Genomic DNA, 71,339 nt, shown 5'->3' with positions numbered 1-71,339 from the left:
GGTCCATGGTACAGACCCCAGGCTTGGTCTCCGACATCTAGCTGCTGAGTAATAAAATAGCCGCCAGAGGGCAATAATAACAGCCAATAACATTTGCAGTAATCAGCCTCAGGAGGTCAGACTCTTCCTACCTGTCTCTAGCGCTGTAAGCGTTAGGTGGCATTCAGATTTTGGAATAGCACTGCTGCTGCCTTTTTCCCTGAAAGTGGTCTGGGGTTGCACTGAAGCCATGCAATTCATGTACCTGTGTCTCCCCCCAAACCTTGTGTACCTACAACTGAGGTAGCCTCCCATCCGTGAATTGTCAGAAAGCCTTTTGTTTTTTTTTTTTTTTCCTTTTTTCCTCTCCCTTCAGGTGACTGGATCCTTCAGGTGATTTGTGTTGCTAGGGGTGAGTTCCAGTAGGAAGGACATTTTCTGCTTGGTGCACAGGACAGATGTGGCTTGTGTCAGGGCCCGATAGGAAGATGCCATCAGCTCTTAGACTGCCTCCCAGCAAAGCACAAGCAGTGCTGGTGACCCCTTTGAGACATCTGTCTGTGATTAACCCCTTTTGAATTGCTATTCAGAGTTTCATCCAGAGCTTAATGAATCATGAGGCTACCACAGGGGCTGTTGGAGAGGGTGGATAGAGGGAATTCTTCCTGATACAACCTCCCCTACCTTTGAAGTTGGTCCTGCATTGAGCTAGAGGTTGGATTCAAGTCCTCCAGCAGTCCCTTCCCACCTAAATATCTCTGATTCCATGACCAGAATGTTCCCAGGGCAACATATATTTAGTCCTTAACTTTCTTTGAGTAGAAAGTGTTTCCTGCTCTTTCATACATATTTATTCTTATTTTTATTTTTTTTCATCTTGCCACCATTGCTGAGCCATTTTTGCTGGCTGGAGGAAGGTCTAGTGCTGCCTGCTTTCACCTGTGCTCCTCACACTAACCTCCAGCCACCTCAGGGCTGGCATGACTTTCAAGAGCTATTGACAACGCAGGCTTATCAAGCTAATGAAAACAGCACCTGCTGCCTCATATAGATGGTGGGTCATCAGAGAAGCCAGAGCCTGAATAATTAGACAGCTTATGGGTGTCTGCCAGTGGCTTCAGGCCAGGGGACACAGAGGGCAGCATGACTCGGGGGAGGAGGGAGAGAAGGGACATGCTTGGATACTTCTGCTCTGCTCTGGATGCAGGGAGAGACTTCTCAGAGGAGCAGTTACGTTTCCAGTGACAGGTCAGACAAAAAGACTTGGGAGGAAAGAAGAGACTAAAGGAACGGGATTAGTGCAGGGAGCTAGGAGAGTTGCCTTTTTAAGCCATTCAACTATATTTTTGTTTAAATTGCATTTACCCATTTGCCTATTAAAGCTTCTCCTTCCCTGACAAACATCTCAGCTTGTCCAGCGTGAGCAGGAGAGAGTTGCTGAGGCAGGAACCCAAGTTGAAGTGGTGAGGAGAAGGATAAGATTACTGTGTCGCAGGTGTGCCTGTAGGAAGAGGTACATCATTAGGTTTCAAATGACCTGGAAGGAAGCAGCAAATGATGTAAACTGAGCAAAATTCAGCCAAAATTCTTCCTGCCCTTCAGAGAGGTGTGAGGCTTAGCCACCACCTGTTGTCCCCCAAATTCCCTGAAGATATTTCATCTGCTGAGATGAGAGCACAGAGTGGGAAGGGAGCATGGGAACTGTCCATGCCTCCCCAGGGCACCTGGGCACTTGTTTGGGCGTGTCTGGTCAGTGCCACCTTTCAAAGGACGAACTGCAATACAGGGAGAAGAAACTAACCTGTGTCTGAGGGGGTGTCTTGTGAGCTGGCCACGTGTAGCCTTTTCCTAGCCTCTGCAAATGACTCCTTACCAGACCACTTATGCTTCTGTTTTGCTGGGGCTAGGCTGGTTTACATCAGCTGCTGGTTTGTCCTATTGTTTCCAGCCACTGTGTGTGGGTTGTGTATCTTCTCCCGTTCCCACTTCCACCTACAGTGACTGGCCTTCAGAGCTGTGAACAAGGCAATTCTACAGCAGTCAGAAGTATTGCTTAAACCACCAGTGAAACGCAGTCCACTCTCAGGTGAAACGTGGCACATACGCAGAGGAACAATATGCAAAAATTTATGATTACTTGTAAGCAAAGGGAGTTATTACTGGGAGCGTAGGTGGCTGAAACACAAATGCAGAGAATGACATTTAGCCAGCATGGTGGTGCTGATGTTCTTATGCTCCTGAGAAGGGCTACCAGCAATCAGAGCTTTGGATACTTGTCTGCTCTGCGATATCATGCTGGAATGGAGTAAACAGCGCACTTGAACCAAAAAGCAGGTGGCAGATTCCCAGCTATTGGTTTCTAATACCTTAGTCTGTGTACCCAGGCTGGGAGAGGTCTGTAACAAACTGGCAATGCTAATGCCATCACACACAATGGGGGAATAAGACAGGACAACCTGAGCAGTGATAAAGGTGCCATGGTGGCCTCATGCAATGGCAACCAGGAGACCAACCACCTCAAGGGTTTTCACGGCTATAGAGAGTCCTTTTACGCCCCTCCGGGGAAACCTGTGTGCTCACGCACCTTTCTGAAATGCCTGTACACCAACACACGCAGCATGGGGAATAAACAGGAGGAACTAGATGTCTGTGTGCAGCCGCAGGGCCATGATCTCATTGCAATCACAGAGACATGGTGGTATAGCTCGCACGACTGGAATGCTGTCATGGATGGCTACAGGCTTTTCAGGAAAGACAGACCAGCAAGGCAAGGTGGGGGAGTTCCTCTTTATGTGAGGGAGCAACTGGAATGTATCAAGCTCTGCCTTGGAGTGGAAGAACAAGTTGAGAGCTTGTGGGTAAAAATGAAGGGACAGCCAAATATAGGTGACACTGTTGTGGGTGTTTGTTACAGGCCACCTGATCAAGAAGAGGAAGTTGATGAAGCCTTCTACAGACAGCTGGAAGAAGCCTTGCCACCGCAGGTCCTGGTCTTCATGGGGGACTTCAACCACCCTGATATTCGCTGGAAAAGCAGCATGGCGAGCCATGCATGATACAGAAGGTTCCTGCAGAGCATCAAGGACAACTTTTTGATGCAAGTGGTGGAGGAGCCAACAAGGCAAGATGTGCTGCTCGGCCTTGTCCGAACAAACAAGGAAGAGCTGGTTGAGGATGTGAGAGTTGGGAGTAGCCTTGGATGCAGTGACCATGAGATGGTTGAGTTTAGGATACTGCAAGGTAGAAGCAGGGCTACAACCTTAGATTTCAAGAAGGACAACTTTGGCCTCTTCAAAGACCAGATAGGAGGAATCCCATTGGCTAGGGCTCTGGAAGGCAGGGGGGCCCAAGAAAGCTGGACAGTAATCAAGGACCACTTCCTCCGAGCTCAAGATTGGTGCATCCCTGGGAGGAAGAAGTCAGGCAGAGGAGCCAGGAGACCTACATGGATGAGCAAAGAGGTTGTAGAGAAACTCAAATGGAAGAAGGAGGTTCACAGTATGTGGAAAAAGGGACTGGCCACTTGGGAGGAATATAGGAATGTTATCAGGGTATGCAGAGATGAGACGTGGAAGGCCAAGGCCCACTTGGAATTAAATCTGGCAATGCATGTCAAAGATAACAAGAAGGGTTTCTTTAAATACATGAGCAGTAAAAGGAAGACTGGGGATACAGTAGGCCCACTGCTGAACAAGGTGGGTGCCCTGGTAATGCAGGATGCAGAGAAGGCGGAGTTACTGAATTCCTTCTTTGCCTTGGTCTTTACTGCTAAGGCTGGTCCTCAGGCATCTCAGTCCCCAGAGAAGAGAGGACAAATTGGGACAAAGGAAGACTTAGCATCGGTTGAGAAAGACCGGGTCAGAGATCACCTATGCATACTGGATCCTCGCAAATCCATGGGCCCGGATGGGATGCACCTGCAAGTGCTGAGGGAGCTGGCGGATGTTCTTGCTGAACCACTCTCCATCATCTTTGAAAGGCTGTGGAGGGTAGGAGAGGTGCCCGAGGACTGGAGGACAGCAAATGTCACTCCAATCTTCAGAAAGGGCAAGAAGGAGGACCTGGGGAACTATAGGCCAGTCAGCCTCACCTCCATCCCAGGAAGGTGATGGAACAGCTCATTCTGGAGGTTATCTCCAGGCATGTAGAGGAAAAGCAAGTTATCAGAAGTAGTCAACATGGATTCACCAGGGGAAGATCATGCCTGACGAACCTGATAGCCTTCTATAATGGTGTGACTGGCTGGGTTGACGAAAGGAGAGCAGTGGATGTTGTCTATCTTGACGTCAGTAAGGCATTCGACACTGTCTTCCGTAGCATCCTCACAGGCAAGCTAAGGAAGTGTGGGTTGGATGAGTGGACAGTGAGGTGGATAGAGAACTGGCTGAACAACAGAACTCAGAGGGTCATAATCAATCGAGCAGAAACTGGTTGGGGGCCTGTCACTAGTGGTGTTCCCCAGGGGTCTGTGCTGGGTCCAGTCCTGTTCAATATATTCATCAATGACCTGGATGAAGGGATAGAGTGTACCCTCAGCAAGTTTGCTGATGCTACCAAGCTGGGAGGAGTGGCTGATACACCAGAAGGCTGTGCTGCCATTTGGCGAGACCTGGACAGGCTGTTGGGCTGAGGGGAACCTAATGAAATTCAACAAGAGCAAGTACAAGGTCCTGCACCTGGGGAAGAACAACCCCATGCAGTGGTACAGGCTGGGGGATGACCTGCTTGGAATTCCTGCAATGGAAATTGGCTCTGTTGAGAAGGACCTGGGAGTGCCGGTGGACAACAAGCTGACCATGAGCCAGCAATGTGCCCTTGTGGCCAAGAAGGCCAACGATATCCTGGGATGTGTTAAAAAGTGTGGCCAGCAGGTCGAGAGAGGTTATCTTCCCCCTCTACTCTGCCCTAGTGAGACTACATCTGGAGTACTGTGTCCAGTTCTGAGCTCCCCAGTTTAAGAAGGCTATGGAACTGCTTGAGCAAGTCCAGCGGAGAGCTATGAAGTTGATCAGGGGACTGGAGCATCTCTCTTCTGAGGAAAGGCTGAGATACTTGGGTTTGTTCAGGCTGCAGAAGAGAAGAATGAGGGGGGATTTCATCAATACCTATAAATACCTAAAGGGTGGGTGTCAGGATGATGGGACTAGGCTCTTTTAAATAGTGCCCAATGACAGGACATGTGGCAATGGGCACAAATTGGAACACAGGAAGTTCCACCTGAATATAAGGAAAAATTTCTTTACTCTGAGGGTGACAGAGCAGTGGAACAGGCTGCCCAGGGAGGTTGTGGAGTCTCCTTCCCTGGAGACATTCAAAACCTGCCTGGATGCATTCCTGTGCCCCCTGCTCTAGGTGTCCCTGCTCAAGCAGGGGAGTTGGATGAGATGATCTCCAGAGGTCCCTTCCAACCCCTACCATTCTGTGATTCTGTGATTCTGTAAGCATTTAATAACTGAAGGACTGATTGAATGACAACTTGGGAGTGGAGAAAGGGAGAGCAAAACTTCCCAAATCAATGAAATGTAGGAGTGTTTCCAAAATACCCAACTTTGAGGAATAAAAATCCTTCAGAGATGGTTGCAGGAAGTTGCTCTCCCAAATTAATCACAGACAAGAAGAAAACACCATTGAAAAACAAAAACAAAACCCAAACCCAAACTTTCTTATTTAATGAAGTAAGGGATGTGCATGGGCAGTTACATACTGAAGAGCACTAGCAACAGGAGAGAAGCACTAGAACCTCCCCAGGTAAAAAGTATTGGACTTTAGACAGGTGACTATGACAGCTCATCTTTAATCGGATTTCACTTTTTTTTTTCCTCTTCTGTGAAAGCCCCAGATTTGCTACAAGTACAACTTTTTTATGACTTCCCAGGCAAGAAGTCTGAAGAACACAAAAGTCTACCACAATTTTAAGTGTACCAATATTTCCTCTGATTCTGGAGATGAATAAAAACTCTGTGTGTGTGTGTGATTTAATACAGCAACTCTGAAGCAAGGAAAAAGACAAATGTTAAGAGGGATTTTGAGTCAAACACTACCAAAAATGTATAAAAGTTTATTTTATGAATACATTAAACTATTGTGCGCAGCACATACATATAAAAATAGAAGCAATTTCACAAACAATTGATTGGACAGTTTTGTGTTTCTTGCAAATTTACAGCCTCAACTGTGAGTCCATATTGCGTCAGAATATGAGGTATATTTTAGTGAAACAAAAATAATGTGATAACTTTGGCACCATTTTACTGTGCAAAATAAAATCTTGGAATTCAAATAGTTAGTGAGGTATACAAAAACTGCTCTGCTTTTCCACTGTATGTGTATCTACATCTCTGCATGTTTGGGGAAAATTTGATTATTTAAGAACATGACTCAGTTCCAGTCAAGACTTTTTTCTAATGGAGGTGGATTAGGTCTTAAATTATGGGATTTGCCTGTGGAAGAAGGAACCTTGAAAATAGGTATCAACTCCACATGAGAATCCCATGTACAAAATATGGGCAAGACAGGCTGGTGTGGGGCACTCACAGCAATGATTTCAAAGCTTGTAGCCCATTTTGTGACTTATGTTAATGCTCACTGAAATGAAATACGTTTTGAAAGGGACCGCCACAAGAACTGTCAATAATAAGTTCCTAGTTTGGTCCTGATTTGGGAAACTCCTTTACTTTCATAAGTTTTCTTTACAAAGTCATATATCCATGGAACTATTTTGAAGAAAGTTTTGCTTGAGAGTTTGCCAGACTATGCCCATATTCTCTCCATAGGCTCTGTATCATGTACATTCATCTTACAAATGGTTTGGATTTATCTTGAGGTGTGTAAAATTAGTGGCAGTCTTCCTAAATCCTCCTTCCCCCATGCAGGCGATAACTGCCTGCTGAGGAGGAGGTGGAATTCAGCTAATCAAGCATGAGGCAGAACAGGACCGGCCATTTTCCAGGCAAGTTGCATAACCTCTTGAACACTGCCACAATGCATTCTGCTACCATGAGCTGTCCCTAGACTGCTTGTACATCCACAGCAAAGTGTCAACATGTGCCTTAACTACTCTCTTGAAAGTAGCCATGCATTCACTTAGGAAGCACCTCTGTCCAAGTTTTGTATCCAACTAGTCTAAGACTCCATAATGCTTCAGTACTGCACTATTTGTGCTGGAGGGGTTTTCTGCCACAGGTTCTCACTCCTGACAATGGTATCTTTCATTGTCACTTCTGACAATGATGTCGCTCTCATATTAGTCAGGATTCCTGGCACTGGAGGACCTTATTTGATTTCAATGTTGACTTCAATGTTGATCTGGCTGGCATTGATAGGGAAAAACAGTGGTGTAAAGAGTAACTCAGCAGAGTGACTGGTGGGGCTTTCTAAATGCCCACCAAAACTGCATCCACAAAGGCCTGCAGTTCTTCAGAACAGTCTCAACCCAGCAGGCTGCATCCAGAGAGACTTCTTGTGACCTGGTCTATGGTTCATTCTCACTGTTGACAAGTATGTGCAAAAGGGGGTCAGTGAGTCTGATTCTCACCTTTTATGACAGCTATCCCATGATTTATCAGTACTGGCAACAATAAATTACTCAAGACTGCACTGGTTTAAGAGGGAACAGACTTCACCCTATCCTAAGGATACTGGTTTAAGCTGTAATCAGAAACAAACTTGTGTGTCATCATTTGAACTATCGTTTCTTCTATCTCCATCTACTCGTCCATCCTTCTTCAAACTTAATTTCAAAGACAATTAGGAATATAACACAAGGATACAGATTGCCAGCTAATGTATTTCAGCACAGCTGTAGTCTTCCCATCTGCACCTCAAGGTCGATGTAACTGTCTGATATCCTCCAAACTTTTATCTGACCCACTCTCCCCACTCACAACATCCTACATTTTCTTTCAAAATGCACATTTTCCCAAAGCAAACTGCTGCACACATTGTGGATGAACAACCTGTGCCAACTTGGCTTCTCTTTACATACTTCAAGACCAGAAAATGAAGAGCAACTCCTTTCCTTCGCCATATCCAAAGCTTCCCATTCATGTACTGTAAGCAGTAGTCCATTCTTTTTTCTCTTCATTTACACTGTGATCACCACTTACATTTACGCAAAATAAATTCAAGTATAAATCACACAAAAGTAGCTGGAAAACTGTATCTTGTTCACAAAGCAATTTTCTTGACAGTTTTTCAGAAAGCATGGCTGTAGATACATCCTTGTAGGTGTGCTCTTTGGGCCAAATCTTCTGCAGCTATAAACTGATAGTTTTACTAAGCTGGTTTACTCCAGCTGAGGATCTGGCCCTGACAGTGTTTTTCATGCATGTCAGAAGGCTCAAATTCATCATGAATAGACACCCCCTGCAAATAGAATGGTATGTCAAGGCTGGACATAGCCACATTTTGGCTGGACGTGGGAGATTATCTTGCACTCAGATGTTCACTTCTGCAACAGCGTGGTCCATCTATGCTGAAAATTCTCATGCTCTGACATTGCATTGAATCTAGTTTCAAATTTAGGAGCATGCCATCAATGCAGGAATCCCAAGGCTTCTGGTAACTGACATTTATAGTGACTATTGACTTAGGGCCTCTTAAAATACTCTTTCAAAGGCACAGAGAATGTAGCTTCAGTGATGATCTGAAAAAAGGTTGTCAAAATAGTAAGGCAAGGTTATATGCCATTTGTATGGCTTCTAGGAGAGATTTGGAGAGTATTTCATACAGCTTGCTGTGTTGTCTTTGAAATTGATGCTTTGCAAGTGCCAGAAATTGGAATTATGGCACAAATTCCTCCATCCCAACCTAGGAAGGCATGCTTGTACAATCTTCTTCCTCTGTCCTTCATACCTCAGTGAGGTATGATAGAGAAGAAATGAATACACTTGAAGGAGTAAATAGAAGAGAATTCAAAACAGAAAAGTTTTCTAAGATAACCCTTTGCTGGAAGCTTTCATGAATTTAATACACTTTATAAAATGCATCCTGCAGACCAGTTCTAGTTCTTAGAGATTAACAAGCTTCAGCCTAAATGGAATTAAATGCCTTTATATATTTATGTCCTTTTATATGTGTGCACATAAAAAGGCACCGGGGCATCTAGAGAGTGGAACGACTGATTCATTAAAAGTATGTAGTTACAGAGATACACACTCACACATCCCATGTCTATGTATATACACATGTATTTATATTAAAGATGTACACATCTATATTTGAGGTGCATCAAAACTAAGCTCACAAAATGCCAAGGGGGCAGGATTCACAATCCTCAGCACCAAATATATTTTGCATTTGGGACCCATCTGCGATTTATCCTGTGGCCCTTCCTAAGAGAAATTGATTGAGGTCTTCATTTTGCTAACAAGTCCATGTGAGGAGACCCTGGAGCATCCCTTCAGAGACAGAGGTGCTCTGGGGGTAGACAGTTTGCTTTTGTGGAAATGGTTGTGGAATTGGCACACTAACGATCAAAATAGGTTGAGGACTTTATGAGATAGAACACAGTGTGTAGAAGGGGAGGTGCAGGCAGATATTCAGGTGGAGCGAACCACTTGAAGCTCTGGTGAAGCAAAGTCATCTGATGATTTGGCCCATGATATGTAAACAGCTCACTAAGAAAGGTTAATATCTGAGGTAATTAATATTAATTAATAAATAACCTATGATTGGTTAGATTATTATCCACAGCCATTCTATATCTTCCAAATACTTTTTTTTCTTTTGCACTCCAGCTTGCATTTTCCTCTGTTCAGCACCAAAGGAGGCACACAGCCATGTAAAATTTGTACAGAGTAGAAGAGAAGCAGCATCATATTACATATGCTATGTGATGATTCTAGTACAAATGTTTTTATCCAAATATACACATATATATATAGATTTCTTTTTTTCAGTGAACAGTATAAATACTTTACCTGGGAGATTATTCCCATGTGCAAAATGAATCAGTTTTTCCTGGGATTTAGTCTTCGGCTTTGCTCATGTTCATATTCTCGGTAAAAAGTGGGTCACTGTCATAGCAGGAGAAACCTTGTTTCCTCTCTTCACTCTGCCATGTTTGCTGAGTGCTATGTAAGCACCAGGGTAAGCATTTGACTCATATGCATTGTAGTTATTGGGTAGCAATGTTTCTTTGAATTTGCACTCATCTTGGAAAACAGGCTAAAGAATAGGAAGGGCGGGGGGGGGAAGAACAAAGGTGGTACAATAAATATTTCACAGAGACTCAAGTCATTTTTCTTACTAGTATTTTTACAGAAGAACTTGTCGCAGTGTGCAACAGGTGGTGCCACAGTGACTGCATCCAACAATAAATCTCCCTCCTCAGTGCTAATTTGGTGTCAGATGAACTCAGATGCCACCTGTCCAGATAATGGACTGTGTACTTCCTGTGACAGATCAAGTTAAGTCATCATAAATCATGGTTTTCTTAATTTTATTTGCAAGCAATAATTTCTGTCAGCATCATGCCCTTTTGCCCAAGTGATGTAGCTTTATCTCACACCTCCCCTCTGCAAGAGATCCTGTAATTTATAAGGGAATGATATGCTGGTTATCAAAACATTCCGTTCTCTTAAAACCAGCAATGCCCAGGGAGAATTATTTGCTTGAATTGTTTATTTGAATAAGACTGTAGTTCAGTTCTAAATCTTTTCTTTTGTGAAACCATTAGTGATATTGTGTTTAACAGTTAGTGAGATATGCAGCGGGTTCAAAGCTGGGAAAAGAATTTTATTTTTCTTCATCACATAAATCCAAGGAGAAGGAGTTATCTGGGAGAGGAGGTGCAAGGAGAAGCAGGAGACAAATGCAGAGCACCAAGGAATTTAAAAAAGAAAGCAGAATAATTCTCTGACATCAGATGTCTGGCACATGAGACCCTACCAGTGCCGTTCTATTTGGACATCTTTGTAATAACACCATTCAAAGTTTGTAAGAGTTTAACTTAGGGCATTTCATTGTGCAAGGGAAAATGCACATCTCTTACAGCTTTTAAAAATGTCTTTGACAAAAAGCAAGACTAGATTGAAACCAGAAGAGAAAAAAAAAAAATCAAAGGCACCTCTGAAGCCAGACCCTGCATTTCTTTAGAAAGACCTAGTCAAGCAAAGCAATTGGAATTGTGGCACTTTCTAGGTGCTTGAAATCAGACACGAACCTTAAAACATCCCACACATTATCTGTGTGAGAAGGAATCAGTCAGATTAGTAATGGCTATGCATCCTTCACAACGTTTGGTATTTTATTAAGCAACTGAAATGCTTTGTTGAAAATACAGCTGTTTCAAAGGACATTACTTTGTTGTGTCTTCACAAAAAAGATTAATGCAATCAGTGCCATTCATTACTTTGAGACAGACTGCTTTTGCCTATTGCCCAGAGCCAGCCTCTGAAACATGCTTCCTAGCAAGCATTTTTTCTGCTGAATGTTGAGACTGGAGATGCCTTGCTCAGGCCTCAGGGGTTAAATTGCATTTGGATGGCATAGCTAGCACTTTCTAGATGAGGATGATGGTGATGATGTCTCAGTATGACTTGCATGCCATTGTTAATAGCTACTATTGTTTTCTCTCCCTTTGGAACTGATCTCACAAAACTGGTACTGAAAATAGCCCCAGGCACATATGTAGACTTTGCAGGGTAGACTTCCTATTTATTCTTCATGGTGTGGTTGGGTTTGGTAGGGGGAGGTGTGTGGTCATGATTTTACTAATGGTAGCTAGTACAGACAGCTCTAATTGTACCTCTCCTACACACACCTGTATGCACACAGATACACATGCAATCAGATACACATACACTCATGGACATACACACATGCTTTACCTCCTGGGGTTTTTGCAGAGCACATCCTTTTGCTTTACATACAATGCAACGCAACAGGGAATCAACAGGGTTCAGTCTTACTAGAATACGTTTGCAGTGTTGAGCTGTTAGAAGCAGTCATCTAATTAATCCATACTATTTGCAGAATACATTCATTTTCCTAAGGTGCCCCTGTACAATCTTATAGGAAAACTTTAAAATAACACACATCTAACAGCCATGCTGTTTGTTGCACTAAGTAACACTGGTGACACCGGGCTGGGCAGGGTCCCTGTAATTGAAAGGCTATTTTCCCTGCCTATAATCAGATTTCCAGGTTTCCCTCCTGGAAAAAACCAAAACCCAACCAAAACCTTTGCAGCCTTTGTTTAAGCCTTGAAAAACTGTTTGTGTTTGTACTCACCGTTCCATATAGCTTCCCCTTGTTGTTCATTGCAATGAAGAGAGCACTTTTCACACCAAACAGGCTAACAACACCTCTCTCTACAGTGGATATTTCAAAGAGACCTAAAAAATAAGTAGTTTGATAGAAGTGTTATCATAGGATTTATAGCTAATCAAGGGCAATTCAGATATAACTGATTTATTTTAAAACCTTAATGAACATGTAATGTTTTCGTTATTAGAATTACCTCTCTAGTCCAGAACAATAGAAACACACAGAGATCTTGGATTTTTCCTACATGCCATAGGATTTTAAAATAATTCTGGAATCATAGTCACACACTGTGTAATCCTTTTGCTCTATCAAATTCTTTTGATGTGTCAAACTCTTGGGCTTTCTAATAAGTAAATTAATTTTATCTAATATGCTATAATTACAAAGTGTTTATTATTGAGCTTTAGAGAAGTGTGTCTCGCATTTTGAAGTCCCCCATGATATCTTAGCTGCAAAAGATTTTAGCAACTGCCCTCTACAGGAAATTCAAATCCATGGGGTAATGCTTTTCTTTTAAACTTACAGTTACAGAACAGCACCCATAAGAACAAGCAAACCAGGAACCGCAAGCACCTTCCATGACTGGTCAGCTAGGATTAAAAAATCATGCTTTGGTACTCTGAGCTCAGCAACAACTTTCTGAATTCAAAAGGTGAATGAGAAGGTGAGGAGTGAGCAAATGCAGCAGAGACAGTTTTCAACCTGGTTTGCCTTTTCTCGTCTGTGCAGTAAAGCAGAGTAAAAATAAATTGTATCTAAATTTGTCTCAGCATTTGTGACATGTTTGAGCCTGGAGGGTTCTAATGTTTATTGATCCCACAGACTTATAAAAGGCAACAGATGTAGCACAGATTAATAATATCAAGAAATAACATTTGCATTCTATGAAGGGTAATTACTAGAGTTCACAGCAATTAAGTGACATCTATTCTATTTCATTTCTGGATGCAACTCACTGTATTGGTTTTCATTGTGAACTCCGCTTATCCTTCCGTCTGGGAGGATTTGAAGGTGAAACCCGATGCCCACGTTGCAGTAAAGCCTCCGCTGCCTCTTGATTCCTAGCAAATAGTCACTCTCCCAGTTCACATCTGACTTCTCCCCTGACATCCCAGCAATGGACCTGGACAACAGAGATTGCCATCCTCTTTCCAGCAATGTGCCATTAGTTCTGCTTACAACTGGATGTGTTGAAGCAATCCCAGCCAGAAAACCCAGGAGAACGAAAGCAGGCAACGTCCGGTGAATGCTGGCTTCGCAGGACATAGTGATGAGAAGTCTTTGTGCAGTGGCCATCCGGTTCACCTCCTGGGCACGTGGTCAGAATTAATGGCCCTAAAAATACCGCCCTTCTTGTTTTTCTCCCTTCAGCATGGTGGCACAGGCTTATTTTTGGAAAGCAAATAGAGATTGCTGACATGAAACTAAAGCCTGATAGCAGTAGGGTTAGAAGCAGAGACAGGCCAGCAGGACTCAAACTGGTGGGGACCATGTTTTGTAGATCCTGCTCTCTGGTGGGCAGCCTCAGTTATATTTGATTGACCCATCTTTATAGTGCAGAGGCTGTCCCTCCCCACATCATCACTCTGACATCAACAGCTTGCCAAAGGTAAGCCTGCCATGGCTGTAACACTAACCTGCTCTCCTCCCAAGCTGGCAGCGGTCTGATGAATGCTGTCACCCAAGACTGGAGGCAGGAGTGGGGTTTCATTGGCTGTTGAAAGCAAAGGAGTCAAATTGGTCAGGCAGTCAGAGGCCTCACAGGTGGCTTCCTTATTTAGAGAAGAAGGTGTAAAAACAGTTATGGACCTCATCAGCAAGCAATGAAAACTTTGCAGTCACTTCCTTGGTGGCACGATCACTGGGTGTACATCAGGGCAGCTCAATCTTTGGGGAGAATTGGCTTGAAGTGGCCATTGCTCTTTTTGCACATACCCAGCAAATCCAAGGCACCACTTACTATAGTGGCCCACGCTCTAACAGCTTCACCGAACCTCTAAAAGGAGTGCTCCTGGCTGGTTAACAGAGAGGTAAGACACATTAAGGGGAGAGGAAGCCCTGGGGCTTGCTCATACTGTTTTTATACAAGCACATCTCTGCTGCTTGCAATGACAGTTCTGCTGAGTAGGGTGTGCAGGCTGGAGCATTGGTCTTGCAGTTACAGGTAGCTGGGGACATTGATACATTCTTAAGCGCTCATGGTTTTCACTGAGGTGACTTCCAAATGATCACATTTATTTGGGGAGGGTGTATGCCCCTGAAGGGGTGCAATTGTATTTGTGTTTGGAAGACAGGGGCTTAGGTAATGTGTCAAAGAAGAGGAAAAAGGGAGGTGACCGCACCTCCCTACTGTTTCACTGTCTCTTTTCCTCAAACCAAAATACTCTCTTTTTTTGTAATAGCGTATGAGCGTCCTAACTTTCCTCTCCTTCCATTTGCTCAGACTGCGTTACTTGTTTCCCTTCATTCTGCACTGATGTTGTTTCAGCTTTTTTGGAGCTGGACAGATTAGACTTTTATCTTAATTAGCTTCATAGGACTTATTAACATATTAGTGGGAGGAAAGTGGCTGAGATTTACGCAAGTATTTTTGCCAATATGTCTGTCAGCTTTTCACAGCACCGAACTTGCATCATCTATGTCATCTGAGATGCCAGAACATTAATAAGGAGAGTACCTGGAAGTGTAATTGAACTGACCACACCCAGCATGACATACAGTTTCACATTAAGAGGGGTGTAACATGAGGCCTTGGATACTGCAGCCACTCAAGAAGGAGCACCGTGAGCGAAGGGAGGCAATGGCAGCCCTAGGACAGGTGAGCAGTTAGATTCAGTGACATATGAAATAATACTGACTATTCTCTTGAGAGAGGCTCAGCTATAAAAAGATTGTGAACCACTGGACTAGACCCTGGCTTGTACTGGGTGGCCTTTCAAAGCCTCTCTGCCTTTGTCAAAGCAGCACTTGGAATACCTTCTGCCTTTTGCTCACAATGAAAATTTTCAGACCCTTTTCTCTCCTGCCTTCTAATTAATCTCATGATTTTTCAGCTATGCAAAGTGCATTTATAATTTTTAGCAAGGAATAATACTAGTATTTTACACCCCCTCAGCACAGCTGCAGTCTTTATGAGAGGCCAGTCTCAGTGGGAAACAAAGCCCAGGGTCACTGTTATAGGGACGGAGCATTGTTTCCTAGATTCTCTTATGCTACAGTCTGAAGACCTGCCCATTCCCAATACATGGGAATCCTAGAAACATTGCCTAATCTCAGAGCCATCACTGTCTGTAAAATATATATTGTAATATTTTATTTCCAATTGATTTTTTTTTACCCTAGAGAAGGTTTCAAGTGTAACTTTGCAGTTGCTCATGATCAGTGTCCTACGAGGGAAATCAGAATACAGCTGCCAATCAGCAGGCAAAAGAGCATTTGCTGGTTTCACAGCTTGAGGGAGGAGGGTGCAGAGCTAGAGTTCCATTACTGGCCTTTGATCACCTTTGCATCTTTGTGTCTCCTTTGTCAGGTTTCTCATAGCAAAGCCAAGGCATGGGCTTGAACAGCTTCTTGTGCTGGCACATCTGCCACTGCAGATTCCCAACAAGCTATTGTGACGGCCCAATTAAAAGGACACTTTGTGGGATGCACTGCAGTGGTCTCAATCCTAGAACGAATACTAGATGTTCTGCTCTGCGCTGGTGCAACCTCACCTCGAGTACTGTGTGCAGTTTTGGGTGCCACAGCACATTAAGGATATAAAGCTACAGGAGAGTGTCCAGAGGCGGGTCACTAAGTTGGTGAAGGGTTTAGAGGGGAAGCTGTATGAGGAGTGGCTAAAGTCACCTGGTTTGTTCAGCCTGGAGAAGAGGAGACTGAGGGGCAACCTCATCATTGTCTACAGCTTCCTCACAAGGGGAGGAGGAGGGGCAGGCACTGATCTCTTCTCTCCGGTGACCAATGATAGGACCCGAGGGAATGGCAGGAAGACGTGGCAGGGGAGGCTTAGGCTGGATGTTAGGAGAAGGTTCTTCACTCAGAGGGTGGTGGAGCCCTGGAACAGGCTCCCCAGGGAGGCAGTCACAGCGCCAAGCCTGATGATATTCAAGAAGCACTTGGACAACGCCCTCAGACACATGGTGTGAATTTTGGGGCTGTCCTATGCAGGGACAGGAATTGGACTTTATGATCCTTGTGGGCCCCTTCCAACTCAGGACGTTCTATGATTCTGTGATGATTTTATGAGAAAACAAAAAACTGGGATGAATTCTGCCAAGTCTGTGGGATGCATGTCTTTGGCTTTTAGTCAGCCCAGCTGGGAAGTAACAGCTGAGCGATGTTGTGGGCCAGGGTAGCTAGACCAGGGGACAGCCTCCCACCTGCAGTTTCTTGCTGAGCAAGTAGAGCTGACAGCATACTGTATGGAAAGGGTGGCCAGGCTGCTTGCTTGCAAAAATCAGGACTTCTCTTGCTTGATCTGGAAACCAAAGCAAATAGCTAAAATTGTGATTTCGCTGGGACATCTGGCCCTCATAAGACCAGGAGTCTTGGTATCTGGCCTAAAATACCAAGTGTATGGTGTGTGGCTGGGAGATGAATTGTGTACTGTAGTCTTGTACTGTAGTCTTGTACTGTCCAGCAACTCTGCATTGGAGCTGAAATGAGTCTTGAACCATTCTGTAGTCTGATCTGTGGCCAACAGCTTGCTGAGTTTCTGTGTATTAGCAAAGTGGTATGAAGACAAACTGCCATTTAAATGCTGGAGCTTCTGATTCAATTAGGCAAGCCTTTTCTCCTCTAAAAGATGTCTCATTCTGGTTAAACTTGTCCTTTTGGCCCATGAAGTAACTGTTCCCATACAACATACTGTAACCTTTTGATTTTCAGATAGCTTGCTGTCCTGGCTTCATAAGCCCAGTGAAATTTGGAAGGCATCAAGGGAGACACCAATAGCATTTGCAGTGAAATAAATCCATTTAATTCCAAAATGGTAAAAAATTTACTTCAGCTTCAACTTCTGCTTACTCAAAATCTTAAGACCCAGGATGACAGTACTTACCACCTAATTAAAGTAACAAGTTTTCATTGTCAGTATTTTAGTACAATATTAAAATAACCCCCTTTGGAACACAGCAGTACAGATCTACTTTCAGATAGGCTAGGAAAAGCCACACAGCTGAGCAGTAACATGATATGGATGCAGAGCACGTCTTTCAAAAATGCGTGATGACTTAGGGTCCTAAGTTCCATTTTCAAATCTCTTAAAAGTCTCTCCCTATTTTAAGGCCTGGAAAGACCAATCCCCCATTCAAACACAGGACAGACTAAAATCGTTCACCTTGCCAGGCTGGTGGTGGAACAGAGGAGAAGGGAGATTTCTAGAAAACAAATCTGACTGTTGTGGCAGGGCAAGTATTGCAGGCTCTGGATAATTTGCATAAAACTCTCTTAGCCCAGGTATGACCATGGAGCCCCGTAAGGCTAAAGTTGTTTAGGCTAATGGAGTTTGTTGGCCAGCATGTAGAGATTTGTAACACAAATGCTAGGACTATTATGAATGAAATACAAATTCCTGTATAAAAGCAGCAGAAAAAAATAACAGAGCAAGGGTTGCAGGGATGACCTGTATTAATATCCAAGGACCCAACTGGTAGCCATAAAACTGGTAAACACTGAGAAATGTGTTGTTGACATCAAGACTAGTTTGGATTAGGGCCACAGCATAGATTATTAATCAGCAGAAGATCTGAGTTCTGGTAGCAGGAGGATAACAAAAACAGTTATAGCACACTGCATTTATTATTCCCCTTCCTATTATCCAAAAGAGAGGCAGATTTGTAGCCATATAGATACCCAAAATGAATAAAGACAATGGACAGCAACCTTGCCTAAGACTCTTGGAGGCTGAAGCAAGCAAGCTTTTGAAACACAAATATCACCTCAATACAACTGCTGATTCCTAAAGCATATAAAAGACCTGTTCAAAGCCAGTTTGTTATCACCAGTCAAAATGAACTTAAGATACATAGTGGAGAGTTAACAGGAGGCCTCCCTCATCCTACATGTCCACACAGGCCACTTGGGCACATGTGTATTGGCGCATGTGCATACATGGGTAGGAGAGTGGGTAAGTTAAACAACTCAGAAAGTAATTTAAGGTCATTATCTTCCCATTCTGCCACAAGGGCTGTCACTGAGTTTTCACATGCTGATATCCTGCAGACGGACACGAATGACAGAACATATTCCTGCTAATTTTTTGGAGGGAAGAGGAAAAAAATAACTAGCTTACTTGGAAAAAAATCTTGGTTTAATGCTATTCATGCTAAATTCAAATTCCGAAGAGGCTATGTCAAGCACAGATATATCGTACATACCCATCTTTTTCTCCTGAGGAGTTACCACAGAAGCTAGTTCATAGAAACCGAGAATAACTTTGCTGTGTTTGCACACAGACAGGGTTATGAGCGAATCTTTCTTTTAATGACACAATCACAAATTCCTTCTTGCAGCAGAGCTGTTCTCAATGTATCATGATGTAACAGAACAGAACTTGCATTCTTTATCTTTACAGTTTTCTGCACAAGACGTGTCCTAGGCTTATGCTTGTTTAAAGCTTGCCATAGAAATGCAGAGGTAGGAAGCCCTCAGGGAGAGGAAATTGTGTTTCAACTTCTCTTCTATTCTAGGGTCTGGGATAAGAAGGTAGCCCACATAGCCTGCAAAAGCAATTGGCATTGTGTTGGAAGAGGAACAGCCAAAGCTTCTGGTGATTGCACTGACTCCCCTGCGGCGCTCTTGCCAGTGCAGGTTGAAGGAAACTTGAAGATTTAGAGCTCTCTGGAAGTGCAGAAAAATCCTGTGGTGCAAAGCTGTCAGTAAGATGTATTGTAGTGCAGCTGACCTTCTGGCCCCTGTCCATTCATGGCACAATAAGATCTCACCAAGAACTGTTCTGGGGTGGCCATATCTGCCTCCAAATATCTTACAGAGGTTGAAATGGCTGTCATAAGACAGAGTGGTGACTCCACAGCGAACCTGTTGGTTCCCAAGCTGGCATTCTTCACACCAGCCCACACTGCCTCTCTCATCACCTCCTCAGCTGTTGCCACTCTGCAAGGACAGGCAGTCCAAGGGCAAAATGCTGAGCTTAAAAAAAAGAAGTGACACAGCGCCCACAGAGATCTCTTTGGTGTTATTTATTAGAAGAGTAGAATGACATGGAGCATGTTTAATTTGGTTTTTTAACTTGGTTTGTTACATGTATGGTTTTCTCATTGCAGCAGGAATAGAGACGCTTCAGGAACAGTGATGCCCCACTTAGATACCATTATTAATAGGAAAGCAAAAATAACTTGTTTTTGTTGTTGGTGATGATGAAGTTTTGTCCAGGAGGCCAACTGGCCGGATCTCTGTGTGATTCCTGACAGTGGAAGCCATTCAGATTATTTGCTGTAATCGGGAATAGAAGGTTAAAGGCCATTTCTGCCATTTGCCAGGTAACTGTATATTCATTGTGTTGTGTGCCATTAGCTCAGTTGAGGACTTTCTCTTGCATGTCAGTTCTTCATCTGTTGGTCTGGATCCCTCCTCAAATTTCAGAGAAGTCTGAAACCTGGGCCTTTTGTGCAGTCATCTGAACTCTTTCCTGGTTCTGCCAAGTTTTTTTCCTGAAGGGTGGGCAAAACTGAGTGTTTGAAGCATGTAAACCACCTTTGGTAGCCATCATTATTTGTTGTTTAATCTCCATAGAAAGGATCCTGAGTTTGACATCATCTCCTGTCCTTTTTCCCCACCCTCTTCCTATTCCCCTTGTTGTGTTGGTGGGGGAAGAGAAGGTAGGAAGATGCTGTGTGGATAGGTACTGCATCTCTGAGTCCTGACCACAGCTACCTGAGGGGTAGAAGTGAAAGTCCTCAGATCCTTGGTACTTAGGGAGTATGGTTTAGTCTTTAAATGGAATACAAGACTTGAACCAGAGCATAACAGATGTTTCTAGCACACAAGTGGATTGCCCGCTGGTGCCCAGGAGATGAGGGAAAGCACCACTACTTCATGTTTTGGCTGCGCTCACCACATCTGAGGTCTTCAAAATCCCGTAAGGCAGACAGGTCTGTAACCCTTGTCATGTTGCTCTACCATAGAGTACGGCTGAATGAGTTACTGCAGAGTGAACAGAAGGGGTCAATATGCAGGGCCTGCCAGCATGAGAGGAGAGTAGAGCAGAGCCTGGTTCTAGGATAAGAGTCCTTAGGCCACTTGGGGTGGGAAACTGCTTTGTATTCCAACACCAGTGTGAAGGTGCCTACATTTCAGTGAGGCCATGTGCATTGAGGGTCTAAGTTTTCAGTACAGTCAGTAGGGATGTAGTTAATACAGTCAAGGAGCCCAGTAACTGACATGGCTTACCACCCAGTAACTCACCACAGCTCACAGGTGTCTTCAGGGTGAGCTGAAACACTCTTGGGACTCTACTGCCTTCATGAACAAGGTCTGTGCTTCACAGGAGCCAAGACCCATGGAGACACCTAATTGGAAGTCTTTTACTCTGGAGATGAATCCCTTCCCCAGCACCCAGCAGCCTACCTGGCAATGGAGCACCAGGCTGCAGATAAAGGTGTGTGAACTGGTGATGGATCCAGCATCACCTGCAGTGACAGTGTCTGCTTGGAAACCTCTTGCACTTCTCTCCCAAAGGCACAGACACATTTCTCAATCAAAGTCTGAAAAAGCAATCTCAAGTCCATAATCTGAAGCCCTGCAGACTCCTCACACATACTTGCATCAGGATGGTGTCTCATTATCCTGACTGCAGTATCCTGGATGTTTTCAGGGATGGGTGGTGTTTCAAAGACCTTGTTCCTTTGTTTTGTGCTTGAGCATTTGCACGTTCTCAGTTACATAAGGGCAAGTGAAGAGTGGCTGCACAGTGTGCCTCACCTTCACCCTGCTTGCATCCAGGTCTGCACTTGGGAGAACTTTTTAAAGGGCATCAGAACTCCAGACTGAGCTAAGTGACCCATGCAAGATTTTGGAAACACCTGGTTTCTGTCATCAGCTGCATGTGCTTTCCATGTAATTAAGTCCCCTAGGGCTACCTAGCTAGCAGGAATTCAGAGACACAAGTCTCACCAGTCACCTCCCAAAAGCTGGGTCATGGTCTGAATACTTTGTGGAACCAGAGCAAGAAAAAAAAGGTTTTCCAAATCCTTTATGTTTCTGAAATTAAGTTGCAGGAGTAATTCAGGTTTTGTTCCTATAGCTCCTTTCCTGAATAGGAGAAAGAGAATAGGGTAATTTTTAGGTCCTCAACAACAGGGTGAGTAATACAGCAAAGGGGGCTCAAGCTATGTCACAGCGTATTAGGGAGCTCTGGATTTGTATGGACCTCACAAGGGACTGGGAATGCAAGACAGGTGAACTGTTCAAGGTAATATAACTGATGAGACTTAGTTCTGCAAAAAAAGATTAAGGGAAAAGTCTGACCAGGAAATGGAGAAAAAAAGAGAAAAATAGCAAAATCACATAATTCTGAGACAGAAAGGTGATGATGTGGTATTCAAAGATACCAAAAGACACTGGAAGGAATTTTGCAGGCATATGTGTGGGAATTTATCTTGCAAATTGTGAAAAGCATATCAGATCTGCATGGTCATACAGGAAGAAAATAAGCATGATTGAAGTACAGAGCAAACACTAAAAAATATATGGAGAATAGGCAGCTAGTAAGTATTATGGCTTACATCATCAAGGACCAAAGAAACGTTGCAGGTGGTGGGGATCAACCAGTACCTAACTTTTAGCAAGCTGAACCTTTGGAGTCTATGGTCATTGGCTCCTGTGGAACCTAGGACTGTTCACACACTCAAAATTAGGCACGTGTTGCTGCAGATTGCTGAACTGGCCTGACTTACAGCAGTAAAGATAGGCACATGTAGAAGTAGTTTTAAGATTAGAGCATTAAGGAGCAGAGGGTGTAAAATAAGCAGAGTTAGTGAACCTCTTTTTGGTATCTATTGGTATCTGTGTTTTATATTTGGTATCTAATATTTTTGGTATTAGAGAAGAGGGGAAGGACACAAGACAGCTTATGTCTCTGTGCAATAACAGGATTAGTAAAGAGATTATAACAAGGAACATGGAAAAGATAAAACATGGTATTAAAAAAGAAGAAATAAACCCTAATATGAACTCTGGCCATTCTGTAAGACTTGTGCAGTTCCTGCGAAAAGCTGTTAAAGTTGATCTCTGCTGGCATCTTCTGTGCTTGAAGAAGGGATACATTTATGACATACCTGCAGCATTCAAAAGTTGTGAATTCTCCACAGAAGGATAACAGAATAATTTCCCTGATGATATCCAGGAACTTATTTGAAAGGCATCTTTTTTGGGAGAAAATAAGGTACTTTTTCTTTGCTAGGAGGCTAAAGTTCTAGAATGCTACGAACAGCTTGGCAATACCTTGATCCTTGGTAAGTTGCTGAGACCACCTTCAGCCTTTCCTTGCACATCTTCAATATCCTTCAGCCCCTTGCACATCCTAGTGACTCTCTCTGATTTGTTCACCTCTCTCTTGTTCTGTGATGCCCAAAACTGGACAAACACACCAGATGTGGCCTCACCAGTGCTAGCTACAGGGAAATAATTTATTCCCTTAATCTTCAACCTCCTGGCTACATTCTTGCTAATGCAGCCCAGTATGTGGTTGGCCTTCCTCACCACAACTACTGGTTTAGATTAAGCTTGCTCTCCACCAGGATCCCTCACCTCTTCCAAAAGCAAAACTGCTCCCCCACCAGTCAGTACTATTGCCAGGAAAGTCTTCCCAGGGCCAGGGCTTTGCATTTGTTAACGCCAGACTGCATGAAAGTCCTGTCAACCCATTACTCCAGCTTTTCAGGGTCCAGCTGGATGCCAGCTGGACTGTACCCTCACTGTACCAGCTTTTCCTACAATCCGTTGTTGCCAACTGCAAACTTCGTGAGTCAGTGAAAATAAACTAATCTGGTGCTAGTGATGGATTCTTCCTCAAATGCTTACTACATTTATGCAGCATGTGGTTTCCACTCTCCAATTTATTATTCATTATGATTTTGTACTATGTGGTCATCCCACATAGTACTGATAGTAAAAAACAATATAATAAAAGGGGTTGGTTTTTCACCAGAAAAGACCACATATATTTAACACCCTCTTTTTAATCTGTGTATGATTCTAGATGTTTTGCTACTAATCCATGACTGTAGAGTATAGTTAAACTGACTGAAGCTTCCCCTCAATACACAACCCAAAGACATGGTGACATCACTAAACCCAGTTTTAATCTGTTTGATTACAGTGGTTATTGGGTAATATTTTTAAAGCCTGCAATTCCCTTTTTCAGAAGGGAACCCACCTCTCTGTGTTAAAATATCCTCTGCTCCCAGGGCATCAAGGGGTTCTCAATACTAGTGCCATTTTTCACACTGGAGTCTGGGAGCTGTTGAAGAACTGGCTGTGAGTAATTAGCACAGCAGTGCCCTCTCTTCAAATATCATGCAGGTTTGCAAGTTTCACTGGTTCAAGACTGCCTCCTTCCTTGCCTTGAAATGATAATTTCTGATATTTACTCTGATATGAAAGTAGCAAATCCGAGCACAAAATAAATGCTTTGTATTTAAGGCTGCAGCCACCTCATTATTTCTTTGTCAGGAACCACAATGTAAGGTATTTGTTGTGATGGGTTTTAACATATGGAAGATCAAGACCAGATTCCTAAAATATTCTGAAAACCAGTTATAGCTTTAACAGTGACTGATGTTAAATATAAAGCCTAAGTAATTTGTTCTATTAAAAAGTCAGTGTCTTATTTTTACCAAGTGATGTTATGAGGGCATGTTCTAAATCAGCCAAAAGCTCTTGTAGCAGTAAGAGCTTAATTTCTGCAATTTTTAACAGCCCAGTTAAGTTCATGTGGCTTCTTCATGCATTTTGTTAGCACAGAATTATTCCTCTGCCACTGACCAGATCAGGCGGACTCTAGAAAGATTAAATATTTGAAGAAGACACACACAAGGAAAATGCAAGACCTGAATAATAATATTATTTTTCGCCTGCAAAGATGAGCCTCATTTGGACAGGGTCAGGTTGTGATGGGCACACAGGACTAAAGTAAAACCACACATTTCATGCATTCATATAACACTTCTCCTCTTGACATCGCTCCCCATACTATCGTGCAGTTCTTCATATGCATGGGCCCAGTTTAAGATTACGCTGCTAATGATGATACGCAACTATTCCAAGCATCCTTTAACCAGAATGTGTATTCCACGCAGGATTAAAGAATAGTTTGTCTGATGCACACTAGACAGGCGGTATGGAGCAGGGTCAAGGCAAGCATGTAGCAGAGCTCTGAAATTTCCTTTTTGATCAAGCAAGTAGTGACCATATGTTCGCAGCTGGAATGTGTGCTCAACTTACTTTAGTGGAGTTTCAGCACTGACCTTTTGCTGCATTCCTCCAGCAGCAGTAAAATGGTTCTGCTTAAGTAAACTGACATATACCACATGCAAACCCAGCTGTCTTCTCCAGCCCACCATTTCTCCTACTGTTACAGAAAGCCTGAAGGCATGGGAATGCTGTAATTTAATGTGTAATAACTTCTCATGAAAATAATGTTGTGAAAAATAATAGTGCTCAGGGCACACTAAAATCCACCTCGAGAAACTGGTTTAAGAACTGGCCACAGGAGTGCATGTTAATGGGTCCTGGATTGTTGTACTTTATTACTGTCTGGCTGACAAAAACACAGGAGGTGAAAGCCTCTTACACCATCTCCTGCTGAATCCTGTTGCCATCTCCAGCTTGACCCACCCTTACCTCTCTTTGGTTGCTTTGTGTTTACCACCTTCGTTCGTGTTCTGCTTTAAGTGTCTGGCAGGTCTGGCCTGTATATGACTCCACTGTAAAAATTAACGTGGTTTATGCAGCAAGTAGGTGATCTGGTAGGCAGTTATTACTGTGTAGAATGCTTCTTTACAGAGCTACTCATGACAGCAAGCACTGTCATCAGTGCGAGCAGATCACAGGGAAACAGCCAGATTGTGCCCTTATAGTGTGGCATTGCACTGCGTGCAGACCAAGGCTTTCCCAGAGGGTTTGTGATTCCAGGTATCCCTATTTATGAGATGCATTAAACTTCAGATGTGTAGGCTTGACTTTCAGAAAACACTGAATATCCCTCATCTAAAAGCCAACCTGCTCAAGATGCTTTAGTTTCAATACTCAAAAATGAAGACATTGCTTGGTGTTTGGGGAGTCAGGAGAGAGCTTTCCATTATGTGTGTGGCCTGAGCCTCCCGAAAGTCAGAACTGAATGCATCTTTCCGCATTAAAAAGCAGAAAATACACATGGATCCTGCATATATTGTATACAGCCTGCACTGGCACATTCTTGATGCCTTTTGGGTGGGGGGAAGATGAAAACCTTGGTGAATCCGAAGGGCAGTCAGGAAAGTTCCAAAGGCTTTTTTTTTTTTTAATCCTCTCATAGGAATTAGGGTGCTGCCTCCACTGCTCTGCTCAAATAAATATCTTAGCCTGATCGAGTTTTCTTCCCACTGCCATGACATCAGCTGAAAGATTATCACTTACTGCTGCTCGTTGCTGCTGCCTTTCACTCATATGGAGGTCAGTTCATACAGGGCAACCCAGGAGCTCTTCTGAACCACCTCGTTTTGCCTACAGAAGCTCAGTGAGCTTTTTACCCAGTGGAGGCAGCAACCTTCAACAGAGGGAGTCAGCTGGGGTGATCAGTTGCCCTCTCAGTGGGCAGAGCTGCAGACAGAGAACAAGGAGGTTCAGAGCTCCTCCAGTTTTCCAGCCTCCCTAGGTAAAGCCCTTTTCCCATGCCCAATACATTCACTCCCATGCACATGCTCAGCACTGTAGCACTTCACTTGCTGCGGGCTGAATCCAGAGCCCACTCAGGCTCCTGGGAGGCAGCAGAAGAGCATTAGTCACCCGGGTATTACAGCAGCCAGCAGACTATGGAAGCACCATCTACTGTAACCGTAAGGGAATACTACAGGGTGCCTGCAAAGGCCACCAGATTCAGGCCCTTCTCTCAGGTCTGGATTTATAACCCCAAAACCTTTTTTGAGGTTAGGCACAGAAGAGGAAGGAAGGTTAGCCTACTTTTTTCTGCCACGGCAGGGATGTCCAACATTTGTATATATTTGCCAGTACATGGACTATATCAATCTTTTTGAAGAAGGAAACTCAGATTACAGGTCCACTTTGGCCTGAGGATGTTGAAATCCAGCTCTCTCCTGAGAATGGCTTGATGGTCAAGGGAAAAGAGTGTGTTAAGAAGCCAGGCTTGGCTTGAATAAAGGATGAATGAAAAAGAAACCACCACTCTTAGTGTAGGTCCCAGAGCCAGGGAATATATGGATGGGGTATGCATCCACTCTGCTTGGCAGGTGTGTTACCAGTGTAACTGCAAGCCTTGTGTGAAGTTCAGTCCATACAATCAAAAAGACACTTAAGGAGGGTTGGAAGCTGAGTGCTGAATGCTGAGGCTATTGTGGATAGAAGTAGAGTTAGGAGCAACACCCTTGATTGTGAACTCAGCCATGAATATGACTCCCTATTGCCATAAAATCTTATTAAAGAGGTACTTAAATATGAGCATAACTTGATTTGCCTGCAGTTAGACAAATACTTACTTTCTGAATTAGGGCCCTACACAGTTCTGCAGTGTTGTAGTCGTAAGTAAATCTGTTCTCCACCTTAATTTTACGTGTTGTATATACGGTGGGTCTGATTTATTTTAGGTGTGAGACAGATGAGCTATAAGTTCTCCATCAGCACAAAAAGGTGTCAAAGCTTTCGGGAGTTTGAGGATTCCAGAGTGCTGGGGGTTGCCGAATCCAGCCCAAATCCAGCCGAGGTTGTTGCAGCTCCATACCTGCAGGTCCAGAAAGCAGCAAGGCTGACCATGTATTCTCAGTAGCCACGCACATACACAATACATACATACGTATCTACGTGACAGATCATACAGATCAACACTGGCAGACAACACAGCACTCACCTGGTGGGTCTCACAGCCAGACAATGGGGCTGATCATCCTCACTGATAAATACCTACTTACTGTAAAATAAATATGGGGAGAACAAAACCTAGAAAATGTTCTTTTCCACTTTCAGCAAATTATTTCCCACTGTAAGCAAAAGTAAGATATGCTGTTGTCTAAAGTGTGGTGTACACAGATGAAGAATCAACATAAATGAAATCCCTTCCTTTAAACTCCTTATATATGAAGACCCTTAATGAGCTCTGCATATCGCAAAGATTTTTTAAAAATTAATGCAGCCCCTTTAACTGCAATATAGGTGTGAGATCATGCTATCATAGAAATGTTGGTTGTAAGGGACATCACCTCTGGAAGCCATCTAGTCTAACCTCCCACGTGAAGTGGGACTCTTGCCAACTCTAGAAAAGATCAAGCCACGGCTGACCTTCATGCTGTATTTCCAGCCGTAGAGAGCTATCCATCTACCAACATATGATGATTACTATAGGGCTAAGAATAATTCTCTGACTAGGGTGATATTTTGAACATACTGAATGGTATCTGATTCAATTTATTGCAAAGACCTTTTGCAATGGATTCTTTCTTCTTTTCCTTTCCTTTCCTTTTCTTTTCCTTTCCTTTTCTTTTCTTTCCTTTTCTTTTCTTTTCTTTCCTTTTCTTTTCTTTTCTTTTCTTTTCTTTTCTTTCCTTTTCTCTTTTTTCTTTTCTTTTCTTTTCTTTTCTTTTCTTTTCTTTTCTTTTCTTTTCTTTTTTCTTTTCTTTTCTTTCCTTTTCTCTTTTTTCTTTTCTTTTCTTTTCTTTTCTTTTCTTTTTTCTTTTCTTTTCTTTTCTTTTCTTTTCTTTCCTTTCCTTTTCTTTTCTTTCCTTTCCTTTTCTTTTCTCTTTTCTTTTCTTTTCTTTTCTTTTCTTTTCTTTTCTTTTCTTTTCTTTTCTTTTCTTTTCTTTTCTTTTCTTTTCTTTTCTTTTCTTTTCTTTTTCTTTCCTGTTAAATGTTCAGAGCTTTCCCTTTTTCTACAAGGGACCAGACCTTGTGAAAACATAAGCACCTGAATAGCATTACTGATTTGAATGAAATGTGGGTCTATCAATTTGTTTCCTTTTTCATGAGATTTACACAACCTACACTGATACACTGCTAACACAGGGACTTTGGGAAGATATATCTGCATCATGCAGAGCTGTATATATTATTAATGGAAAACCATCCGCCCACTGGTGGTTTAAGTATGACACTTCTCCAGCACTCTTGTAGTGTCTATCTCAATTTTGCAAGGGTGAGTTTCATGACGCATGGTTTTTAGATGAAGTAGTTGAAAGGGGATATCTTGGCTAAAGATGCCATAAGGCATTGGTGACACCAAGGAAGTGAGTCTTATTCTTCTGATGCCCAGTCTGAATTTTGAGCCTTTAGGTCTGGCTGCTATGCAATCTTTTGTTTAGAAGAGTTGCAAAGATCTGATGTCTTGCATATTTTGCACACATTCATCTTCTTATTTAACCATTACATACTGCTAGAGATATGCTGGGAAGAGAAACTTTGGGACCACTGCAACCGATAGCAAAGCTCCCACAAAGTTCAGTAGGGCCAGTATTTAACATTACTTTGTCATAAAAACCCTTGAATTTGGCTTAGGCATGCAACTGAGTGGAGGAGGCTGACTATAAAGTCAGCCTGTATAATGGCATCCAGCAATGATTCGTCATATGAAGGTTTTATGCTTTAGCTTTTCAAACACTGTAGTTTCAGTGTAAACAGCTTTGATGGTGCTCTTTACAGAGCAAAGAAGTTTAAACAGATGGGCAGAGATTTTCCTAGGAAATGTCTGGAAAGATTCACCTCTGGCTTCCTCACTCGCATCACGTTAAGCAGAAGTTACTTGAAAGTACTGTCTTAATGTTGGTTTGAGTCATCCTCTTGAAGATACTATTTTATTTTTATCTGCATTATTCAGTTAATCAGCAGAGAATTTTCTTGTCTTCACTACGTTTTTCTATATTTTTGACGGGGAAAAACCTGTTAAATTCCCCTAGGTAGTATTTTATGTATGTGGGATTTAAGACAGGCTCATGAACTGAACTATAGTTAATCTGATATCTCAGAGATAACAGTCATGGCAGGACAACTGAGCCATTCCAGTTCAAATTCTGCTGTTTTCAGGGGGAGAGAGCAGGGCTGCTTCTGTACATTCATGTGGCTGGAAGACCCTTGTAACTCTCTTTTTTTTCTGGCATGGGACTGCAATTACAAGTAATTAGCTTCAGTTGACCTGTGGGTGCTGCTATTTTCTTCCAAGGCCTTAGCAGCATTTGGGCATATTATTTACCCCAGTGCAGATGATGATGGTCTGAAGATCCATGATTCCTGGTGCTTTTGGCTACAGAGGCAAGAGAAGTCCAAGGTTGCAAGGAAAGTCTGTCCAGACAGAAATCCATTTAATAATAAAGGGATCACATCTCCTAGGATTTCACAGAATCACAGGATGGTAGGGGTTGGAAGGGACCTCTAGAGATCATCTTGTCCAACCCCCCTGCTTGAGCAGGCACACCTAGAGCAGGGGGCACAGGACTGTGCCCAGGTGGGTTTTGAATATTTCCAGAGAAGGAGACTCCACAACCTCTCTGGGCAGCCTGTTCCACTGCTCTGTCACCCTCATAGGAAAGAGGATGCCTGGAAATGACCTCCAGAATGAGCTGTTCCATCACCTTTCTGGGATGCTGGTGAGGCTGACTGTCCTATAGTTCCCCAGGTCCTCCTTCTTGCCCTTTTTGAAGACTGGCGTGAGATTTGCTCCCCTGCAGTCCTCAGGCACCTCTCCTGTCCTCCATGGCCTTTCAAAGATGATGGACAGTGGCTTAGTGACAGCATCCACCAGCTCCCTCAGCACTTGTGGGTGCATCACGCTGGGGCCCATGGATTTGTGAGAATCTAGTTTGCCTAATGATCTCTAACCCAACCCTCCTCAGCCAAGGGGAAGCCTTCCTTTCTCCAGATTTTCTCTCTCACCTCTGGGGCCTGGGATGCCTGAGGGCCAGCTCTAGCAGTGAAGACTGAAGCAAAGAATGCATTCAGTAACTCTGCCTTCTCTGCATACTGTGTCACCAGGGCACCCACCTGAAGCACTGGAAACCTCCAGTGCTCTCAACTCAGTGGCTTTTCGTTTTCACTAATTTCAGTAGCCTTTGAGTTAGGACTTGGGTGTCCTGGAGTATGTAATGGACTTTGTTCTCACAGAACTTAGTGTCCTGCAAATAGTGAATGAAACATTAAAAACAACAAACCAACAAATACAAAAGCAACAAGCAAGCTTCCTTTCTGCTCAGGGTGCCTGTGGTAGGGTTGACACAAACCTAAGGCTGGAGAGAAAGCTATGGGAATGTGGAGTTGGCTCTGCATTTCACAGGGACAAAGGTTGGTCCCACCTCTGTGTGTCAGAACATCGTGTCCACTGTGCAGGTGATTTTTAATGCCCAGGTGATTTTAAGTGATTTTAACTTTTCTACATGCTGATAGTGTTCTCAGTCAGTGAATTTTTCCTGATCAACTACATTTTATCTCTCCGTAATTTATCCTGCCATTATCTAGCCCACAGTTTGTAGTTTCAGTGTTAGCAACAAAAACTCTCTGAGTCTGCTGCCTATCTTCTGTGCAAATGTCAACCATATATCATTCAATCACTTGAGTCCTTCCATTTTTAAATCAACTTAGTAGAATAAATTGTTTGATCAAATGACAGGATTTTTAATAGGAATAGATAATTTGAAAAATAGGGAGTTTGACTTTCCTGGGTGTTGGGTACTTCAGAGTGAGGCAGCTAATTCCCATTAAGGGTATGGTACTCAGAACATAAAGCTTTGCCTTCTTTACTGCCACAGTCGCTTGTGTGCCGCTTGCCATGGGCTGAACATCCACAGTTTTTATGCTACTTGTTTTGAGTGCTACACCCATCACTCAGCTTTGCCTGCACTTTGTCAGCTCTGTTGGGACTCATGATGACTGCCAGCTACTGAGTGATTCAGAAACCCAACAAATAGGAAATGTGTTATAGGGAAACTCTGTCTTCCTTGAGGACTCCAGAGTTCGTCCATTATTAAAGGCAGAACTGAAAGAGGTGGTAGCACAATCTGCACAGCAAATTCCATCTACTGAAACAGCAGAAACTGGCACTAGTAAAAGCATCTGCACCAAGGAAAGCACAATAACTTTCACTGTTAGGCAGCACTCCCCTGAATTATTTTGAAGGTTTAGAAATCAAGCAAACCTCAGAAAGATGCAGCAATCACCAACAACATATTTTTATCTGCAGTTCGTATTTCTTGACAGGAAGGCTCAATAAACAGAGCTGAGCAGGACTAGCTATCAACACAAGAGCAGTGTATACCATTTTGCATGTAGTAACATCAGCTTGCAAGACTTGCCCATAATTTACGGACTGCTTGAAAGGAAGAACCACTTCCATGGGCAGGGAGAATTGCCTGAAATGGCTAAAAACATATCCAAGATAACAACTGGTGGTCAGGCAGTGGTTTCCAAACAACTACTCAACAGAAGCACTCACATCCTCTTGTGTAGATGGTCAAGCTTGAGGCCAAGCTCCTGTCACTGACCCAACTGCAATTTCCACCTTTTATTGGTGAACGATGAAAGATTCATTCCTCAAAAAAGGAGGTTTGGCTGGTTTGTGTTGGTAGGATTTCCGCTGCGGAAATAGGCACACAGAAGACTGATAACGTGGATGCTGCACGTACGAGGCGTGGCGGAAGGAAGCAGGCCCCTGTTTGTGGGGTGATGCTATTTCTGCTGGGATTTAAAAGTGTTCTTTGGAACAAAGTTGAAACAGTCACTATAAATGACTTGCATGAGTGAGTACAGAGCATTTTGGAGGATTATAATTTATGCCGGGCAGGAGCTGTTATGGTTCAGTTTAAGGCACTTAAAATAAGACTTTTGGGAGACAACCAAACCAGCTTCAACTCGGGTAACTTCCCAGTTCAAGACACTCCTAAATTTATATGTACAGGGTCTGTTCCCACATGGAGACAAGGGCCTTGAACCCCTGTTGAAACCACTAGGTCTCAAAGATGCTCTGATTATATTTGGCACTGTTACAAATGAACCAATGTCCATTAGGAAAGGGCTGACAATGTCAGGCAGCGTATGACTTACTATACCTCTTATCCAAACCTGAATTAAACTAAAGAATTTCTTCCCCCAAGGTTTTGTCTTTCACAGAAACTACGTCTTGAAGGCATGGTAAGCTTTTCCTCCATGGATTGCTCCTTCGTGCAGTTTTAAAACCGATCAACGTATTAAGCCAACTGGGAAGAAACCATGTCTGTCTGGATCCAGATGGTCGTGCATGCACTTCCCAAAGATGGAACAGCAGGAGGGAGAAATCAGTCTGTTTCAGCTGAGTAATCAGAAGGTCAGACATGAAGCCCTGTCATGCCATCTCGCCAGCAGCTTAAGAGTACTTTATAACGCAAAGGCGTAACTATATCCTCCTGTCATTTTGTAAATTACACAGTCAAAATCTCTCCATTCTCAGAGAAATTTTTGTACATTATGAGATTGATTTCTATGTTTTTAGAAATATTGCTTCTGTAATTCTTCCATATTTTTATTTGCTCACTTTTATCCCTGTTAGTTAAAACCTTTCTTGGAACATGCAGTACAAACCCGTCTCCTCTTTAATCTTTGCACCCTTTAAATATTTACAGATGGTTTTCATATTCCCCTTCAGTTGTCATTTAGCCAGTGTTACTCTGTATCTCTTCAAACTTAGCACCCTTGGAAGGGCACACAAGGCCAAATTCTGCTCTCAGTTAACATCTGTGTAATTTTGGAGTAAGTCAGTGAACTTTAGTAGACTTTGAATTTACACCAGTAAAATGCAGAGCAAAATAAAGGTGACTGCTAAAGAAACACTAGGAAGACAATCAAAACTAACATTCTGTCCTCCAGGCCCTGGACTGCACAAGGTTGGTGGCTTTCTGACGAAAGTATCTTTTGCTGTATTCCCAGTGACTGGAGCAAAGATTTAGGAGGCATTGTGAACTGCAACAACCATCTGACACGTGCCAGCATCTACCGTGGCTCTTCTGTGAAGTGCAGACAGAGCACATCATTACTTGCTAGTCCATGCCGTGTTCTTTTATGATTTAACACTGGTAGTTTTGGGGTTTCTTCTACGTTACATAGAATATATGATACTAGATACTTCATATTAATACATCTGTGTTACATACATGACACAAGAACCTTGTTTTGTTCTGTGCCTTTTTCTTCCCTATGGGTATTATTAATTATCCCTGCCAGAGAAAGTTTCTCTGCCTTTTCTCAGCCATGCGTAGGCCTGGTTGAAAGCACCGTTCCATATCATTTCTGAAAGTAGAGAAACTGGTCAAATGAGACAAGAACTACGCATCATGTACTCAAGTCCTTAGTGCATTTTCCAATGGAAAAAAAATACTTCATGTGGGAAGAAGGTGCCCAAAGGAAGGTTTGCTTGCTAAAACTCCTTCATCTTCCCCAAGCTGCACTTGCCACCCTACTCTTTATACTAACCTATATCACCTCTGCAGTCTTTTTGTGGCCTGCTCAGTCCATTCTGCTATATTCTACTAAGCACCTAGTGAATGCTTCATGGTCTGCAAAATTACATCAGTTGTTTCCCAGCCATATCCTTTGGCCTTGTCTGAATTGTCATAGTCTTGCTGTTCCAGCTGACTACCTTGTACTGTCACTGCCACAGCAGAGATTGTTAATGTGGTTAATGTTTTTCATGGTTGAAAGGCAAAATGGTTGAAAGTTAGCAAAAAAAAAAAAGAGCTTACTATTCACTGACAAGAAGTTTTTCTGGGCTTTTTACACTGCATTCTTCCACTCGGTTTATTTTCCTTACACTTTGCCCCCTAATATCCTTATCAGATAGGATTAGTGGGTGGCCTCCATTTCTCATTCCCTCAGCACAGCTATTTCAGGTCTGACACCTCGTTGCTGTATGAACTGCCATCACCTCCACAGGTCATCCACTTCCCGAGCCTTCCAACAGGCCTAACATCAGGAACCACCTCCCAGGAGACTGGTGGAGGTTCTCTCCTCCCCCACAGAATGCAGCCACCTTCCTCATGCTCAGTCAGTGGGACACAGGCAACAGACTAAACATCTTTTTCCTTACCCAGGGTACACAGATATATCTGTCTGAGCTGATGGGTGGGTTGCTCCTGCTGTATTATTCTGCTCTTGCTGTACACAGCATCACCTTTAGTGATACTGTTGGTAGGCCCTCCTAAGCAATGGACTTTGGACACGACACTTTGTACGAGACAGCTTATATAACGAGGCAGCGCTTGCAAGACTTACTTCACATCTTTGACTAGTGTCAATGGCTTTTATCTTTTGGAGCCTTTATAATAAAGGATGAACACCATTTTTCTCCCTGTGCAGGTTATTCTGACAGATGTAGGAATGGAACCATGAACCACAGTTCTTTACCCAGAACCTGGCCTAATCTCCAGGAACTAATCTTAAAAAGACCTTTAGAAGCCTCTCATGGCTTCCTCTGTAGCCTGAAATTACCAGGACAGACTGTAACATGTGCAAAGAAAACAGATAGCACTTTCCAAATGGTAATTAAGATGTAATTTATATGCCTACTTCAGAAGCTACAAGACTGCTGCCCATGCTTAGCCATTAAACATCTATGGAAGTATGGAAGTGCTTGGTACTGAAACATGGGAACATAAATTTTCCCAGGAACTTAAATGCTCTGCTTCTGAGCATTCATAAATTAATCTCCCTTTCAAGAATAACAAGCACATCAGCAACTGGCTGTGTCTAAGCTCATTCAGATTTTCAGTTAGGTTGTCTTCACTACACATGCTCTGGCAGATGCGCTGAGTCTGTGACGTGCATCCTGGCAAACACTGCCATCTTAAAAAGGTCCCCAATTAATATAAAAGCCCACCTGTTTCAGCACTTGATCTGCATGTTCAACACCCCAGTTCAGTTTGCTTTTCTATCTGAGGGGACTCAAAGCCACATTTGCTATCAAGCTATGCACTTTGCCGATGGAGGGGCCCCATTGGGCCTGTCAGAGGCACCTGGTGCCTGTTCTGCCAGCAAGCACGAGGGGGAGCACAACTTACGACAAGTGAACTGATCCCATTTGCTGACCCTGCAATCTGTGATTGCTAGACTACTTTGCCTTCTGGGTTTAGTCCAAAGTAATTTTGCTAACAAATAGCTTAAGCCATTAGAAGAGCAGATTCTGTCCTGCTAAGGACTCCTTCACATACATCACATACATCACGTACAATCATCCTGTTGCTGGAGGTAATACCTTCTTTCTCTCAAGTGCAGCAAGTTTTACAAGGGCACTCAGCTCGTCACTATCTTGCTTCTGATGACTGTTGTGGCTGGCCTCCAAGTGCTGCTTCCTGTGATGTGTGTTTGTTTTGTTCCACTTGCTTCTAAACATTGGGTTAAGATCACAACTTGGTGTTTAAATGATATTATAGCATAAAGTCAAGACCTTGAACTTAAGACAACCGGAAATAAGGTTGTTTGTACTTGTGCATAATAATATATTATTCTAATTTTATGGCCCCATAATCCTATGGGACCACAGTCCTGTGGCTGCTGCTGACTTCTACCACATCTGGTATATGTATGAAATAATAGATTTGTTTTTATGCAGCACTGGTGGTCTGTCCTGATACCTCAATAAACCAAAGATACAAGATGATGATAGACATCTCTACATTTCTGACCTGGTATGAATACCAAATACCAAGCAACAGCACTGTGTTTTTCAATATAGTACAGGCAAGAAATAAGAGTAAATGTGGCAGGCAAGACATGCTCAAAATAATACGCAAGCATAAAGTAAACTTTCCTCTAATGCAGAGAAAATGAGGTATAGCTCAAAATGATCGATCAACTTTTAAGCTCAGAAATAACAGAACTGGGTTAGAACATGTAATCTTAGTCTTAATTTCCTCCTTTAAATTTTATCGCCTCTTCATAATCACCTTCCATGCCTTCACTCATCTCTCATACAATAGGAAAAGTTATCAAATAACATCTTTCAGCTGTGCTTCATTAACTTACATTCTGATATCCAGAGTGAACTATTGCAGAAGCAAAGGCCTCAGATGCGTTTCTTACTTCTCCAGGCAGTGACATCTACTAACAGTGAAAGTTCTGGAATTACAACAGAGTAAAAGCAGTTTGGTCAGGACGAGGTCTGTAAATCCATTTCTCGACTGCCTGTGTTCTCCTGCTCCTGTTTGCCATCAGTGTGAGCAAAGAGACACAGATCATACAGCTCAAGACAACAGGCTGAAGGCCAGTTAGCCATGTCCTTGACAAACTGACACTCTCCACTTTTTTTTTTTCTTGTAATAACCTCCGTTCAGATTCCGTAAGAGGCACCTGCAGTTCGTACTGGTCACCATGAGCGGGTTAAAAAAACAAAAAAAGCTAAACAATGGCATTCATTCCTCATTTCTCTTAGTGAGAAGACCCACTTATTCAATACAAGCTACATGTACAATTTTACACAGCATTTTCAAGGTATTAAATACTGTCATCCCTCCAAGGAATGCTGCACTGCATATACAAATAGAAAACCTCAAGTCTATTGAATCATTTTCCTCTTAATCTCAAATAGCTGCTCATGGCCCAAACAGGATTACTCATGTGGCTTTACTCCATAAATCACAGTCTGATTGCTACCATGCGGTACGGTTGCCAGGTACAGATCAAACAGAAAGTCCAGTTTAAGTCATTCCACCTCTGTATTCTGTTTTTCTACAAAGACAGCTAAAAACCTGCTGTTAGCACTACTTCCTTGGGAACAGATATAAAAAATGGGAATAATAGATTATTGTTATTAATAATACATTATTATTATCAAGAGTCCTTTTAGATAAAGATTCAGTTTGGCAGGCTGATTTAGCATTTACAAAGGCCAGGCTTCAGTATGATCTTAAGCAGAACTAATAGCTCTCCCGTGCCATTCCTACCACTTTGATTTTCCAAAACCTCACCACTAGAGCTTGTTTGTTCTTTTTAGAATCAAAGACCAATGCTGAAAAGTTCATATGTAATCTGCTGAGGACTGAAAACACACAGATTCAAAAAACGAAAGGCAAAAAGCTGAATTATTTTCTTGGAAATTACTGGCAGTTTTACACAGGTGGTACTAAATTAAATGGTGTCTTCATGTTTTGGCAAAATAATAAAATTCTGCCTGAATTCTGCTGTTAACAGAAAGTCTAAAAGCATAAGCAAGATGATTTACTCAAGAATTTTTGGTGTTTCACTGGTTATGTGTTGGTAGATGTACTGAATAAACAACAACAAAAAGTATCAAGTATGTAACACAGACCTTTTTCACAACACGGAGAAGTCTCACAACTTACAAAAAGGAATACTTCTGCTACCACACCCCTCTCAAACAGAATAGTGGTTAGAGCACTTGCTTTTCTGGGACCAGAGTTTGATTTCAGTTTAAAGTCAGCAATGTAAAATGAGCGCTAACAGGATTAAACCAGCTCCTTCTAGATGAATTTACATCCTTCTTTTCTAGAACACCAAATTAGGTCACATTACTTGCATGATTCTTCTTTAGAAGTTGCTGGCAGAGGAAAAGACAGCATTTAACAATTCAGCAATACATGTTTGCTGGGTCACTTCCATGGCTTCTGTACAGCATGCAGGATTCGATAAAAATACTAAGCTAAGACTTCGTTAATTACATGGTGACTTTATAAACATCATGAACTGGTTAATATTCCTTTGATTCTCTGTGAGAATTTTAAATTATGCAGTTTTCCAGAACAGAGCTTTGCAATCTTCACATTTATCAAACTAAATGATAATAATAAAAAAAAAAAATCACAGAATAATTTTATTTTTAATTGGTTTCCAGAACCTCCAGTTTTCAAATGCAGAATTTCAGCAACACATAGATACTTCAGATTCAAAGCCAGCTCTCCCAGGACCCCTGTGCTTCCTACATAACAGAACTGTGGCCTTCAGAAAGCTACCTGGGACCTTCACCACCCCAGCTGCTTCGCTGTGAGCCAGACTCTTCTGGCAACCCCGAGAATCCCAGTTTCAGATGGGACTTTCCCTGTGGCCAGTCTCTGCATTGAAGGATTGCTTCCAGCCGCCTGGGTCCACAGCTGAGTTTAAAAAACTTGACTGTCCAAGATGGGGAAAAAGCAGTTCCCAGCCTCCCCTCTGCCCCCCATCATGGGGACCACAGGACTGGATTCAAGGTAGTCCCAAGAAATTTCACAGCTGCATCCTGAGCCGTCTCCCCAGCATTTCTCACTAGATTGTTTTGTCATAAAACATTAATAATTAATAAGCAGCAAAATATACCTGTACAACAGAGTCCAGACCACTACAGTGTTGCTATTAAGTTTTTCACGTGACAGACTTGTCAATGTGAAATCCTGAAGTAAAGCAAAAAGTTAACGTACTAAAAAAAAAAAAGGAAGAAATAATAATTAAAAATTCTAATTATTGTCACAGGTATATTTTGATTTTTTTAAACACTTCCGTGATTTACAAAATGCAGCAGGTTAAATGCTTGTTTCATGCCTTTCATTTTGTAACAGCAAAAGGGTAGAATGAGGCAGTAATACATTTTATTTTGTGGTCACTGTGACCCTGAAATGACAACTGTGACTGATTATGTCGAAGTTATTCTAAGGAGACACCTGACATTGTTCATATTTTTTTAAATACCACTGAGCAAATTCAGAAAATGTTTTTAAAACTCAACAACCTGAAGCCCACCCAGAAGATCCTAATCTTACCATAAGCTATTATTCCTACTACTTAAGTATGAGACTCACTTATATTTCTGTAGATTACATACAATAAGTTACATTGATCGTCTTTCAGATAAAGGTGGGGAGTTCAAGACTCATAGTCTGCCGAAACAGAAAGCAAGAGGCAAAAATCAACTGCTAACACCCAAGTACAGACAGCATTTATCTTTTATTATAACATGATTCTTGAAATTGCAACAAATACCACTTTAGGGTCATTATCCCTCAGAAAACAGTCATTCCATTCCAGAATCTCTGTAATCCCATTCTTTGTCAACAGGATACATCTTACTCCTGCACAAAATTCAGTGCTTAGATGTCAGAGTCAATGTAGAGGATACTCTAAAGATTTGTGGAAGCATATTACTCAGTTGGTAAAACATTTCCTCAGAAATCGTCTGGAAGAAAATAATAAAAAAATACACCGGTAAGCTTTGGCTTTTTGCTGTAGTTTGGAAGAATTAAGTCTCTCTCAACTTTGTTTCTTGGCATTTTAGAGAATTGCTGTTTTTCAGAAGACCATGAAGATAATTTTCAAACTATGTGTTATAACTCCACTTAATTAATCAAAAGGAAAAGACTGACCTAAAAATACTGTTTGTATATTTATGTGGCATACCTGTTTCCAGCAGTTAATAGAAGTTCCAGTAGTTGATTGTTTCTGCCTAGCATAAGCAGGACAGTGCTGTTTGTTAACTATAGGACTCCAGCTCTCTGAATTCCGGAATTAGATTCAACTTCACTACTTAGTTTATTCTGGGCCTCCTCCTTGCCCAGCTGTTTACCCCTTTGTCAAGAAATACACATTATTTCTTTCCTAATATAAGTCTTATTTTTATATTACTCCCAGGACCGCTTTTTAGAACAAATAAAACTTAGTGCTGGTCACTTTCGGAAAACTTTCTGAAGATCAACTAGAACTCCAAATTAAATCATTCCAGAATCTTAATTACAATTGACTTCAAATACCTAGAGTCATTAATGACTTTGCAGAAACATGACTGAATTCAGTGCATATTATTAAACAGTGCATATTATTAAATAATATGACTAACAAATACCTAAACTTATGTAATGCAAGGTTAGTTCATGTCTTCAGAGTAAATAATATCAAATACCTTCTTCAAAGGTGAGATATTAACTGTTTGTAAAGATGAACTTCCTAGTTTGAAATTTTAGCATCCTCAGAAGACACTACAGGATATCAAAAAATATAACCCCCTCTTATACCTGTTTTATAGGCAAGGGACCAAAACCACAGTGATAAATTTAAGCTCACACAAAAAGAGCAGGGCATAGCAAAGAAATCAAAACTAGATCTGTTGACATTTAACAACTTGTTCAACACTCTACTACATTACATATACACTTGGTTTAACCTACCTGTGGTACCAAGAATTGAACAGTCCGAGAAATTCCTCCATCCCACGAGGCCATTTCCATCATGAAACCTAAAAAACAGCATTCACACTACATACAGTACCTATGCAATTTTCACCGTCAATTACACCATTACCAAGCAGTGAGGGAGCTTCCACATACAGTTAGGGTTTTAACTGCCTTAACTAGGGATGTCATTAATCACATTTAAATCAGACGTGGCCATCTCCTGACTGAAATTTGCTTTAACTGGAAAATCTAAAGAGGAGTTATGGAGAAACCCAATATACCCTTGAAGAGCAGAATTAAACAGTCCTACTGTACAGCAGAGTGCTAGCCAACAGAAGCGAGAGGTTTCTCCAAATATGTGTGTTATAAGTTCTTTCAATGGCTTGCTTTCATTGAGAAATAGCTCTTTCCTTCAGCTCCGACGTGATCCCATGCATGTGAATGAGTACAAGCCTGTTGCCAAAAGTACACTGACAATCTGGCAGCAACAGAAACTACCTGAACTTACTTATGTGGAAAAACCTCAGCACTCCGTTACTGCTCAAGTTACGATACAGCATTTTTATGCTAGCATTTCCTTACAAATGAACTACAAGGTCCACAGGAACACACTAGTAGCAAATAAAGATACTCAGAAAAATACTTGTTTAATGGAAGTAGCTATGTGGATCGTATTCCACTGTGAATTACTAAAGGTAACAGTAAGTGGGAAGAGGTTCCTCAAGTAGGTGGTAGAAAGAACATTAACACTACTAACATTTTAAATACTCTAAATGACTGGTTCAAGTATTTAAGTATAACACACAAGAATGCAGCAAATAATACCACTTGGAAAGACAGAAACACAAGTTGAGTCATGAGGACTTTCCAGCAATGAGATGAATTAGTGTATAAACTAGCCTCATTGTTTGAGGCAATCAAAATAAAAAAAGACACTGGAAATTATACTGTAGAGAACCACCAGCTCTTGTCCTCTTTCAGAGATTGCTCAAAGCAGCAAGAGGAGCTTTTTCTTTTCCTGTTTGATGTTTTAACAAATGATAAGTTATTGAAAAACACCCTTTTTTTGGGGTAAAACATACAGCCTGAGCTAAGGCTGAATGTCACCAAATGCAATGCAAAAACCAACTAGCTTAAGCATTCACTAACATACCTTTGACGCACTTGAACACAAGCTCTGCCCTCTTCAAGCACCATGGAATGGTCATTTCCTAAAAATTAATAAATGGAAAGTCTCAATGCCCAATTGATCTAACCAACAAGAGTAGCAGGGATGTTATTAAAAGTAATATGTTTTTGCCACAGAACCACATTTTCCCATCAGGTATTCAAGCAGCATTACAGGCCACAAAGAGGGATTCCGTTTTCCAGAGTATTCTAGGCAGGTGGTATATAATATAATATGCAATATATAATAATATATAATAACATATAAAATTATACATATAATATATATATATAATATGCAATGCATAACTGCCATATTTGTGGTTCAGCTAGCCAAAGATAGGCTCCTGACCACATCTTAACAGCAATAACTGATGATTCCTAGTTATTCTTGATGATTCTGTTTAAGGTTTATTGGCATACCCAACGCCTCAGTAAAACCTTCTCTCTAATACTGGAACCAGAAAAAGCCCTTCTCCCCTAAAAGTGCATTTATGTTGAGTTAAAACAAACAAAACTCATCTTCATCTGATGGTGGAGTTTCAAGATATAAACAGATAGCAAATTCTTATCTAAAGTTAAATACCAAGATGGGATATGAAAACCACACTGCTTTAAGATATCTTAAGATGACATGGCTATAAGCACTGGGCTAAATAATTTAAGTAACAGTGTAAATGCTTTAGTACTTTAAAGATTCTTTGGCTGTACGCTATGAAGTGAAATACATCAAGATGTAGTCAGAGATCTTCCTAGTCAAAGACAGAATTACTGTCATGGCAAACACTTCTCAGAAAGAAAACAGTACCTATTTGTTCTGATGTACTCTTCAACATCAAAATGAGCACTTTCTAGTTTGATTACAGGTATGTAGACAGGGAAACAAACGTGTCACTCTATATACCTTTTCAAATTTACACTTTACATAATTTTCTATTCAGTAAAGCCAGCCTTTCTTTTGCAATGCCAAACACTACAATCTGTCATTTTCCAAGACCTTAATTTCAGGATTTAAAAACGTTATTTGAGAAGCAAGGTTATCTGATAATGCCAACTGATAACACTGAAACAGTGTACTGAACGTGGCTGCATTAAATAACTACTGAAAGCCAAAGTTCATACTTAGATGGGAGTATCTCCCGCCAACCCCAAAATACATAGTACATTAAAACCAACATAAGCTAGAAATTACTCTTCTGAAAACTTTCTTTCATTATGTAAATCACTGCATCAATAGATGCTGCTTTTAGGGTGTACAACACATTAGTCAGCTAGGACAATGCTGGACAACATTTTTATTTTTTTTTTCATTTCTAAGCTTTCTGGAAGAAATATTTGATGTTTGTTATAATTTCTCTGCCTATGTGTGCTTTCTGTCACAAGTAATGTAGGCGTTTATTGTTAGTTTTGATCACTGTTTTGGTTTGGGTAAAAAACAAGTGTGTAAAAGGAAAGGTCCTGTTGCTCTGAAGGTAACTCAAGAGTACCTTGTGTAATCAATAAAGGGAACTAAGCCATAAAAGGACTGATCAAAACAGCAGGATGTGACACTATTCCTTGGACTATTTCAGAAGCAAATAGATGTTAAATCTCGTGGGCACCCAGGGAAATAACAGGTTGAATCCAGAATGTCACTGCATGCAAAGCCACAAGAACTGAAATGTGACACAGTCATGATTCAATTCTAACCCATCTTTAAAAATTTAAGTTCTCATGATTTTGCCACGTTATCAGGATTTTTCTCTATATGTAAACTAAGTAACAGTTGTGCAAATGATGAAGGATTTGCTAAGTACCAATGCAAAACACAGTGCAGGGGACAGGAAGAAAGGCAAACAGCCCATCTCCTATAGTGAATTTTGGTTAATAACATTCAAGCAGGTAAAAAACTACCTGGGACTTTTGGTTTTGTTCACTAGCAGAGACCATACCTCACTCCTTTTTAGGATGCAATGATTTGTTGTAAAATTAAGATTTAATCTGTTTATTAAAAAAACAAAAGGCCAAATTCACTAATTAGAAAGACACGCTGCAAACCTTTTTACTGAAACAAATTTGTGACAGACTCACCACATAGGGCTGCAGCTTGTACAAAGCTAAGGGCTTGTGCTCTCACAGAACAATGTCATGATCAGGTAATGAAAACACTGAAGTCCATAAATATCTTGTGGGACAAAGGTTCAAAACAAATTTCAATGGTTAATTTTAGTAAATTAAGAATTAGCAAGATGTTTACTCAAAGTATATCTATGCAAATCCTAAATGCTATATCAGCAGCTATACATCTAAAGGCAGAAAACTCAGATGAGAAATATTTGAGGTTAACACACCCACCAATAGCCTATCTCATTACACAGTTTATACTCCCTTTATTTCTACTTTTTCCCTCAAAACATTTCTATCTTAACTTATGGTAATGGCGGCAGCTGCCTGAGATCCCTGAAGGGTCAAGTTTTTCTTAGCGTTGCTGTGAGGACAGCACCAACAGCTCCTATGTTTGAGCCACCGAGGAATTGTGCCAGTTCCAGCATTTTTATCAGTGCCATGCTATTAGAACCATTTCATTCCCCAGTTTATGTATCAGTTAATATCACATTCAGAAAAGCGATCAGACAATAATGCCTCAGTTGTCCTGAATTTGAACTTGTCTGCTTTTGCCTTTCTCAAGTATCAAACCCCATTTCTTTCCTCCATTTAAATTAATGATCAGAATAAAGAAATCTGTTTTTGTTTTTCTCGACATAAGAAAAACTAAGGAAAACAGGACTCCTAAATTTTTCATAGAGATCTTTTTCATAGAAATTTTTTTTTCATTTCACTTTTTCATAGAATTTTTTTCATGTAAAAAAATTAGCTTCATATGAAGGTCCAATAATAATGAAATTTAATGGCTTCATTTTGATTGATACCCTTATTACTTCTGTGAGGTTATAAACATCACTCTTCCACCCATAAAAGAAGAAAACCTTTGGGAAAAGCACAGAGAACTCCTGATGACTGCCTGTCACAGTGAAGCATGCAAACGTCTCTGCAGCTGTGCTCCTGGTTAACCACTTTACAAAAATGTTTTTATGTAGGTGGTAAACACAGATTCAAAACAGGGGCTGCTGAAGGCACCAAGTTCAGCTTAACTTTCAGAAATCTGTTATTATTCACTTTTCCCTCAAAACAAGTTACATATGTGTGTGTTTCAAATTAGGTCAGCCAGCTGCAAAGCACTGTAATAAACAATGCTGCTAATGCAATTCACACAATGCAGTTTTGGCTAAACATACACTTATCATACAGGTCACTTTCTGCTTACTCCACAAAGACTGAAAACTTAATATAAAAAGTAAACTGTTTTACCAGGACCTTTTAAGAATCCAGCACTAGAGAAGAAGATAGTTCTTCAGTTTCAATATGCAAGTAACAACACAGTCTCAAAGCACATGGAACACCTGGTCTTCTGTTTATTTGTATTTTAAAATACAAATACACAAATGAAAGCTATAAATAACAAGGTTTAAAAGAATATAGTCAGATGGCAACATGTTTAGGAAACAAGGTCAATAAATTTATGAAATACAGTAACTGGATCCCATGAGTAACCCAGGCTGCTGTCCTGCAAGTTGATCCCTTGCATTTGTGCCCCAGAACAGTCCTGATACTAGAGATGAAAAATTTCAGAAATAGTATCACCTGTTTCTAAAAGTCTACTTTTATGTACGGAAGTATATCCTTCAGAAACTTCATTATTGGACATTTTTAACCTTTGCATTGCTTGCACTTTCACAAGAATAGACCCTGATCTTGCAAAAGCAGATTGGAACACTGTGTTCCAATCAAATTCTGTTTAAAAAACCTGTCACTGTTAAAGGTAATCCACTGGTGAGCCTTTATCTTGCTATGAGTCTGTTACTTTCAAAGAAAGAAAGGCAGTGTTGATATTTCCACGTGAAAAATCAAAGGGTTATTTAAAAAAAAAACAACACAACAGACTATAATTATCCATGCAAGTAATGGCAGCATTATCTTTCTCTTCTCATTTCTTCAAGTTTACAGACTTTTCACCTCCTAAGCAGGTGAGGCGTATGGCTGTACTGCCTGTCCACTGATTCTCTCCCTGGCCCCCCCCCTTTTCTTCTCTGCTAGTATCTTGTGAGCCAGATGTGACAGAGGAAAGTAGTTGTCAGTGGTATTAAACTACTATGCACTGTGAAAAATTACAGCTGAGTAAGAGACAAGCTCTATCCATTAGCGTCCTACTGAAGAAGAGAATACAAAAGCTCAGCACATTAAGTACGTCAATCCAAGTGTGCTAAGAGCTTCAGCAATATGCTACTTCTTGCCCAGCTGGTATTTGGGGGGACTTAGAGAAGAAACAGGAACAGAAAATAAGGATGCAAGTGATTAGGCAGTGAAGGAGACAGTTCAGAGCAAATGTGAAATTTGGTTGCTGCTACATAGGGCTGAGGTGGTGTTTATGGTATACAGAACTCTAAGCCAGACTTTGATAGTTCTGCTGCTCATAAAACTTAGTTTTAAGGTTTTCTAACCAGCAACAATTAAAATTTGGGATCTGGTATCACTATTGCATCAGTGACTCCAAAGGCATAGCTTCTAAGCAAGAGCTGTTGCCAGAAGACTTCCAGGCATGAGGTCCCACCTTTCATTAGTACTTGTGCAACTGTGCAGTGGGTTGCGTCAAGGAAGTGAAGTGTCCAAAATGTGGGCTGGGAATAAAAAAGCCAAAGTGATTCAGCTGGATGAAGTGTTTTTAACCTTAATCCTTAATCTGGGTCACCACATAGATATGAGAGCCAGCACAATGACGTGGCAGGGGTCTGTGACTAGAATAAACTCTCCCATTGGCCTTAAACCAGCATGTAACATACCCTTTGCAAATATCACTTTTGTTGCATCCTAGAAGATGAAAACAAAACAAATCTTTACGTTTACTTACTTCTGACATATCGTGCACCAACAGGAGCGGAATACTAATGGTAGTAATGTCGTGTGTGCAGCAAACTTTGAGAATGTTTCTGAGTCCCATGATTGCAGGATCCCGAGCAGTTATGTTACCGGACCTTACATTATCATCCACACAGAGGTGAAAAGCAACATGAATTTCAGAGAGATTTGAATGGCGCGTAATGTAGAATTCTCCTACAGAATAATATAAAGCAAGAAGACAAGATATCATCGTAGTGATCTGTACTGAAATGCAATTGTTAGGCAATATAAGGATAGGGTCAGTTAAGACAAAAGGCAAATACAAATATACAACAGAGATGAGAACACATATATAGGGATGTTAAAAAAAAAGTCAGAAACCAACTGATCTAAAATCTCTTGGAATTTTTTTTTTTTTTTTTTTTTTTTTTTTACATTCATCCTACACTCACTTCCCTGCTTTGATTGGTTTCACTGGCATCACGGACACCTGGTGTCATAAGACATAACAGTGCCAGTACTGGCGGATATGATCTATATATAACATGAAGCAGAAAAACAAAAACAGAGGAGCTGTAATACTCAAAATATATAATGTAAGCACGGAACTGCAGACAGATGTGGGAGGCGGAAATACCAAAAATGGATGGGTTAAAATAAAGGATGCAAAAAGTCTGTGGAAAAAGATAGGGGGTTACGTAACAACTGAGATATGTACTGGAAGGCAAAGGTATCAGTGATAACTAGAATTTAAAATAATTAATAATAATGGGAAGATTAGTTACAGAGTTGTTCTGAAAAAGTTACCAAGACACCTTGCTGGGGGTATTTTTAGACTTGGTATTCATTTATCAAAGGTAGAGAAAGAGTAATGGGCAGTGAAAGGCAGGTCTCTCCACCTCACCTTTCTGCTGGAGGTCAAAAGTCTATAGGACAGTCAACATAAAAGCAGGTATGCAATACCCTCTACTATTTCAGTCAACAGATAAAACATGTTTCTTCAAACCTATTTTCACTGGTCATTGGAGTTAAGATACTACCTTTGTACAGGGACAGCTGAAGAATGGGTATGTACTCTTTTCTGATGACTGCTAAGGAGGTAGCGATCCCCAGCAATGACCATCTAAGAGTAACAATACATAAACCACTGCAGCAAGATTCATCAGAATTTAACCATTAAGGACCCAAGATGATTTATAATCCACTTATACTAACGAGATCTAAAGACAATCATGAAAGCAATTTTAAGCAGCCCCCTTAGTCATCCATGGGTTGTATGGATTTAACTCCTTCCCCTTCCAACTGCCATCTTCAAATTCCACAGTAGCTTTCCTTACTAAAAATCACAATACATACAGAAGATACTTCCTCTTTGAGAGGAATGGATTTGTACATTCTCAAAGCTAAAAAACACATTCTAAAATGCTTTCCTGTATCACAACAGTGACATATATATATATAATTATTTTAAAAAATAAAATTAGTTGCTGGTATTTAAGTTTCACCTTTTCCCAAGATGCTCAAGAGATCTTTTTTTCACCCTCAAATTCTGAAAAGAAATTTTAGGCATAGAGAAGTTCAGTGATTTGCCTCAAGTCACATGATGCAGTGCCAAAGCTGGGAATAGAAACCAGATGTCCTGACACCCAGTTCTCTGCCTTAGCCACAAGAACATCCTTCTCCTCTGATTGAGGTCAACTCGGGTTTAGTTTATAATTTATGTTCTGACTTTAGAGCTAAAACTGTGCATCTATAAAACACAATTTGCTTTAAGAAGAGGTGGGAGATGCAACAGAACTTACCCGGCAAAATATTTGACTGGTTTCGTTCAATATTCTTTAACTTATCTTCATTTCCACTACTTTTGTTTTCTGTACATAAATACATAGCATAAATATTAACCATATTATCTATTAATTAATGCTTTGGCATGGAAGTTTAATGTACTGAGATAATAACGGGCTTGAATTTTTATCATAAAGTTATCACAGAGTCCCCAAAAAGCACAGGGATGGCCAGGAATTGTTTTTAAAGAGAGCAACAGACATGGAACTGAATCCTATCTCAAATCATTCTTATTTAATCATCCTATGATACCTCTTCATCTGGACAAAAGAAAACACAATATTCTCAAGCATAACACTAGAATTTCCAAATTGCCCCCACAACTACAGAGTACCTTGCTATTCCTTTTTAAATAATGTAACTATTTAAAACAAATTTGTTCCCAGTGTTACAAGACAAATTTTAGAGTTTTACATAAATCAGCAGTATAAACCAGCTTTCAGTATTTTCCTCAGGACTACAGCAGTAATACGGGTTCCTATGAAAACTTGTTTCTCTATGCACTCTTATGATTCTATTCATGTTACTGACATATTTAAACCACATAAGTAGCTCTCTGCAAGAAAAACAGAGTTTCATGATGTACAAGTACTGCCTTAACACCATGTGGTTAGAAAATTTCACAGCCATTTGTAAATATAACTGCAAAGTAAACCATTCACAAGGATTTGGTCAGCACTAAAGAGTATACACTTCTAGTCAATTTATTATTCACTTATAAGGAAGGAAAAAGTCATAACTCCTCTTCTGCAATTTTTAAAGCTTTACATTTAAATAGAAATAAAAAGTCATTTCAGATAAAGTCTGTGTTGCTACAACACAGTTTAAACTGCACAGGAAAGCACAGTGGCCCCATACACTTCCCATGCTGTTAAAGTGTGATCACAACCTAATGCATCACACTTTTTTTTAATTTTTTTTGGTAAGGTATGTCTGTTATGGCAGCAAATGCATCATGTGAACATACTGCCTGTGAAGAGAGAATTTCATGCAGACTTCTCACAGTTTATCAATAAACAAGAACATTCCATTTTATAGATCAGGTAACTGAAGAAGCGTGAAATTAACTCGCCCATAACCATAAACATTCAGCTGACCACTATTCTATTTCAAGGAAAGTAATTTTGGTTGTCACTGACCATGATGTCTTTTTGACTTACTGCTACGCTGTGCTCTGGCCTTAAGTACAACCTTCTGGACAATTTCAAGCTGTTCTTGAATTCCAGGAAAATGGAAATCCGTGCATTCTTGGCAAACAGTTGCAAAATCTAGAATTTAAAAAAAAAATAAAAAATTAAAATCCATGTCATAAGGCTGTGCTTAGTAACATTACATAATTTTGCTCTACTGTTCAAGCAAGGCCAGTTACAAAGGCAAACCCCCAAAAACCAGCCAAAGCCCAGCTGTACTCCTATACGTTCTAAAAAAAATTATGGCAGAGACAAAACAGTTTTTTTGAAAGAGATTAATTGCTTGGGGGGGGGGGGGGGGAGGGGGAGAGCAGGGGAAGCATTGAGCGCTGTTGCTCTTCAAAGACACCCAGACCAAAAACCCCCAAAATAACAGCAACAACATATGTGCATTACATGTAATTGTGCTTTAAAAATGATGTCTTATTTCTAGCAGTCCTTTAATCTGTGATACTTTACTAAAACATACCTAATAGATACTTCCAACAGCCACACAGCACTCCAGTTTGTTTTGAAAAATGAGAGCTATTAACGAAATTCATCAACAGTGTATCTGGAATGCAGGAATTACAGATCCTTCCTTTTAGTTCTCAAAACACTGATCTGAAAACTAAAGAAAAGTGGCATCAGCTGGAAAGAGCTGCAAGTTCCTTTTCCTGATATGCAAGTATTGTGTCAGACTCGGAAATATTATACTGGTAATTAGGATCATAACACACTGCCTCTGTGACAGGTATTCTAAGCTACTTATCCTAGTGTCCAGCCACCTCTCGAAGCAAGTCAACAGGAGCCAAAACAAGCAATTAGCAGGGAGCAATTGCGGTTTACTTCTTGTTTTGAGGTACCTGCTCTAATCCTCCTTAAAGTTCTTAATGTGCTCTGATTGGTGCCTATTTGGAGACTACCATCTACTCCTGTGAACAGGCTGAGACAGGAACAGGCAGGGTAGAGAGAAAAATCTTAATGTATTTTATTGTTCTACATAAAGTCTCCACCATAAATTCTATTTCCAAAAGGCTTTATTAAATTCTGGTGTCCAAAACCAAGGGAAGAAGCAGCTCCAAAAGATTGTGTCTTCTGTGTGTATCAACATAAAAAAAGATCACATGACACTATTTGAGACATACAACTGAAACATCTTTTGTATTTAAATTAAAATTTTACTTAAATTTTAGTTTATCATTTGGCTGAGTATGCTACCCCTACTCAAAGCCTGAATCACAGTAGCCCTACAAAGTCCTAATATAAGACACCTGAGCTAGGCAATGCATAAAGTATACAAAGAAACTATTCATCTAGCACAGAAAAAACATCCTGAATGAAATGAGCATGTTGAAATTTCCTACGTAAGTTCAACTTTCTGTTCAAGGCTGTTTTCTAGAGATAAGTCCAAATCTGATTTCAAAGGTATATTTTTCTAGTTGCCATTTACACATCGTAAGAAATACAGAAAACACTGCAGTCATGGTTTTCCGTCTTGCAAATACCTCTCATACATCCTGGATTTTGAGACAAATGGAACCATTTTTGGATCACAGATTTACCAAAGATGCAACATCAAAACATTGCAACAGAACTAACAAAATACGCTAAATTAAGCACATTCTTAAGCTTCCTCAGGATAGAGCTAAACAAACAAGGTCAACCAAGAAAGTTGCAGGACTTCGTATGACTGGAGCCCCTCTCCTCTAGTGCTTGCTGAGTGATCGTTGTTGCTCAAAACAATGTAAAATGCTTGGACGAACAGCGTGCTCACATGAAGCTCATTTACTCCAACTACCTTTGAAAGTCTCATAGAGGTTTGAGGGAGCTTCTAACCCATCACAAAATAAAGACAACGAGGTTTGTATTTTTTCCCCAGCTTTAAAATGGAAGCAGAAAATTCTTTCTGCAGTTCTGCAAACCAGAAGTTTAGACTGCACAATCTTCTACCTCAGTATTTAAACAATCGCATCAATGTATTATTTAAAGGTCTTCTACATAGCAGTTTTATGAACCTTTGAACTCTGTAGCGTATTTGTTTCTTAAACAGCCTTTCCAGAAGGAGAATTATTTCTGGTTAATGCTTTTACAACAAACAGCTTTAACAATTTAAGAGCAAAGTCTCCTCTCAAAGGTGTTTATTACTAGTTTTCTGCCAGAAGCTACCACTCTCACCACAGAGTGTATTTAAAAGAAATGTGCCCAAACCTCAGTTGCTGCATATAGTGGTTTGGGTCTCAGTACAACCGGACATTCACTGATTGTTTAAAGTAATATATCCAACTAGGTCAGATAAGCACTGAACTACCACTTGAGCTGAATGGGGTTTCCTCCTACTTTGCCTTTACTTACACATTCACTTCTGCAACATTTTTAAAAAGAATAGCAGTGCAGACAGCTGTGGAATGTGCCCACCGTTAAGCTCACCAAAGCCCCTTTGGAACGCAAAGAAATAAAAATTTATTGAGGATTATATTTTACAGATTGTGATACAGTCCCTTATTTTCCCCTCTACTGTGGCTAGAAGACCTAACTGGTGGCTAGAAGATGCAATTTTGTGTTTAACGGTATTACTTAAATGTCCACCTTCCCTTAGATTTAGTATTAAAAAAAAACTTCTCTATTTGTTATTAATTTAACGTATTTAAGCAGTGGAAAAAATAGTATCCGAAAATGAGTACAAGTACAAAATAATATTGTCAGAATTAAGCAACTTGGAAACCATAAACAAATGCAACTGCAGTTTTTACTGGTACACTTCTCTTTCCTTCGTGCTACAAGCCTGATTCCACACTGTTTTCAGATAAAATCAACCACCATAGTCTATTTTTTCACAGCATGCTAGAATAATGACAAGTTTCAAGTGTAAATATTTTGGTATTAAACTTCAAAAGGAAGGTGGGAAAGTCAATAATGTGGTTCAGAGAAAGCCTTGGTTACCAAAATTGGAACAGGAACAAACATGTTTCTTTGGTTAACCTTGATACAAAATACCTTCATCATAGTGTCCAGTTATTCAAAAGACATACATGCAAAACAGCTACTAATCAAGCTTTCCAGGAGCAGGCAAGTAACGTTCCTATTGTTCATTTTTAATGGAATTCATAGTGCTGCAGATATCTAAAGTACATGGTATTTTCACACATTTACTTATCAATTTAAAATCTTAGCATATTTCATTTTTGCTTTTACAAATAGGTTTCAGTATGCTAAGCTGACATTGGAGAAGTCCCTGCTTGATAGTAAGTCAATCTAAGGCAGGGAAACCAACATTGAAATATTCACTCTAACACTTTCCTTACTCAAACACGAAACCTAGAAAAGAGATGAGAGAGATAACGTATTAGAGCACAACTCTGCCCCCTATCCTTATCTATCTCTCTTTTTGCATTTGTTACCCTTTTGCAATATCACGTCCAAAACATCAGGATCTCCAATAAATTTTACAGGGAATATTTTTTGTGAGAGAGGACAGCAAGTTTTTAAGTGACATTTGTTTTCACCGACACGACATGCCCCATTAGAGAACTCACCTCTTTTGATGCCACTGTATGAACTGATACGGTTATCCACCAATAAAACCAGGCCACAGAGAGAAGTTGAATAGAGAGACATTGCAGTTTGAAGTCTGTGAAGTTTTACTCCACTTCGATGATTACGCTTGTGTTTACAGAAATCCAGCATATCAGCTCTCAGTAATCGCAAGTTATGCATGGTCTTCAACTGAGCTCCTGTAAGGAATATAAATTATTTTAATACATACAGCAAAAGAGGAAACTCAGGCTTGTTATTAAAATGCAAGGGATGAAAGTGCTCCCCTAAGTTTTGTGAAAAAGATCTATAAGGGAAATATAATCAACAATACTCAAATAAAGTTCTTAAGCATCCATTTGGTTTTACATACAAATCAGCAATTTACAAAATAAGAGTTAAAATGCAATATTTTCACATACTGTCAGAAAGCAAGGCTTATCTATACCTGAAATGAGCCTTGTTCCCTATTATAAGGCTATGGATGAAATACTAATGCAGTCAAAACAGACAGTGTAAGAAGTCTCTACTGCATGAACAAAAAGTAAAAACTTTAAGCATCTATTTTTCTGTTATCATGGGAATTGAATTCAACACCTACATTTTCTTAGCAAATGTAAGAAAAGTTAAAATATGATTTTTAACTGCTATGTGTTTTGATGTTAGTGTGCTTTTTTACACCTGTCGCCTTGCTAGAGTGGACAAAAACTTGCTTCTAGAATGTTTTCTATTAATTATATTTCAGGTAGCTAGATATTGTTACCGTTTATATCGTACTGTACTTTTCTTACATATGTAAGGAACAAATACAAAACAATAACAAACTATACATTATATACATTTATGGTTAAATACAATAAACAATACCTGGCTTAGATACATTATTTATTAGCATCTGTTACTATGTTTGGTTTTGGTATCAAGTTTACTTACCCAGGTGAATAGTAAAACTTTCTTCTAACAGTCTTTGCTCTTCATAAATTCTTCCATTTCCTTCTACAGATTCTCTCAGTTGACTGGGCTGAACCTTAATTTCATCACTAAAATAATGAGAAATATACTGAACAGTTTATCCTGTTTTTTGTTCAAGACCAACAATATTTTGTGAAAACTATCCAAAGTTTCCTCAGCTCATCTGTGGATACCAAGACTTAAATCTACATGAAAGACCATGAACATCACTCCAATTTGTTTCTGCATTGATGAAAAGTTTCTCTTTGTTTTCAAAGTGCCTTATCCTCCAAGGTGTTTCAAAGATGTTTTATAAAATTGCAAGCAATTCCACTAATTGCAAATGCCTAGTGATGAGGTAGAACTGAGATATACTGCTAATATATATACATACGCACACATATAAGCAACTAGATGCGTGAAGAGATATAGATACACATACACACACATCTTTTACGTCTATGTATGAGTATAATATGCACACATTTTTATCTAAGTTTCTAGTTGCCCAGCTATAGGCTTCCCGTGCACTTTTTAAAAATGCGTTAGAGACCTATAGTTTTCAGGACTCAACACAAGCAGAGGGATCACACTTTCTGCTAGCGTATGTGAGAGCAGTGATTATTTGAATACTATCACTTCACATCTACTATAAGCATCCAAGATTATGAAGCCAAAACATCCTCACTCTCTCTCAGAGGTCCTTGCCTCGGGACCTCTAGCAGTCCATCCCTTAGCTGCTTTCGGCTCTAAGCAACTTCACCTTGGTCTTATTTTACAGCAGTAGAATGCCAGAATATGGGAAGTGGTTCACAGCGATAAGTATGAATACCTTTTGTAATTTCACTGTCTTTAAAGCTTCATGGAAATAATCAAAGCTAACATGAAAATTCTGTGGAAAAGTATTTTAGGCTTAGATCTTGAGCAGATTGTCACTACTGCAGTGATGTACTACCTGGTCACTAGGTTAGAAAGAGGCCAGCTTTGCTTGTGGGCTATGCAGTCCTAGGACATTCTGGGACTAACCTGAGAACTGCAAGAGACTTCCAAAACATAAATTCAGAGACGACAAAATCCTGAGGAAAGCAGTGAGAAATATTGGAAGATGATGCTGTATGCCTAGATATTTCCCTTCCTCTCTTCCCTCATGTTCCATACACTTGGCTTCCTTATCCCAAACAGAAACACTTAAGAGAAAGCGATGAGGTATTTCACACATTATGATCCATGCCTGTCTCCTCTTATTACTGGCATCCACTTCGTTCAAAGGTGTTGTGTGTCCCATAAATTCTTTACTGCATCCACCTCAATCTACTCAGACAGGCTCTTCCACTAGCGTGAGGCATGAGAAAGCATCAGGTTTTACTCCTTCTGTTTTCCTATTAGTAGCAAGGGTGGTGTTACTAGTAATAAAGAACAAGGATCTCCAAGTTACAAATTCTGATTTCTCTGCTATGTCTTCAACCAGAAAGCTTTTCATACAACTCTCACCACAAGTGTTCACACTAAAAAGTTCCATTTTTTCAGCTGTTCAGTGATGTACACATAAAACAAACAAAAACACCCCACCCAAAACAAAATAGAAAGAAAAAATAGGCTTATTAATTCAAAATGTGTGATAGTATTACCATGTATTAAGCTATGATTATGCTGCACAACATCCTTAAGTGGTAACAGAAAGCCTTGTGAAATAGTGTTAAAGATAGACATTGTAAATAAAGGCAAAATAGGAGGAAACCCCATTCAGCTCAAGTGGTAGTTCAGTGCATTACAACACTTTCCGTTACAGAAAGGTTATAACATCACACAATGAAGAAACTCCTAAAAATATAAATATTTAATTATGATGATTTGCCTATGATTATCCTATTTAAATGGCTAACCTGAAATAAAGATTATATAAAAGCAAGTCCTTTGAACAATTACAGATGGAAGCATCACAGAGGAACTAAATACCTGATTGAGCTGTTGTTGGGATTCTTTAGGTCCTGGTGAAGCTTTATCACCCATTCCTGATATTCCTGCTTCTGGATAGCAGTAGACTGTTTTAATTCATTGGTCCATTTGTTCTCCAAATCCTAACAAGATGACAGAGATAATTTTAGTGTTTTGGGTTTTCGTTTTAAGACAATTATTTGCATGACATATTCTAGTTCACTGAACTTAGGTTACCTGCTGAGATTCAAAATGCTGAGCTGCTAATGAATTTACATCTTGGTCTGTTAATGATTTCCCTAGCTCCTGCATCACCTTATCCATTTCAGCTCCTTGTCTGAAAAAGAAGTAAATATAGATTTACAACAAGCAACACTCAAAAACTGGCAGAACCCCTGTTGTTGATACAGTTACTGATACAATGATCAGCTACATCAGTCAGCTGGTCAATGCTCATTGCAAGCAGAGTTACAACCAACCATACAGCTGAAAGATACGTCATGCAGTGCTTTGTCCAACTGCTCATTCTGGAGCTGGAATTCATACATTTAAAGCCTGCCCTCACAGATATTCAACAGAAGGTACGACAGATTAACACTTCACTACCCTTATCGTTGGAAGAGTTTTCAAAATGGACCTACTCAGTCCTTTGCTTTGCTCCTGCCCCAACCACAGATGATGCAAACACCAGGAAGTAGGCTAAACACACTTTAATAGTCAGATGAGCTTCCAGCTCAAACTACATTCAACAAGGGGACCTGGAGTTAGAGGGCTGCCCTGCTATCATCAGTTCATCCAGCACTTCGTCCCTTCTTAGTCTTCATAACCCCTGGCTTCACTTAGTCTTTCATATTCAGCCCTTTCTTCAGTAAGGAATCGATTTACCCTAGCACAGATTTAGTAATGAACATCCACAAACCAAATTTGAGTTGAGGGTCAGGGATTCCAAGTCAGCTCCTGTGTAAACAGAACAGCACCTACGCTCATCTGGGATAGTCTCAGCTGCCACCAACATACAGAGTTTCTCGATTATAACAAACAGAAATGATAAATTCTACCAGAGTCAATACACAGCTATATCACACCAGAGCTCTACAACATCACTGCTTTTAGGATTAAGTGCTTTCTTCTAGATGCGTACTTGAGAAGAGTCAATAAGCAGCAAGAAGTTTTGCTAACGAATTATTGGCAACATTTATCCCCAAATTAGAAATACATAAGATTCAGTCAAGAAGAAACTATATAAATAGGTGGGCATTGTATAATGTGAGCTTAAACAAACACAACAAGAGGAATATTGCCACTTAGAATGCTAAAACATACCTACTTAGAATATTCTGGCATCTCACGAGCTTCCCTAGTATTTAGTGTCTATACTATATCTATATTTGTGTGCATTCATTTTTCTTAATCTCAAGAAGAAAAAGAAAACTCTGCATTGTACGTGTTCCCTCTTGCGGACAAAGCAGCCACCTGCAGCTATTCAAGCTTATTTGGAAACTCAGGATCCCACACAGACTTTCCTAAATTTCAGATTCAACAGTTTCTGATTTAACGTTAGTTCAAGTCTTTTGCTCATCTTTTCACCCCATGGAACTTCCCATTTTTCATTTAAATTTCTTCATAAGAAAGGCAAAACATGATATGTACCTATACTTTATTTCCTAGATATCCTAAGTACTTTACATTGCTATACCACTTCTAATGTGCATAGAACAATGTAAATCAAACCCTGTAATACTTTGATGGCCTTAGCTTTTATTGTTTTCAGTGACTGAGGGGAATATAAGATAGCTGACCCTAAAAATATAGGTTAAGTATTACATGACTTTAAATCGGGAAACATAAAATTAAAGTAGAGCTTACATAGACAAATACAAGTTGACACATTCTCTTACGAGTTGTCTACACCCAGTGGCACGCACCCCTATTTAATAAGACAGGAAAAGGAAAGAAGGAATACCTTTCCCGTAGTTTTTTCAGTTCCACATCTCTTTCACTTATTAATTCTGAGATACTAACAAAATAATTGTGTTCCAGGTTTAACAGCATTTCAGAAGCTGGAGAATGTATCAGATCATGATAGACATCTGCAAAATCTTCATCCCAGCTGGTTTCTTCAGGTTTTGCATATTCTAACGTAGCCTAAAAATTATAAGATATTATAAAGCATATAGTACATTTTAGGACATACAAGGATCCCTCACAATGGTGGGGCAAAACCAACTGGGCATACACACTGCTGCACAACCTTCAACATACATGAATTATCTTTCCTAATTTAAGCTTTCTGTATTCTGCTTTAGTATTTTCTCCTTTCCCATGTTCTTTCTTTTTCAAAACAAGTAACAGCAGAAACATTAAGGTTTTGACTACAGTGAAGCATTACCAATTTTCAGCCATCACCAACTTGGAAAGAACAATAATATCTACAACAGTATTTGCAATTCATGAATTTTAAATAGGGCCCAAAACACCAGCTGTGCAAACAAAAACATTTTGCTAGAAAGGATGATTAACCTCTGATGTCACTAGAATTTGATCAACAACACTGATTTAAGAAAAGCCATTTTTATTGAACAAAGAATGGCCCAAAACGCCCGTTTTGCAAGCTCCTTTATACTGAAACACTCCTTACATTTGAAATCATTCCCACCAGATTCAGCCCATGAATTGAGATTGTATCACTGAAGTGTAGGTTAGAAATGTCAAGAAACGATCTAATCCTAACCCTTGTGCTCAGGCTAACCCATTCATAGGGTCTGCTAGCACAGAAGACTGTAAACTCCTGCAATGTTTTATCACCTCCACATATCACATCACATGACCCAGTACAGATTTTTCCTTCTTAAAGGTTAAGCTAATTTCATTTTGTTGACATTCATTAAGGCAGATGATTCGCTTCCAGTTCTCTTTATAACAGACATATGTTTTGGAATTTTTCACAACACTCTTCTATAGGAACTGAATTTGCTTCTCATGGAATATAGACTTCTGTCATTCTTTTCTTCTCTTCACTAGGACGCCTCCCATTCTTATGCATTCCTCTATTTTTAAGATCGCATGCAAAACTGGGCACATTACTCCAGCTAAAGCCTCATCATTGCTAAATAATGTAAAATAGTCACATTAACTCAGAAAATAAGCTGAACACTCTCTCCCAACTAAACACTTTCTCTTTCGAGTCTTCATTGCTATTACAGAGATTTAGGATAGGAGTACCACTTCACTATCTCTTGCTTTGATTCTAATGCACTATAACCTTTATGTCTATTCTTGTTTGAGTATCACTATTTATTTACCTTCCAGTTCTGTGTCTTTTGACTCTACCAAATTCAGGAAAAACCTGAGAACTTATAGGATGAAGGCTTAATGATCACTTTCAGATAAAATGAAAAACTGTAAGAACTGATCAGCAATAGTGAATTTCAGTGTAATTTTGCATCTTCACAGATGTGATTCTGTCTGAGCCTGCACACACAAAGCAAGTCCCGAATATTAACTTTTAAGCCTTAATCTTACCTCTTTATAAGCTTTAGCCCAAGTATCTGCCAGCTGGTTTATGTCTACTTTTCCTGATTTCACTGCTTCCAGGGCCATTTCAGCTTCTCTATCATAATCTTTTATAGTTTCCTCTTCTATGAACTTATTAAGAGATTGCTTCAGGTCTATTATCACAAGAAGAGAATGGTCCATTAGCAAAACATGTCAGTGGAAGTATCAGTAATCATCTAAGAAACATACAAATCAAGTTTTCCTGAAAACCTTTTACTTGGGCACCTTACTTGCTAGTACTGACAGTAATTTTCTCTAATGTTTTGCTATTTTAAAAATGATTTTTTAAAGACTGTTGCAGTAAATATCCCTCTTTTGGTTTCTTAAAGCATGTTCTAAGACATATGTGAACGTGGATATATGACAGTAATTTAAGAAATCAATTTTTACCATCTTCTATAAAGCATGGCAGATTGTGCAGAAGCATTAGACGTCCATGCAAGTGACTAATATTCTCTTGCACAGGGAACTTGAGAGGCACGGTGAGCACTAAATGTTGATTTCCAGCATTGAATTTGTACACATAGTCTCTCTCCCTAGTGCAGGTCTTTCCTTTATTAGGCTTCATCTTCTTGGGTGGATTTCCTGCATTGGAAATTAAAATAACACAAGTTACGCTCTTGTAAAATCATAAGTAAAAAATGCTAACTAAAAACATGGCTTTGTTAATTATTAACAGCTTCTGGCAAGAAAACTTAACCCCCAAATTTTTCATAGATACTCATCTCAGCCTTGATTTCCAAATACATAGGTTGGAACTGAAACATAAATACCAGTTTCCAAAACACTGAATGCTCCTAAACTGTAACTGGGTGTATCAATATATGAATTTGGGTAATTACTCTTACAAGTTACAGTATAAGCCTCCTGACTTAATGCAAAACCAGGACAGAAGGAATTCTCATAAATAGCAAACCTTAACTGAGACACTGTAACTGCTGCCATGTAGGTCTCAAAATCTGAAATCCTTCACAGTGCATTAGGACTTTATTTCCTCCTTTCTGTGGGTGGCAGACTTGGGGCAGGGGGCCAGAGCAGAAGTTTGCCATCATTTTTAGAAAAAGCTTATTTTGTCATTTTTTAACCTGCTTTAGGAAAGGCTGTCATTATTTTTAAAATAATACCATTAAAAACAAGCCAAAAGAAAAGGAAGAGAATTGTCTACAGGATCTGAGTACATACCTATGCCAGCATTTTCTCCCTTCCCTAGGGCTCCTTCACTCGTTTACATTCCCCTTTCTTGAACATTAACTGCAAAGCTGGACACATTGATCCAGCTGAAATCTGTGCTAAAAACCACAGTCCAAGGAGAAGATAAGCAGGAAACGAAACAAACAAACAAACAAAATGTATTCTCCACAGCTGAATTCTTAGGACCAGTTTACAGGTTTTTGGTTGGTTGGGTTTTTTTTGTTTGGTTGGTTTTTTTGAGGGAAACAAACCTACATGTTGGAAACGGATTAAACAAATCAGTTACAAATCGCTTCACGATAACAACACAACTCGGGGCACCCAAAGCTAAACCGAGGCGGTCTCCTGGCCCGTCACGGGGAGGGACTTAAACGGCACCACTTAGAGATACCAGACTGACGAGCGCCCTTCTGCTCCCCCCGGCACCGAGGGCCGGACCCCCCTTCCGAAGGCGACGCTGGTGCCCTCGGCCCCGCCACAGGCTGCGGGAGCCGGCCCGCGGCCCCGCCCGCCCCACGGGAGGCGGCATTACCTCCCGTTACTGGAAAAACAAAGCTGACGGTGGGAGGGAAAAGCCTGCGGCGCCCCATCCCCCTTCGCCCCTCCGCGGGAAGGCTCCAAAGTCCCACGGCAAACACCGCCCCTCCGCTCCGGCAGGGCAGCGCCCACAGGGGCCGGGGCCGGGGCCGCTACCCCTTTTTCCTCCCTGCTCACCTGGGTCCCCGGCGGGCAGGTGAGGGGCCGCGGCGACCGGCGCCGGCACGGCGGGGCGGGGCGGAGGGGGCTCGGCCGCTGGGAAAGGTACCGCCGGCGGCGGCTCCGGCGCCGAGTAGTTCCCTCCTCCCCGTTGGAACCTTCGCGTCCGGAGCCGCAGATTCGGCACCCGCCCACTTTGTGGCGAATGTGCTGGGCCGGTGCTCGCCCTGCTGAGGGTGCGGCCGGCGCCCGAGGAGGGAGGGGGCGGGGTTAGCGGCACCGTCAGCCGCGCGTGTGCCCCGGCCCTGCGGCCGCCGCGCGCCGCTGGCAGCGGGGATGGCGCGGCCGGTGAGGAGGTGCGTGCGGCTTCTCCCGCGCCCGGTGGGGAGAGGATGCGAGGGACGCAGGGCTCGAGGCTCGAGACGCTGCCGGCCCCGAGGCACGCGGGCGGCGGGAGCTCGCGCTCGCTCGGCGGTGCTGGGCGGCGGTTCCTAGAAAGCACCGGGCGCGCGCGCCACTTGCGGCCGTTGCCCGCTGAGGGAGGGAGGGAGGGAGGGAGGGAGCGGACGGGCGGGAGGGCCTCCACCGCCCTCGGGCGGGCCCCGTCGGAGCCCTGCGCCTCCAGGCTGGGCTTCTCCGAGCGCTGTTGCCGCACGGGGATCGAGGGCGGGCCCAGTCTGTTCCCCGTCCAGCTGGAAGGAAGCGCGGGGTTTCACCCTGGGGTGGGCGGCGGGGGCGGCCGTGTCCTGCCCCGGCGTGTAGCGCCCCTCGGGTGGATGCTTGGCTGAGGGGGGTGCTCGGAAGTGCGGCGTGTGCTCCCGCTGGGTGGGATAACACCGGTGGCACCGTCACGTAGGGAACAGCCGAGGAGGTGCACGGAAAACACTTTTCAAGGGCTTGAAGGTGACCCAGGAGAGAGAGAGTTTCAGTTGCCCAGTAGCAGTTTTGGGTTGGTGTGTACACAAGGAGAGTACAGTGCTCCCACAATGAGAACAGCAAAAAGCACTGTTATTTTAAGGTTCAAAAAAAATCTAGAAGCTATTCCTGATAACCATATTGTATACTGTAGCACTGGTTATACTCACATTTGAACGTGTGTTGCGTTTTTCCTGTCAAACATGACTTGCCCAAAAATCAAGTGTTAGCAAGTCAAGACACTTGATCTGAAAGGATTCATAGCGTATGTTTTTTTGCCACAGGAACAAGAAAGTTGTTGATTATTCTCAATTTGGGGACGTGGAAGATGATGGTAAGTGGCATATTCCTGTACGTAAGAAAAATGTGAAACGCTAATGTCACCACCCAAAACACCATCAGAGCGTCTTTACTGAATTAGTTCCTTGAGAAGGCCATTAACTGTTTTCATTGGAAGTAATCTGGGCACACTGGTAAATATCCTAGTTCAACAAGAATATGATGGCTGTAAGCCAGAGTATAACAACAGCGTGTCAGCAAACTGGTGAACACATGGAGTCTTGTTGCAGGAAAATCTGTTTCTCTCCCTGCCTCAGTTTTTAGTGGTAATTGGTTGCTCCGTGTCCTCCTGATTATCAGTTCAGAGGATTGTAAATCAGAATATAAAGGTGTGAGTTGTCTGACCTAGATCTAATGTCTCTCCTACAGCTCTGTGATGGGTTTCAGGTAAGGTCATAGCAGTCAAATTCTGAGTTCCACTGACCTCAAGAAAAATAGGTTGCAGACTATTTGCTTTCACAACAGTCCTTCTAAGCCCTAATGGGTGTTATGCATTTTTCTTACAGAATTTGTTGGCTTTCGTGGTTTGTTGTTTTTTTTTCTCCATGCTGTTGGCAGGGCACAAGGAACAGTTTGAATTGGTGGGAGGGGGAGGACAAGAGTAAATAATGTTGAAGGTCTCATGTGAATCATATGGATTAACGCAGATTCTTAGTTTAAATGTGTTGTGTGACTTTTCTTGGTTTATAAGTGACCATTTGTAATATTAAAGAAAAGGGTAAATTCTCAAACATTAGCGATCTTATCTAAGGTTGTCCATCTTTTAGGGAATACTGAAGGTTGTTATTTTTTTCCTTATTTTGCACTGTGATCTGCAGTGTCTTCAGTTGGAAGAAAGGCAGTTTTCATGCCTTCTAATTCTCTTTGAAAATTGGAGAAATGCATTGTATTTGGTAAGAGACAATATGAAAATTGTAGAAAAAGGGCAGTGGCCTACTTTTTTTAAGAATGGGCGTCATTAAGGGGATCCGTTTCCAAGACACCAAGAACTCAAAACTTGGTGACAACTTGGTGACAACTCAAACTTAATGACAGTGGTTACTGTTATAATTGATTGCTGTTCAGCATATCGAAAGGTGAACTTCTTGTTATTGAAAATCTGGTAGCGCATTGAAAATTGAAGCTTTATTGCCTTATTGGTAATAAAAACTGAAATCATTACCTCTTGAATAAAAGCATATGCAAAGGGCTCTTGTTAAATTTTAATTTAAAATGCATTTAAGAATAGTATAATTATAGTCGTGTTCTTTAAAAATAGAATTCATTTAAAAAAGGTTATCTTTGGTATATTTTCATTGTGTGATGAAATTAAGTTGAATGACTTCTTTTGGCCTTATGGAAGAATATAGGAAAACTCATTAAAGCTTGTTGCTGTTTCCCAAACAGATGAAGACTTTGCATGTCTAGCTGCACCTTCAAGCAAAAAGTCCAGAACACAGCTCAAGGAACCAAAGAAGGAGAAAAGAGAGAAGCAAAACCAGCCACCCAAAGAATTGACTCCATCACAAAAGCAGACACCTAGTAAAAGGTAAGAAATGTTGCAATGTGGTCGGCTCTGCATACAGATGGATTTCAGTAACAATATTTGTTTTTTCTTCTTTTTTTTTTCCCTAGAGTGTTAAGCAGCTGAGAATAGACAACTAACCAATGAGTGTGATTAAGATTTTCAGCTTTATTGGTGTAGTTGCAAATCGGGGGTAATGTGATTATGCACAGAGTCAGGAAAACTTGCCTGAGTTCAGTAGTGAGCTGCATCTATTTTGTTATAGGCCTAAAAACCTCCAGCAAGCGGCCTGCATAGGTGCAGAAACAAGTTCGCATGCCTGATCTTGTCTTGATATCCCTACAGTGCAAAATCACAGTAACAGTTCTGAGTTACTGAGGACTCCTAAAACTGAGAAATACAAAGACAAGTTTGACTCCTTAAAGAAGAACATATTTAAAGCTTGACAGAAAATACAAAGGCAATGTCAATGAAAAAAGAAATCTGATCATTTTGGTGGTGAAGTTGTGTATGAATATTACATTTCAGTGAGGTATTTCAAGGAAATGTAAACACCTTTCTCTGTGATAATACCAGTTGTTAGTTCATACATAGATATACACACAGTGTTTTGCAATCATAATACTTCTAAGCGTGGTGTACTTTACATATTAGTGTGTACTTTGTCTAAATCTTTTCAGAAAGTTATATTCGTAATATGATATACTATATGTATGTATTGAAATATTAATGTATTTTAATTTTTAAAAGTTCAGTGAGTCATCAGTAAATCTGTAATAGTCATGTCATTGTTTTATTATTTAGCATATTTGGTTTTCCTTTTTTTTTTTCCCCCAGGATATCATTGGATGACAAACTCTATCAGAGAGATTTGGAAGTTGCCTTAGCCTTATCCGTCAAAGAAAAATCTGCAAATATTCTTGAGGTGCAAAATTCAGAAGAACAAGGTTATTTTACAGTTCAATGCAACACTCTTTATTTATGTGTAGTGAACTCAAATATGACTTAATATATTTCACAGTGATATAGGGCAAAAGTCATGTTTTATTACAAAATGTCATGATAAGGAAATGAGAACTTCTTGGTAGTGCCTGTCGTCTTATGTTCTGTGAGGAAAACAAGATCTTCCAATGGTATGGTCTGATTCGAGACAGATAAAAATGTTAGCTATTTTCATTTCTTAATATCTTGACTTTTTATAACGTGTTTTTTGTATACTAATATTTTATATTGTTTCTTTGTTTGTTTTCTGGATCCTAAAACAGGTAAGAATATTGAATCAGAAAATGTACCCAGGAAACCCCTTTTTTCCAACTGCAGTGTAGACAGTGAACTTCTAGGTAAGTTGTTCTCATACTCTTGTCTTTTCAGAAATAGCTTTTCAAGATACATTTAAGTAGCTTATCTCTTCTTTGTTTCCATTGGTTTCTGTTTTTCATTTACATGAGGAAAGGGTCTTTCTCTTAAATAAAGGCTGAAGGATGAACAACACATTAATTTTTTCATTAAAAATTTAGTCCCAGCCTTAAAATGGGAAAACCTGTGCAATGCTGAATGAGATTGTTACAGACAGCTAAGAGTCAGTTGGAAAAAGCAACAGACGTGATGTTTTTAGATGTTGAGTTTATGTACTTCTTCAGGAAGCTATGCTTATCCTCAGCTCCTCAATGGGTCCATAATGCCTAATCATCAGGTAGATGTGACCAAAACATTTACTGTGCTACTGGAAACTTGTTCATTTATCCAGTTTTATTTTTGGTCTTCTGTCCTTTCATTAGTTTGATAAATATAGATACAGATATATAGATGTATAGATATAGATATATAGATGTATAGATACAGACACAATATCAATATCAATTGATATATAGATCAGTATAAAGATAAATGTTGATAACTTTCACAGCCAGTAAGTACAGTTTGGTCACTTCAAAATGTAAAATAAGAATCACATGAAAACAAGTTCCAATGATATGCTTCTCTGTAGTTTACTTCAAAATCACAGAAATGGACTCTGGGGACTTAAATACCTGCTCCTTTTTGAAAAGGAGAACAGATTTACTGTGAATTTGAATTAATTAGCCTACCTTCTGTTTTCTAGGTCTTAATCGGGTTATGGATGATGATGATCCTAGGGGAGACTGTAGGCAAAGGGCAGCAGCATCTAAAGTTCCAGCACATCAGAAGAAGTTACTGACTGTTGACAGTGATGACACAGACCGTCCTACTGACTCTGAGCCAGAATCTGTACCCAGTGAGTTCTTGTCTCTAAAAACCCTCTCCTTAGATGTGCTTTGAATGTGATGCCTTACATTTAGTTTATATTTTCGGTGAAATGCATACTGCTTCTACTGTATCTTCCCTCCCCCCTGTACTGAAGCAGCATCTCTTAATACTTGTGGCATCTCAACTGCACTTTGACACTAAATCTAAACACTGGAGCCTATTCATGCACATTCCCCAAACTGGCAAAAATGGTACTACTTCTCTGCATTTGCTACAGTATGTCAGAACAAATTTATTGCACCCTCCTTGTCCAGGAAAGTTTTGTCACTTTGAAAAGCCTCTGTTCTTTTCTCTATTTGTTGTCTAGGGTTTGCATCAAAACAGCAACTCTAGAGTAGTATCAGGTGTTAGGGCTTTCAGTATTGGCTTTGTTTAAGCTTGTTTAAAAAAATAAGGAGCTTCCCTTCTTTACGTCCTCCAGTTCTCAACTCTTAGAAAACCATGCTGCATCTGACTGGAGGTCAGCCTAGCCTCATACTCTGGTTCTGGTAGCAGCCTAGTACTAAATGCCCGCAGAGTATGATAGACGTCTCTCATTCCCCAATGGTTAATGAGTCTGTATTCATTCTTTTATTCCTTACTGGAAGGTTTATTGGAAAATATTTCTACTATTGTCAGTGAAATAAAATATCAGAGGAATAATAATCCAGATATTCCTGTTGATAGAGAACTGTTTACAGGATTTGCTAATGTCTGGAGTTTTTTAATAATAAATCTATAAAATCTTTCTTACAGCTGAAATTAGACATAGAGTCTTCCCACTTTAAATAGTCATGACTTAGAATACATAAAAATCAGAAGTCTTGCCAAATAATTTTAACTTTTTCATCTTGCACATGTGGAATATTGGTAATTCTGCTGTTAAAATCATTATTGTGTGCAGTTTACACCAGGGCATTCCATTATTAAAGTACAGAGCAAGAATTCTGTAAATACAGAATGTTTTAAGGAGGGTATTTCTTTCTCAGTTCAGCCTGAAAATACATGCAAATTTGTTTTGCTATATGCTTAAGGTATCCTGGTTAGAAGGCCCTGGAGTAATAGTAAATTGTATTTCCTGTAAAGAGATGCCATCCCTTTTCTGTGCTGTAGGTGATGAGGAGTCAGAAGAAGATTCAGATTATAGTGAAGGTGATGATGAAGACTTTGCTATGGAAAAGAAGAAAGCCAAAGGAAATAAAAAGAAAGCCAAACAAAAGATGCCAGCTGGAAGAGTGAAGAAAACTCCCAAATCCAAGATCAATAGTACAGGTAAGTTTGTAGTATGAATTTGAAATACACATCTTTATAAGTTCCTTTTATTTTCACTGGAGGAATAGATAAATTTGGCTGACAGACTGACTGTAGGGTTATAGTGAAAATGACTATATGCAGAGTAAAGGGAGGAGAGTAGAAAAAAAAAAACCCTGAAAGAAAAGGCACTGTATAATAAACTAAGACTCCTTACAATAAAAGCAGACATAAGTGAATTGACAAAGTTCATTTCTTCTTATATAACTACACCTAGCTTTTAAGAAAAAGTTAAATAACAATGAGTGATCTGAGGATTTCAATTTTTTTTAAAGTTATAATGTCAGAGCCTCCTCTTGCAGTTGCATTTATGAAGTTTTAATTCAAGGATAGCTAACCAATGCTAGTGTTGCTAACCACTTGGTGAAAAACATTAAATAGGCATGCCTTTCAGAGATAATTGTTCGCTGTGTTGCTAACGCAATTTACTTTATCAGTTTAAGATTTACACCATGATAAGAATATTCTTATGTCTGACTTGGTAATGTGTTTTGATTTCAAGCCTGAGTTTACAGCATGTAATTTAGTTTAGTTTAAAATTAGTTTTACTTACGACAAGGAATGGTTTCCTTTGCGTAGCTGGCAGAAGAATCTTCCCTCTTAAAACTTTTCTATCTGGCAGGTCTTCAACAAGAAATTGTTACACTGCTTATTTTCAAACCAGGATTGAAATTCTAGAGTAATAGAGGACTGACTGTGTAAATATATGCTGTTAAAGTTGTGACAATCTAGTAATATCCTCTGTTTCACTCAATGGGGAGAGCTTGTGCTGTAAAATGATCTATCGTCTTATGTACTGTGATGATTTCTCTGGTAAAGAGTACCTTTCTAAGGTCGCTTTTATTTTCCAACTAAGTATCACCTGTAGTTTCTCCTTCACGGATAACGGGACAAAAATCTGAGCCAACACAAAAGATGATGTCCAATTCTTCAGAAGCAGCTGGGAGGCCTTTACATACATCGAGTCCTGTAACAGACAAGAAGCCTAAATGGATACCACCAGGTACCTGTAAGATTAGAACCATAAACAGATATATTAGTTGACTTAAGTTGACTTAAGTTTTTAGCAATCTCTCCTAAAAGAAACAAATAGACAGTATTTCAGAAAAAAATACTGCCCTCTTCTAATGAAAGGTATTCTTTTGACCTTAGATTAAAAAAAGAAAAAACCAAACTATCTCCATGCTGCTTTTTCTATTACAGCATTATCCTTAACTCCTTTCTGTGGGGAGGATAATAAAATATTTTCCAGAGTGTGCATCAAATCTTAATCAAGAGATTGTCTTGTGGCCATTTCTCTCTTACTATGAGCTTTCTTTATCTATGGTATGTGCTGCTTTATAATCTATTCTGGACAAAAAAGCTTAGAAGCTTTATTTTCTTAAGATATTTGAGCATGCTGCTGCTGACTCCTGCTTCTTTCCTAGGTTTTTCTTAATATTTACTGTTCTTTTCTGTATGCATTTCTTTCTGTTTGGCTCCTTTCTCTCAAGACTCCTATTCCCACTTGGAATTGTGTTCAATTGTGTGATTCTCTTTGGAGCACCTGAAAATGCACAGTACACTGGGGACAGTTTTTATGTGCTTGTCCAGCGTTGCTCCAGTGTGTTGCTGGTTAATTAAAACTGAGCACCATACCTGCTGCATTGGCTCCCAAATAGATTGATTGCTGGTGAGTATGCTGATTTTCATGTGCTTCAGTTGTATGGTGTTCAGACCTTTTTGCAGTATCTTTAGAACACCTTTTTGTTCTCCTAAGAAAACTATAAAAAGACAGCAGTTGTATGATTTCCCCACCACCACCACCTCTAAACTTCTTACACTTTCTTTTCAAATTATTTTCAGCTGCATCAGGAAGCAGTAATAACTCTATGAAGTATGTTTCGGTTAAGTCACCTACTCAGTGTCTTAGACTTGGCCTCTCCAGACTAGCAAGAGTCAAACCACTGCATCCCACTGCTACCAGCAGTTAAGTGGTCAGTGACAAGGTGCCACGCGAAGGAAAAGTCTTTGGAAAATGTTTTGCTTATAAATAGTGGGTGGGCAGCAAAAGCTTCATGGTGTCATCTGTTTTGGAGGACTGTTGTTTATGTATGTGTCTAATACTATAATGAGTTTTTATTCTGCAAAATGCTAGGCATCCTTAAGTGCTACTGAATAATAATACTATTTAATCAAGGTGACATGTGGGCCACCAGCTCTGTGGTATATTATAATCAGAGATGTGGATTTGTGATAATTTTAATTCTCTGATATCTAAACTCTTGGCATTAAAATAGCCTAGATGGCACTATGTCAGTTATATAATTTGATATCTCAAATGGGTTCTTAACACAAGTGGAAGTGACAGTTTAAAAAATATTTCTTGGAAGAGTGAAGTTATCACTTTCCACGCCCTTCTTGGAAAGTTTGTCACCGCTCTCAAAATCTGTTAATGTTTGCATATCTTATATGTGGGTTTTAATGAATTTTTGTGTATTATAGATAGAAATGTTTTTAGAATGTTGTATTTTTTAAAAAACTAAAATAAAATACTTTATATAGTCTAATTAATCATATTAATTGACTCTATTAATTTTGAAAATGACTTCTAAATTCTGGCTACATTCCAGAATAAGTGTGTTGCATGTGCATACTCTTGTTGGAAGTCAGCAGTGTTGACCAGTCTCACACAGTTTGGATTTTGCTTTGAGCACCTTGGTCTTTGTTGAAGACCGTGGTACCATGCATAGTTAGTGGATTTGTAAAGTGTTGAAGTGATAGTTACTGAGTAATGAGACTGAGCTTTCAAACTTACTAGTCCACAATGTAAATCATTTCCTAGCTGAGCATGTCGACTGTGTCAGGTGACACAGCAGATGCATTTCTCCCTGTGCTGCTTAAGGGATCTGGTCATGACTGAGTGAGCTGCATTAACAAAGGAATATATGGCCATATTGAGAGTAACGATGCAGGCAAAAGCATGGTGCTGCCTAAAGTAAAACAACGGTGTGACATATTACTTTTTAACTGTATAGTACTTACATTATGAAAACAAGATACTAATTAATGCATATTTATTAAAAACAATTTGCACATTGCCTTATGGAAGGAATGAGAAGAAATCTGTGGATGAAAATTTGTTTCTCGGAAACACGGCAACCTGAGCATTGTGACATATAATCTCGCATCATCCACATTTTGGATGCCTGGCTCCTTGCATGGAGTCACATAACCCTGAGTGAAGTGTGATCCAGTGAGCTGGGCTACATGAGTTCAGGAGGGGAGGCATGTGCCTGCTGCCTCTAGCGCTCATCTGACTTATTCACGAGTTGTCTCAGCTTGCTAAAATGGCACACCAAAAACCAGAAGATTGCAGCAGGATGCCATCGATGAGCTTGAAACTGCTTCTAAGCAAGGGTGAAGGAGAAGCACCCACAGGAGGAAAGGCAGGTATCCAAGGGTAATGCTTGTAAC

General features: G+C 40.5%; 3 protein-coding genes across 8 annotated transcripts; 1 reads left to right on the top strand and 2 right to left on the bottom strand.

Moving 5' to 3' along the window:
* Positions 1-9,499: 9,499 nt before the first annotated feature.
* On the bottom strand, positions 9,500-13,545 carry FGF6 (fibroblast growth factor 6). The gene is made up of 3 exons (XM_075081972.1): positions 13,206-13,545; positions 12,214-12,317; positions 9,500-10,146 (listed from the first exon to the last, which is right to left on the bottom strand). Exons 1-3 carry the CDS (start codon positions 13,543-13,545, stop codon positions 9,970-9,972), a joined length of 621 nt encoding a protein of 206 aa, XP_074938073.1. The 3' UTR covers positions 9,500-9,969.
* A 25,787-nt stretch (positions 13,546-39,332) lies between these two features.
* On the bottom strand, positions 39,333-61,747 carry FERRY3 (FERRY endosomal RAB5 effector complex subunit 3). Of its 6 annotated transcripts, none has more exons than XM_075111286.1 (15): positions 61,568-61,717; positions 60,845-61,104; positions 60,053-60,247; positions 59,630-59,775; positions 58,071-58,252; positions 56,345-56,444; positions 56,129-56,250; positions 54,155-54,261; positions 53,224-53,421; positions 49,658-49,786; positions 48,476-48,544; positions 46,684-46,886; positions 41,725-41,782; positions 40,566-40,633; positions 39,333-39,580 (listed from the first exon to the last, which is right to left on the bottom strand). In XM_075111286.1, exons 3-15 carry the CDS (start codon positions 60,228-60,230, stop codon positions 39,488-39,490), a joined length of 1,653 nt encoding a protein of 550 aa, XP_074967387.1. In that variant the 5' UTR covers positions 60,231-60,247; positions 60,845-61,104; positions 61,568-61,717; the 3' UTR covers positions 39,333-39,487. The 6 variants fall into 6 exon arrangements, with proteins under 6 accessions (XP_074967387.1, XP_074967395.1, XP_074967413.1 ...); XM_075111294.1 differs by having other exon boundaries at positions 60,845-60,951; XM_075111312.1 differs by having other exon boundaries at positions 49,679-49,786; positions 60,845-60,951.
* A 21-nt stretch (positions 61,748-61,768) lies between these two features.
* Positions 61,769-70,441, top strand: RAD51AP1 (RAD51 associated protein 1). Its single transcript, XM_075111322.1, has 9 exons — positions 61,769-61,905; positions 62,749-62,798; positions 64,190-64,331; positions 65,145-65,254; positions 65,573-65,647; positions 66,409-66,561; positions 67,686-67,844; positions 68,740-68,886; positions 69,729-70,441. The coding sequence occupies exons 1-9, from the start codon at positions 61,886-61,888 to the stop codon at positions 69,854-69,856; spliced, it is 984 nt and encodes a 327-aa protein (XP_074967423.1). The 5' UTR covers positions 61,769-61,885; the 3' UTR covers positions 69,857-70,441.
* Positions 70,442-71,339: the final 898 nt, after the last annotated feature.

Source organism: Phalacrocorax aristotelis, chromosome 1 (genome assembly GCF_949628215.1).
Source record: "Phalacrocorax aristotelis chromosome 1, bGulAri2.1, whole genome shotgun sequence".
Taxonomy (NCBI): domain Eukaryota; kingdom Metazoa; phylum Chordata; class Aves; order Suliformes; family Phalacrocoracidae; genus Phalacrocorax; species Phalacrocorax aristotelis.
Note: the sequence above shows the minus strand (reverse complement) of the source record. Positions and strands in the feature narration are given on the sequence as shown.

What these genes read in the sequence shown, in the direction of transcription:
- FGF6 (XM_075081972.1), bottom strand. Translation starts at nt 13,545, where the DNA reads ATGGCCACTGCACAAAGACTTCTCATCACTATGTCCTGCGAAGCCAGC. An exon ending in TCACAATGAAAACCAATACA is followed by an intron (nt 12,318 to 13,205) that starts GTGAGTTGCATC and finishes CTTATTTTTTAG; the next exon opens with GTCTCTTTGAAATATCCACT. An exon ending in AGGGGAAGCTATATGGAACG is followed by an intron (nt 10,147 to 12,213) that starts GTGAGTACAAAC and finishes CCTATTCTTTAG; the next exon opens with CCTGTTTTCCAAGATGAGTG.
- FERRY3 (XM_075111267.1), bottom strand. Translation starts at nt 60,230, where the DNA reads ATGAAGCCTAATAAAGGAAAGACCTGCACTAGGGAGAGAGACTATGTG. An exon ending in CCCAACAACAGCTCAATCAG is followed by an intron (nt 54,262 to 56,128) that starts GTATTTAGTTCC and finishes TCATTATTTTAG; the next exon opens with TGATGAAATTAAGGTTCAGC. An exon ending in TTCAATTCTTGGTACCACAG is followed by an intron (nt 39,581 to 40,565) that starts GTAGGTTAAACC and finishes ATTTTCTTCCAG; the next exon opens with ACGATTTCTGAGGAAATGTT.
- RAD51AP1 (XM_075111322.1), top strand. Translation starts at nt 61,886, where the DNA reads ATGGCGCGGCCGGTGAGGAG. An exon ending in TGGGGACGTGGAAGATGATG is followed by an intron (nt 62,799 to 64,189) that starts GTAAGTGGCATA and finishes TTTCCCAAACAG; the next exon opens with ATGAAGACTTTGCATGTCTA. An exon ending in TGAGCCAGAATCTGTACCCA is followed by an intron (nt 66,562 to 67,685) that starts GTGAGTTCTTGT and finishes TCTGTGCTGTAG; the next exon opens with GTGATGAGGAGTCAGAAGAA.